Genomic DNA, 72089 nt, shown 5'->3' on the forward strand with positions numbered 1-72089 from the left:
CGTTTTATCAACTGCCAAGGAAACAAACAAGTATTCTCGTGGGGAAAAAACTTTTAACAATAAATATCGTATGGTTCTATTCCGTACAGTATGACAATAAATAATTTTACTGTTATTTTGGATACCTCATCCAGCTAGTATATAATTTTTTTGCGACAAGTATAATCACATTCTTTTACATTAGAATTCTGTGTACATTTTCTCTTCTTTACACTGCGAAAGAATGTTTTTGCCGTTTATCTTACTTAATGTTTTCGTTACCTGTGGTTACAATATTATGATATCTAATTGTCTGCATATGTGATATAAATAAAGATATTCCGATTGATTCTTTTTGCATTGACTGGTGTAGTGCGTGTAAGCAACGAAATAAAGTTGAACAACACGAAGACTGCATTCTTTGGAGTTTTATATTGAGAAATATAGATTTCGTTTCTAGTAGTGTTTCGTTTCAATAACAGAAATAGCAGGCTTTATCAGTATGACATAGGGTAACTGAATAAAATCGTTATATTGCAAGCTTCAAACCACCACATAATGTTCATGCTTCTCAAAGTGCAATCAGACTCAACGGGTTCCAAAGCACCAACAAAATATGGTGATTTTGAAGTAATAAAAACAAACAAATAAACAATTTTGTAGCCAAAAACATTATTTTGAAAGACGGCGACTAATAACCAAATCATAATTTTCCAAACTTTAGAAAACACACCAAACGTTACTTAAATCGTTACTCGGCATATCGGCTATTGTTGCGCCCGATCCTGCAAAATTAAACGCACAATAATAGATTCCCCATGCCGTCATAATCGAATGCTAGACACACATGACAAGCAGAGAAATGCAATTATTTGTAAAATAAGAATTCTATTAACAAAAATAGATAGGGAAGAATTGTTTATTTTAAACCCAAATTGTTTGTTAAACTTCCTTTCGATTACATTTGTATTATCTAGAGTTGTATCAGAACGGGTCCCTGGTAAAGATTTTATTTTCATACATTCAATAAATATTTAGTGAACCCAATACGCATTTGCAATGCAATTTAATGCAACACTTGTTTTCATATCCTGCCCAGAAAAGGGTTAGAGTTTATTAAAAATTAATAGTTAGTTGAATTTTCAGGACAATTTGATGTTTAGGGAGTAAAATCATCTTAACAAAGCAAAAAAGAAAACAAATATTAGTTTGGTTCATTTTTATTGGCGTGAAAATAAATATCGGATGATAATGTTTTGGTCTATATCTGGATTTGATGGTGAATTGAATGAATTATAGTTAGACGAACACTTGAAATGGAATTAATATAAATTTAGCTGCAGAAAGAAATTAATGAATTGCATATTCAGAAAGAGTAGGAGAGGCAAATACAAATGCAGAGAGAGGGAGAGAAAGGGAAGAGATATAAATACTTACTCTGACAAATTAAATTGAAACAAACATGTAATATACTGTGGTAGTATTCACTCTTTGGACGGTAAAATGAAAACAACGTTTGGACAAAATGATTTACTGAAACACAGATATGTGTTAAAAAATAAAATGTTATTTTATTAACATTTACATTGTCAGAATCGACAAAGATACTGTCTCTCTCCTCCCACTGATGTGAGTATGTTTGTAGATAGATTAATATCAAACACTCGGTACGGCTGCTTTCTCATGTATAATTATAAAGCCACGGTAGCTGACACTTATACAAATAACTATCTTGGAATTGTGTAAACACATGACCAAGGAAATGCTTTTTCATACTTGCGCATAATCTTAACATCTTTAATTAGTGCATTTTCCAGGTCCTGTTCATCACTGGTTACATATCTGGAAACAAATAATGACTGTCTTTCGATCCTGTCTTTTCTCTTTCAATGCAAGATATATAAAACATTCAAATACATATTTCTGAAAAAAGCATAAGAACCAGCTGATATTTCCTAGAGAATTGTACAGATCAGATTGTATTCTTTTAGAATCTGGATTCAATGCAACAGTTGTCTTTCGCACATGATAAATTCCATGACAATGTTTAGACAGTAAAATCAAGCTGGATATACTACTTGATATTGGTAAGATACTGAGTTAATTTAATCTGCGTTATCGTGTATCAGAGGTATAGCCATCGATTGTTAGACCCAACCAATATTTTTGTGCTGAATAAAACAAAATGGGACATATAGAATCTATGTTGGGTTTGGATCGAGAAAAGGAAATCCCAGCAAAGGGGTTACATTTTTTTGTCACCGCCCCCACGAGGCTTGCCAGCGACTGGGATTTCCTTGTCTCGGTCAAAAACACAACGTAGATTCTTTTTTTCACCCAATAATTTCCTTCAAATTAAAAAAGAACTTTTCACTTTTGCAATAATATGGTTCAAGCGCAAATGTTTGCGGTGCATTAATACAAATATGTTTATGAGGACTGTGTCGTCCGAAGTACACAGTTTTTATGCGTGAGCCAAATAAATAACAACATAAAACGTTGCATAGTATTGAGGGATTATCACATTTAATATATGGATGTTATATGAAATTAAAAATAAATAGCTAATATTTATTGCAAGAAATTGTGTCATTTTCATCAGTTCCAATTTAGAAAATTATATTGTAAATAATGGAACGATATTGGGACCACGCTAGTTAGCGTATAGGTTATTATTATAAGGAAAAGTTACATGTAGCATGGGTGTCCGCGTTAGGGTTATTCATGGGTAATTATTGATATGTGTCACTATTGTATACAAATCTTCTTTTCTTTGGAGGAGGGGAAACTGTTTGTGATATGCTTGTCTTTTCGTTAATGTGGATTGTAAAGTTACCCCGTGATTAAAAGACCCTCCAAATACGGACCCTAGCGGATAACCATGTGCGAAACTTTCAAGTTCACGAATTCTTTGAAAATTTATTTTTTTCTCTTGGAAATATGGCTGGAGCTACCGTGAAATTTGCTTATTGATTATTGTGTTGACGGAACAAAGATTCCTTCTGGCTGGTAAGTGCATTATTTTTTATCAAATATTGTAAGTATATTTTTGATTCACCTGGGGCACCATGGATATGCTTAACAAAATTAGAATTAAGCATGTTTGACATAACACATTCCTGGCTGTTACTAAGTTTTCCGCAGTTGTTAAAACCGTTGGGAGGCTTTGAAATGTGTAAGTCTATAGTATGTGTGCATAGATCAGTGTTTTCTGTCATAGTTCATTTCGCACAGCATTGAGAATTTTATCCTATCTGTAGCACAGTCAATGTTCAGGTCTGAGTCATTAATTGTAGCAAACAGTATATTGTTTCACACGAATTATTTAAAACTAGTTAGGTTGCTTTAGCTACATTTAATGACCTTGACCTGAAAACGTTCTGGGCTATGCCCTCATATAGGATAAAATTTATTATGCTGTGTGTAACGATCTAGCATAATATCAAAAATCTCGACATAGTATGCGTGTGTGTCTTTCTCTCTCTCTCTCTCTCAAAGATGAATTAACTTTAAGTTATTATGTGTTTTATATATTTGTTGTTGTTGCTGTTGTTTGATTTTAGAACAACTACGTCAGGCACACCGGAAGACAACAAGGGTTTCTTTTTTTAAAAAGTAGTTCTGAGCACGTGGACACCTTGACTGAGACGACTGGTCTGAAATGACTAGACTGAGATAAGAAAAGTAAGGTTAGCAAAACAGCTCGAATTTTCGCATGGGTGAGGGAAAAAAAAGAAGTTATACTATTTTCAAAAGCTAATCTGACTATTGAAAAGAAACTATATTTTTTTTGCCATCAGATACAAGTAAGTATTTGCCCTCCGTGTATATATATATATATATATATATATATATATATATATATATATATATATATATATATCAGGATTGGTATGGTGTATTTTATTTAGTTTTCATTGCTTCACTTTGCATAACTCTCATAAAGTTAGTGGCTAAATGTGTACAATTGTATCCTTGTAGCCATGCACAATGAAACAATATCAATATTGGCAGAAACTCACAACTGCACACACACACACACACACACACACACACACACAAATAGATACTCTGCCGCAAAAAACATGTCATCAACAAATGATAATCTTAGGTCAATAGTCAAACTAGGCTTCAAGTATAGTATAAGAGCCTGGTCAACCTTTAGGTATATAATAGTCAGAGGGCAGTATCCTTATATAGGTTTTCATCACGAAGTAATAAAATCGTATGAAATAAAGATTCGTTAAAAAACATGTCAAGCTGATTTTCTTTCTGCGATATACTGCTGAAAACATTTTAAATTCTAAAACCCTGTACTGGAGAATTAGACTAAAAATTAGAAGGATGTCAGCTTGTTAAGAATATCTCATTATGGAAAACGTATCGGTAGTGGACTAGTAAAATTCGTCTTCAGGTACGGTTTATGAGTCGGGCCAGTAGCTAATATAACATACTATATTTAATACCAGACATTGTCCTCGAAAGTCCATGTGATGTATTTGCAAATATGAAAGATTTTTGATAACTGGAGATTTCTCAACCTATGTTTGGTCAACATTTAGATATATAATAGAGAAACAGTCGATTCTTGTATAGATTTTCATCAGAAAAATATTATAATCATGTGCAATAAGGATTCAGTTTAAGATAAGTTTGCATGTCAAAGTTAAATAGACCGCTGAAAGATCTTACTATGTCTTGAAATCTGTATTTGAGCAGTAAAATCTCACTTTCATAATTAAGAAATAATTTGAAGACCGTCAGCTTGTCATTGATTGTTCGTTCCGGATGATTTTATAGAAATTCGTCGATGCGAAAAGAGCTAATTCAAAAAGGGATGATATGTTGCACTTACACGATTTAAAAAGTTGGAAGAAGAAAAAAGAGATTCAAGAAAAGAGAATGAGATCAGCATGGTGCAGTTATAAGTGTTTAGTGTTATTACCCCTGCGTTATTGTGTTATAAAAAGTTGCCAAATCAATGTTCTGGGCGTCTTCTATTGTGTAATTTGGCAGCTGACACGATATTAGCAGAAATGAATAACCTTTAAACTCTTTGTAATTCGTGCAGACACAATGTTGTCCTAACTTGTACTGACATGGACGCATTATGTCAGTCAGTACACATAGAATAAATATATCACTTTTCTTATCACTTTCCTGTTTCATATTAAAATACAGCAATCCCACTGATGTGGGTTAGGAAAATGCGACCCGGGTTATAGAATGTGGAAACTGTAAAGATGCTTTCTGTTTGCTTTGTCAATAAAATTGGTAAAACTATAATATCCAGCCTAAGCGTCCCGTGGTGCTCTTCCTGAAACGCCATAAACAGTTTGATTACTGAACACAAGAGACGCACATGAACACAAAATGTCTAATGATTTTTGCCTGTTATTTTTCGTTCTCTCCATTTAACTACTTCCATTTTTATAACTACAGCCATGTGTTTTTATATACAACACATCAAGCAGAAAAGAGGCTTTGGTTTTGTCATTGAAATGGGAAAACCATTTATAATTCCCACCCAGCTATTTAAGTCAAATGTTCTCCATTCCTTTTGTGACCACGCGAAGCAAAACACAACTTAAAATTACAGAAATGTTCATTCGCAGGTTTACATTCAATTTACGGGTTCTAGAGACAAAGTGCTCTTTCCAAATAAAATTAATAAAGTTGATATGTACTCATATAGCCAGCGTTTACTTTGATGGAAATCGGAAATTCCTTACAGTATCTACTCTTATCTTCTGAAGGACAGTGGAGTACCCTAGTGGCGTTCTTATTTAATTGTTATCGATCAGAAGGACTTTTATTTGTTTGTTCTATAGATTGGCATAGCGTTTGTGAATGTGATCTGGAAACTGCAATGGATTTTAAACGAAGAAAGGGAAGTAAATTGACGTATTAAAACTTGCATCCTGTTACGTTCTTCTTAAGCTCATGCATACATATATATATATATATATATGTGTGTGTGTGTGTGTGTGTGTGTGTGTGTGTTCACCCATACTATCCGAACAATATCTGCTTTAATTCCAGAAGTTCGAGAATGTTGTAACGCCGATATAACCATATTTGATAACAGTTATCGAGCATTTTAACCTGGTTTGGATGTGTGTGGGACGATTCCCACAAACTTTTATAATTAAGCACTTCGCGTTTGAAGTTTAAATTCAGGTGCTTGTAATCGCTATTGTTTTTCAAGAATACCATCATCAATAGAAAATGCAATAATACGATGTAGGATGCATTCAAATCTAACAGTGACTTAAACTTTCCTGTAGCGCTTTTATATGTACTTCTTCTGCTAGGTTCATCCCATTATTTCAAAATAATAAAAGTATTTATCTTAGGATGTTTCTCCATTATATATATATATATATATATATATATATATATATATATATATATATATATATATATATATGTATATATGTATATATATATATATGTTTGAGAACATAAATTTTATTGAAGAATGTCCGTGTTTAATGTAAATATATATATATATATATATATATATATATATATATATATATATATATATATATATATATATATATATATATATATATATATATATATGTAATGGAGAAACATCCTAAGATAAATACTTTTATTATTATGGAGAGAGAATTTAGTTCTGCCAATCTTTGATGAGAAAATCAATAACAATTTTTCTGTACCGTTGCAAAAATTATTTTCATAGTGTATCTGCAATCAGTAATATAGACCGGATTGAAGACTTTACCGTGCCTATCATTATCACATGACAGCCACGTCTTCCATCAGTGGTGCCATTAGCATTTACCGGTTGCTGATCTAGGTCACTGCCTCTATTTCGTACAACCCTATCCACGTGTTTGGTTACTTCACGTTCGTCGATTATTAATCCACGGGGTTGAACATAGTATGTGGATTTATCCTGAAATGAATATTAAAAGTTATTGAGAATATAAGACAGTGACCTCAATCAGGATTTTTTTGTTACAAAGTGTCTATTAAATCCATTGACTGAACTAGGGCTCCGAATATGATGTTTTAGACACAAATACCACACTGATACGTTCAGAAACCAAATTATTTTAGATATGCTTGCGCTAAAAGGTCAATATTTAAAAATTATAATTCTTTGTTTTGACATAACATTTAACAGCTGTATATGAACATATACATTTCTATTTTTTTAAATGATGGTTCAGGAGAAGCATACATATAGGCTGCTTGATAATTATAGTCATTACTTCGATGAATATATATAGTATTGGTATATTAAATTGCTTTATACCAGTAGTTTAAAAGCCATGTTATTTTTCATATATATATATATATATATATATATATATATATATATATATATATATATATATATATATATATATATATATATATATAGATAGATAGATAGATAGATATATAGATAAATATATGTATATAGATAAATAAATATATATATATATATACATATATATATATATATATATATATATATATATATATATATATATATATATATATATATATATATATATATATATATATATATATATATATATATATGCATACCGCATAGTGAAATGGTGAGAAAATATTATATCTACATGTACGGTAAAATAGATTCAATAGCACATTAGTAATGATACTAAAGATCAACATTTTCACTATTCTCAATTTCCTTTCGATTGGTACAATGTTCTTCATATTGTGTATTTTAATCAGATGATAGGTCATAGGTTATAAAGCCAATACCGCACCTCTCTTGGCAATGCACGGATCTGTCATTTAAGCAAGTGTGAAGTGGCAAATTTTATGTCGATCTAACAAGAATACATTCGCTGAGACCAGACAACCATTAATTAGATTTATGGAGACAAGCGCGTATCATATCGCCATACTACCGTGTACGGTAATGTCCTTTAGAGGGAGAATTCTGTTCCTAATTGAACATTTGTTTATACAGCAGCCAGGCGGACAATTTAGGACAAGGAAAACTTCATTTTCATGGTAAAGTTGTCACAATTGAGAGAACGCAGAAACTCTATTACTCAACCTACCAGGCTCAAGTTGACCCTGACTTTGGCGCCTCTGGAAAAAGGCGGCAGAGATATTTGATTCTGATTGGTACGTTAAATGAGAGGGCGTGTTCCAACACAAAATTTCATAGGTTTTAATATCGCCCGCATCGAATTTTAATCAGTCTAAGCTTTTCCTACAAGAGGAAATCCAAAGGTTACGACTCCGGAAATTTGCAAGAAATTTCCGTAAAACTGTTGTCCAAAAAGGGGACGATTGTCGAAAGGAACCGACGAACTAATTTACCGATTAGAGGGAGACACGCTGACAGCAAAGGTAGTGTGACAATTCCATGTAACTTGTTGATGCCATATATAATGCTTTGCTGAAGTTATTTATTTGTATCTGCATAAATCTTTTTTCTACATTCGTGTAATAATTTGCTTTATGAAGTATAACTGTTGTTGAGTTTATGCATAGGAAGTTGTACATTAATCTTCTTTAGATAAGTTTGACGAATTGTTTGAATTTGTCGTCTTGTTTGCATAAGAATTATGTTCTAAGAATTTAATGCATTACATTAGTTAATATGATTACAAGAATCCGTGTGAATTCGCCGAATTTAGAAGATTTCACGTATGATTAAGAATAAGTGTGTATTGACGGAAATGATCTAGTAATTGATTGACGTGATGTATCCTATTTATTCGCTGTGTATGTGGTAATGTGTTAGGTCAAGACGTAACGAATTAGCCATTTGACTAACTAGGGTCATTATAGGACATGTGGAGTCGATTGATAGCTTTAGCGTCTGTTTAGCACTGATAGTGAAATCTGATAACGAGGGAGAATAATGAAGAATTAACTGTTTCATAAATAACGGGAAATTTAGGTTGTCTCTGTTTATATTTATTTAAAAGGGAGAAAATAGCTCCAGAGAGGTATGAACGAATGAGGTGATATTATTCTGAGACCTATACGGAGAAGCATAGAAAAGAGTGCAGTGAGACATATAATCCTGTGACGCAACCCTGCGACGTATTAATCTCTGAAGAAGTATTTTGAGAGTGTCCTGAGACGGGTGGTAGAAAGTATCATCCCGAGATCCACTGGTCTGAACAGCGACAGAGGAAGCAAAAACAGACTGAGGACGAGCAGGTTATGAAACCGTACAAGACGTTGACTTCGATTGTTCACTCGATCCTATGATGAACTAAATCTATCAGTAACAGATCGGCTATCTTATTTAGATCTATTTGCGTTTTCGTTGTATTTCGGTGAAAGTTAAATTTCTAAAAGCAGAGTACATTCCGGATGTAATGAATTTTCACAGTGTTTGTATGTAATTGATTAAATTGTTTGTTTACATGTACGGGGGCTCGTGTTGGTTTGTTCTATATACCTGTTCAGATCTCTATCTATTCCACCTATACGTTTCGCCACTTATATTTATATTTACTCGAACCGGGCAATAACATCGAGGGAGGTCAACCCCTAGATAACGAAAACCAAATACGGAGGGACATTCACTTCCCCGTGTAACAATTTGGGAGCTTTCGTCCGGGATATCAGAACATTTTCATTCGAGTAAAAGAGTCTGAGCAAATATAGAACAAAATCAGTATCTGTATAGTAATAATTCCATTATTACTATAAGAAATAAGGATCAGAGTGAATCGAGTCATTGTCTGCTATATTGCCTATACATACATACATACATACATACATACATACATACATACATACATATATATATATATATATATATATATATATATATATATATATATATATATATATATATATATATATATATATATATATATATATATATATATATATATATATATATATATATATTGTGCATGCTAATTTCTTGCCATTTCTTTTCATATTGTGATGAGAATATTGTAAGAATTGAGACACATACCTTTGCTATCAAGTCGTATTCTAAATTTGTGGGGTAAAGTGGAAAATTTCCTTTGTATTCTCTTGTGAGAAGAGATATTTAGGCAAATCCCGCAGTAATAAATTACGCCTTGTTAGTGGTTAAGCGCTGCACTAATTTGGGGAGGCATTCCAGCTGCGTACTGCCCGTTTATTTATTGATTGATTGGTACAGGGACCGTCTGGTCAGGCATACGATAAATACGTGAGGGGCTATTTTCAGATAGGGCAGTAAAACTTAAGTTATAGGTAAAAGACTTAATTCTTGTGTCACCGTACGAGTAGACCAGGATGGCGACAGACAGACAATTAGTTAGGGAATTTAAGTCAATAGGAAGAGAGGAATTAGGTTACGACGGAACTCAGTTAGCTGAATTTGTCGAACGAAGTGTTAGGGAACACAAGGAGCAATTAGCCGCGGAACGAGAGAAGGACAGACAAGCAGTTGAGCGTGAACGAGAGAAAGACAGACAAGCAGCTGAACGAGAGCTCGAACTAGCCAGATTACAGGCCGAGGAGAAATCTAAAGAACGCGAACATATGTTAGCCATGGAGAGACTGAGGATCGAAGCCGAGTTCAGGAGGGGTGAAGATCGGAACGAACGTCCAGGGTCCACAAGTAGACGATCTGAAGACAGACGACCAATACAGATCACCATGCCCATGTTCAATGACAAGGACGAAATTGCTGACAACTTTTTGACACAGTTCGAAAAGTTGGCACTGGTTCATCAGCTACCCAGAGACCAGTGGGCTATCAATGTTTCAGCATTCTTACAGGGAGCCGCGAAAGACGTCTACCACAATATGACACCGGAGGAGATAGACGACTACGACGCTCTGAAGAAAGCGCTACTACGGCACTATAAGCTGTCGGCAGAAACGTTCCGGAAACTCTTTAGAGAATCGTCGAAAAAAGCTACCGAAACGCACGCGCAATTCCATAGCCGAGTACGCGTAATTTTTGATAAATGGATGAAAATATCTGTCACCGCGCTAACGTACAAAGGCATACGCGAAGAAATTTTGAAAGAGCACGTCTTAAGTACGTACAGGAAGGATTTAATAGTATTTTTAGCGTAGCGTGAGTTCTCGACCTTGGATGACATAAGCGTGATGGCCGAGCGCTATGAGAGCGCGCACTCGCGTCCAACCACCTGGGGTGGCAGGGACCGACCTGGAATCGGCGAGCATAGAAAGACCACTGAGGTGGCACCCCAAAGACGGAATGGACAGAATGGTGGGAGGCCAGGGGCCGGAAATCTCAGCCGAGAACATTTCCGTGGGTCGGGGAAGACTCAGGGGGTAGAGAAAGATGCCACGGGGAGGAAAGGTAAGCCGGTGTGTTACGGCTGCAACAGACCAGGCCATGTCGTTAAGGATTGTAGGAAGTATCGCCCGACAACGATTAATTCGGTAACTCCGAATACTGTTAAGAGACAAGAAACAGTGGAGTCGACTACTACAGCAGTAGCTACGGTTAACAGTGAGGGCAACCGTACTGTATGATACTGGCTGCAGTTATCCTGCCTTGGTGGATAGTAAGTATGTCAAGCCTGGGGATTATACAGGCGAGACGGTTGAAGTCCAGTTTGCTAACCGGACGAAGGATTCGCTTCCGGTCGTTAGCATTGATCTTGATTCGCCGTATGTAAAGGGTCGAATTCAAGCAGCGTGTTTCTCGGGACTCTCTCATGATGTAATATTAGGGTGTAGGTATGTGTTGCCGCAACCTAACCCTATGACGTGTACACCTATATACGTCTCTCAACAAGGTACGCAGGTACGCAAAAGATGGGTCTATACGGAGAATGCCAGACGGCGATGTAAAGTTCGCGACGAAACGCGGTATTTTGTATCGGTACGCCAAGAAAGGGACCGATACGTTCAAGCAAGTTGTTGTGCCCAGAGCGAAGCGAGCAGAAGTGCTTAGGCTGGCACATTAGGGTCTACTTGGAAGCCACATGGGCGTGGCGAAGACCAGAGATAGGTTAGTGAGGGAGTTCTACTGGCCAGGTGTGTATGGGGATGTTCGGAGGTATTGTTTGTCGTGCGACAAGTGTCAGCGGGTGGCACCCAAGACCTCCCATCACCCGGTGCCACTAGGAACCACCCCACTGATTGACGAACCTTTCTCGAGGGTGGCGATGGACTTGGTAGGTCCGATAAAGCCGGCAGCAGAAAGCGGTAATCGTTATATATTAACGATAGTAGATTACGCCACTCGGTACCCAGAGGCAGTGGCCTTGAAGAACATCGACTCAGTCACGGTGGCTGAGGCCTTGTTAGGAGTTTGGTCTAGAGTTGGTGTCCCTGAGGAGATACTGACTGACGAGGGCGGTCAACCCCTAGATAACGAAAACCAAATACGGAGGGACATTCACTCCCCCCGTGGAACAGCAAGATATTTTATTGATTAAACTTATGAAATTTTCTTTTATACTCACATGAAAATTATTGTAGTGCTAAGTTATTCTTACGTTTCCAAATATTTTATATGATCTTTGGGGACCGTAAATAGTAAATTTATTTAGCCTGACCTTTAACCCGACTCTCAAAGCAGTTGTTTAGTCGTTACGTTTGAAGTTATTCATGGATATACATGTATTTCAGCTATCTGATTAAAAGTACTTAATCTTACAAACCTCAAGATTTGCCGTAATCTTAGATGAGGTTGCATATATACACACACATACGAACGCTAAAGCGGTCGCTATCGCTAAACGTCTACCAGGGCCTGTTCCACAGAAGTTGGGTCGAACTAATTCTTTTGTTGAAATAATGTTGTTACTAATGTCCATTCGCACAGTTTTGCCTCTCTCAATATACATCGTATCATCGGACGGAGATGTAGACGTCGCTTTTAAGTTTAGCTCTTGAAATATTCTATGACTCAGTTAATGAAACATTTTCAGTATATATTTGTTCCAAATTCATTACTCTAAAGTAAGACAGCAATTATTATCGGTCACCGTTTCAAGATCGTTGGGGACCTTATCTGCATCATCAACGTTTTCATAGCAGCCTGAAAACGCATTCCGGCCATAAGACAACAGATTGTTTTAAAAAAGGTTAGAACTTCCATCTCCTCTTCAAAGCGTTTAAAACACTGTCTTCTATATTTTTATGGAGTGGTTTGCTACTTGACGCTGCCAGACCTATATAATTATCTCATTGTTTTCGAAGAAGCACTTTGCTATTATATGCTATTGTTTTAAAACGTGTCCGTCCATCCGTATATATATATATATATATATATATATATATATATATATATATATATATATATATATATATATATATATGTGCACACACATACATACACACGAGTTCATATTTTCCCATACAAATGCAGTAACCTTTTTTATTAAATGCTCATTTTCTTATTCAACCTAATGCTTAATTATATTAACAAAATACACTACAAGAAACAAAGTAACTGAATGTATGCCGTATTCCAAACTAAATACACAGGCGCAAGACATCATTACATAACAACAACAGTATTACTGCGCACATAACTCCGCCCAGATAAATTTGAACTTAGCCACTTTTGCCATTCTAATTACCAGTTAAAGAAGACAGTTTATTCCTTGTCATTTATATGTTATTTGTAAGGACCCTTTCTGGCGTCTACTGTATAGCTAGACAAAATCCGAAACATTGTATCAAACAAATTAACGCGGAATGTGCCAAAGCAGCTGGTATTTGGCAGTTAACGAAAAATCGGCTTTACTTCATTCAGAAACGAATTCAATCAACCAAAAGGTAAAGAGCCTACGACGCGAGTGTACATGATTTGTTTACACATCAAAAGTTCTGACGACTGCGTCCATTATTTGTTTGCAAAAGAAAGTAATTACTTTATGCACGTGCATGCTTTATTTAGGTGTGCAATGTCGTAAAATACTGAACGATTCTGACAATGTAAAGTTAACGGAGAAAAAAATGTGATTATAATTACACGCGATACCGGTCCTGTTTAGAGGGTATTTCACCATTTTCACCATCAAATTGCATCACTTGCGTGTCTAGTCGAATATCAAGGAAGGTGCCAGGTTCATAGTAATTGTATCCTGGCAAATGCTTTACCTTAGCATTATTGGCCAATGTTTTGCCTGGTAACTTAAACAGCCACGCCGTGATTTCGCCATCTGTTTGATTGCGAATGAATCGATATTTTTTCGGTCACACTTCTCTAAGATTCCTGTGACGGGGCGTCTCTTTTCCCTACCCGCTTTTGTGTTTTAACATGCGTCTATCTCACATTGAGCATAGTATGAACTTATCGCTGACGACGTTGTAATGTTCCTGATGAAAATTATGTCGCCTGAGGCATTGCCAACATCACTTTGACGAACGCGTTTAATGTTACGTGCAACGAACTTACCGGAAGTTTTAAATTATAGCTGGGACGACAAGCCACACAAACTTACTTTTTCTACAGCTTTTCTCCGGAGGCTATTATTTTCTAGGTGACTAACTCGCATTATCTGCATTGCATCAACAACACATTGATGTATTTGATGTTGTTGTTGACGGATCGACAAGGATATCTGTGCTTGATTAAACGAAGAGACGCTGACTGTAAATTTGTACGTGCACGCACGGAATTAAAACGGCCACGACTTAAGTCGCCGTAATTAATATCAGCAATCAATTGCCTGTGACAACAATGAATAAAGAATGACGATTGTTCCTCAGCACTTGATAATGCCTGTGTGGGGAATAAATGCGATTATAGCTGTTTACCGCTCATTGTATGACAATGGTCTCAGTGAAATTGCTGCGGGTCTGTTCAAAAGAACGTCCCTAAACAACTTGTCATGCTTGCCATTGATTTCATTAAAGATAAAGCCTTCGTCATCATTAATTTGAATGTCTTTTATCTGGCCGGAATAACATTATTGGAAGTAGGAATTCGGATGGATACGTTACGGTGACATTAGTTTCTAGCGACACAGCCCGCAGTGGTAGCTACCATAAATCGTGACATTTGCCTATGATGAATCACCGACTACTGCTGATCTACCCGCGAGGCTAAATAAAACAATGCAGCACAACAGCGACTGCGGAGGCTTGCACCGGCGCTTGTTCATGCATGTGTGATTGATGATACAGTGATGCCCCGTCAGGCAAAGCGGTGTACGACAATACAACCACAAATGTAACTGTGGGAAGATGCTGTCTCTGAGAAATTTTCGTTCTTTGAGAGACACACGGGTAAGAGTATAAATCAAATCTAATCCTGCATTTGAAATGGACTAGCAGGTGCTTCATGACACGATTTTCAATATTAATATATAGAAACCATGTTCCGATTGACCGTGCGCCAATAGAACTGCAGATTTAAGACACAAGTAGATACTTACTGCTTGTGTTTTTTTTTTATCGACATCGATTGACAATCCACACCATCCGGTTAATATTATCAGAAGTGTTTTGTCAGCAACGGCTTTGTGGAGTTATTCAACAGCGCCCAATATATCACTGACCAGGCAGAAATCGAATCATGCTTTGACAACGTCGACATGGTCAAGCGATTCCTCTGACTCCATGTTACAGCGATTATTATTCTTGAAGTGGAAACTTGAGTAATGTCGCCAAGGACGTCACTCAGCATCCCGATCATAATCCGCATGATCTTGTAGATGTTGATGGAGATCATGTAACTCTTGACGATATACCGTCTGACACCGCAATAAAGAGACCGAGTAATGATTATGTGATTTTGCACAGCCCCAATAACAAGTGTAACCAGGGATTCGCATCACGTCGATCACAACCTAACCCCAATGGTTGATTTACGTGGGTGTTTCCACTGTCGCATATTTTATTGTTTAGCAGTGGAATCAGACAATGTTTGATTGCCATACATGCGGTCGCATTTAAATGGTTAAGTCATGACAGCGGGTACTAATGGTGCGCTGTTACATAAGCAAAGGTGGTGGCATACCATCAGAACTGGCTTTGTGATACTCACGGTGACACCATCATTCTCAGCACCAGCGCAACGATTATCTGTCATTCATGATGTCGCGAAGTAAATCGTTGGATTTTCTAAGACGTTTGACGCATTGAACACAGTGGTGTGTAAATTTATAAGACAGATCAGTACCCAGTATGGTGTTTATGCACCCAGAGGTGTGTTAGTAGCGTTTCAGGACACATGTCAGTTAAAACGGTAAATTAGAAACCCGATGGCGTTCGACCAACTTAACTGACTAAGCTGTCAATGCATATGAACAGTCATCAAAAGAATCGGGCAAGGAATTAAAGAATATCTGTCCTCACCGATATAGATGAATTGAAAGTGAAACCCGGCGTGAGCATCGATGTCATCGATGTGCTTCTACGCATGATCAAGCGATGAGTAGTTACAATCAAGTTTGGTATTGGTTAAGTCAAGCATGACAGCGTCTCGTAAAGTGCACCAAGCACCGGAAATATACGGAATACCCGTCTATGAAATATGTGTTTTCTCGTAAACGCTTAGCCGACGCAAGACTGTCTTAGATACCCTTCCAAAGATACTTTCAAAAATACAATTTTGCTAACCCTGTAAGCCGACGAATAAGCAAATGTATTTAGACATTGAATAAATAATGTTGACGGTAGATTTGTAGTGGGTGGGGCAAATATCTAACTGGACTTTTCTTGACTGTAGACCAGTTTTTTGAGCTTGCACCCAACGACGACCTATTCGTGTTCGTGGGATGATAGCACATATTTGTTTTCAAAGTCTCAGCTACATTAAAAGCCGACATTTACACTTGACGCAAATGAATATCTCCACAAACATATCTTACTGAAAGAAGAAGAACCGCGCAACGAAATGTCAACCCGCCATATCATTTTACACATATCATTTTACACAGATGCCCGGCGGTGACGGTCTGGCATGGTGTGAGAGGTATTGTTACATTGATGATGGTGGAGGAGCTCCCGTTCGATTTGTTATTGCTTCGATATGGGGTATAAGTAGCTGGAACATTATTATCATCACGGATGAATACACAGTCACAGTGGCACATAAATAATCAAAACCTAGCAGACAGACTGTATTTCAAAGCCATCGACGACAACCTTATGAGACTTTCTATGGGATAAAAATTCAGATAATGGTTTCAAACACCGCGTCGCATAAAAGACCATAAACATAATGTGACTATTGCTGTCATTTGTTTTGCGCAATTTAGTTTTCTTCGTCTTCTGAGGAGCTTGACGAACTGTAACCAGCATTGAGGTCGAAGATGTGCTTGGGTTGCACAGCTTTTGCAAATGGTGGCAGGTCATTTACGTCCACGCTGGATTCGATTACATATTGGTACAGTTGTCTGACAAATCTGTATTCGGACAGCAAGATGTAATGGCCGTCGTCGCGTCATTGTTGAATTTCATCAAACTCTTATCAGATGAGTTTTGTGTCCAGTTTGCAGTGAAGTCTTTGACCACTGCACTGCAATCTTCCATTTGATAAATTATCAACTTCATGTGGCCTCAATATGTTTTCTATGTTTTATGATTCTTTAAAATGACATTAACATTTTCACACAAAATGAGATTAAGGTTGTATTGCATATGGTGATTCATTAAGGTTTGTTGCTGTCGGTGGCTGTTCTACGTATTTTCTTAGGTCTTACCGTCAAATTACGTGTGTTCAGTCAATGTCAAGTACAACGGACGTGAGCTACAACCCCATTCAGCCCTTACGGTGCCAATTGAAATCCTAGAAATTGAAAAGATCGGTCCAGACTCTGGCTGTATCTCAAGTAATATGTATACCTGGTGATAAAGAGTTCCAAACTGACTTTCATATTGATAACATCAACCCGAGTCTACCACCTTATCATTTAATAAGGAAAAACATCTTACCGGGACCAAATATCGGGATCAGTAGTGCAGTCTTTGAGATTCGTGAGGCAAGAGGAAATATGTCTTTGTTTTGCAAATGTGTGTTTGTTTCTACAACAGTCAAACTAATGAGTCATTGGCTGTTTGGTTTAGTGTAGTGTTACATTACGATCGTAAATTTGAAGCTCTAACTGAGGGCGTAGTTTCTGGTCGTCTCTTATGTGGATCTGGTTTGCCTTTTTATGGCGATGATTTTATCAGACACGTGGTTCAATTTCAACCGCCGATGTTCATTTATCCTAGCGATTTATATTAGTTTTATATTATCTTCATAAATGACAGGGTCCTCGATTCTTATACGAATTGTATCACCCGATGTGTGTGATCACGTAAGTTGTTTCATTTAGCACTGTAGAAAACAGGAATACATGCTTGGTAACTATTATTTATGTCAAATCGTTCTTTTTACACAAAACTGACCTGAAATTCTTTTTAGTATCTTGATAATAGGCTGATAGTTTTGCCTGTGTCCATATTTTCTTCAGATTTTCTAGCGTTCACCATCCATAAATCTGTGGTATCATTATACATTAAATTGTTGTTTGTGTAATTTATTTTTTTTACCAAACTCACACACATGAAAACATCCATAGCTCAGATGCCGACCACGATATTGTTAGCCAGGCACACAACCACGCGCGATGGTGGAGGAGGAGGTTGGTTCAAATTATTAATGTACAACCTGTACGTACTTGTTTATTTTTACCAAGGCGTCCCCGTACGCCTGTAAATATATTGCAGAATTAAAAAAAGCAGATATAATATGTAAGTAAGAAGCATCTCATAAATGTTAATGTATACATGTTTAGTGTCTTGCCACATAACATTAATAATAACGTACTGATTAGATCAAGTAAAATGATAGAACTTGATAATAATAATAATAATAATAATAATAGTGTCTTTATTTTCTTAATGTGTCATAAATGGTATTGCGGATCTGTTCGCACATAGGTAATACAATATAAAGTGACACACAGAGCCCTGTGTAAAGAAATTTGCATGATTATAAAGTCTCTGTCTCTCTCATGTACACGGACAAACTCATTCAAACTGGTACTGTATCTGTATAAAGGTCAGGAACTAGGTCAGCACTAAGACACAAATTTCTAATATTAGCTGTTTACGAAAAACAGACAGGTGTAACTAATTCCAGGAAAATGTCCAATTCCAGTGAATAAAATTACATTACAATAACACGTAAAGGAATAGAAAATTTTAAAACTAACAAACAAGCAATTAAATTAAATCAAATATAAATTCAATCAAATATACGTAACAGCACTCATTTCAAATATCGGTAACTAAAGGAATGCACTTTCTCTCTCTCTCTCTCTCTCTCTCTCTCTCTCACAGATACAGAGGTAAACATGTAGAGACACGTGTATATAGATAGATATATATACAAAATATACATTAAAATGAGCCATACTCTGTGTATGATATTATCTAGATTACATCCAGTGTAAATATCAGAAGTGAAAGGAATCTCTGTCTGTCTGTCTCTGTCTCTCTCTCACACCCATACACACACAGAGGTAAACATTTAGTGCCATTATATATATATATATATATATATATATATATATATATATATATATATATATATATATATACTAGAAAATGAACTATGCTCTGTGTTTGATGTTATCTATGATGCATCTATTGTAAATATCATAAGTTAAAGAAATACACTCTCTCCCTCTCTCTCTCTCTCATATATACACACACATACACACACACATAATACATATCTAGATACACTTATATATAATAAAATGATGAATGCTCCGTGATAGATATGATATCTATGGTCCTGGCTTTTAAAAAGCTGTCGCCAAAAAAATCGCCAACCTCAATATTTTGTCGCCAATTTTCAAAAAGTGTCGCCAGAACAAGTAGTGTACATTTTTCAAAGTGTTAATTTAGTCTATTAATGTAACAGGCAATGAAAATTACAAAAGATGGGTTACTTAATTCTTTAATTACAACAAGCATTAACAAAATGTTACAAAGTGTTACATGAAGATACGTCGCAATTTTAGGGCTGCCCACTTGTTGAATGCAGTTTCAAAGTCTAATTTTTCACATCTGTACGTGCTGATTCTCATGAAATTCTCGAGAGACGAGATGCAGAGTTTATTTCTGATGTCAGTTTTTATGAGGTTCATCTTACTGAATCTACGTTCACAGTCCACAGCACTGACAGGTGACACCAGTAGTCTATCAGCAGCCCCCCCCCCCCCATGGCTAGCTTCACAAAGCTTGTAGTGAATTGCTTCCTAAATCGCAAGAATGATCACTGAATGCTGTATAAATTTTCTCGACAAACAAAATATGATCTCCATTCCCACGAATGAAACTTACACGAGTCAACACCTGGCAATATTGGACCGTATATATAAGCATAAATTCACACCCAATTTAGAGATTCTTTCACTCTTGTATTTTGAGAAATAAATAATTATTATTAATTATGCAAAACTGGTTGTTTTTTTTGTGCTATTTCTTGTTTCGGAGTTTAAGTCTCAGCAGCCGTAACACTGATTGATGGCCAAAGGAAAAGAACAATGAGTAAAATGCTGCACTGGCGACAGACATAATTGTGATTGAGATTTTTCCATTTGCTTTGTATTTATACACAGTAGTCGGTACTTCAAAGGTTATCGGTTTTCTATGAAGGTTCAGCAAAACTATTGTACTGGTATATGTAAAAAAAAAACAAAACAACAACAGAAGATTTAGCCATTCAATTAATTCTATCTGTTCTATTCACGTCTTCAGAAGTCGGTCAGTTGTAGGTATAGTGCGGTAGCATGATTGACTGTATCGCAGCATACAGTACTCAGCCCAGATGTCAGCATAAGCAGATTATGATGTAACAATGCACTGTAAAGATGGGGTTGTCAATACGAACAAAGGATTGTTTGTGTAACAGATTGATTCCAATGCATTGCTTAGTCAAGTTTGTGGCTTCCTTTCGTTCTCCCTTTTAATTTATCCAGTCCAAATCTATGATTGTATGTACAAATTAAATAACCAAAAAGTCTGTCGCCAAAAAAATCGCCAGATGGGATATTTTTGTCGGCAATAAGGAAAAAAAATCGCAATTTGCGACATTGGCGAAGCCCAGGACGATCCCTGGATATCTAGTTTGCAACCTTTGCAAATATCAGTAGTGAAAAGAAGTCACTGATGATCCGTCTTGAAAATCTTTATGTAGATAGTTTCAAATAATTTGAGAAAACAAAGGCAAACTATTTTTTCTACAATCGGGTCATTGGCATAGGAAGAAGAATGCTTTAGACGCCATGGAGCCTAGTATTGATCAACTATATATATATATATATATATATATATATATATATATATATATATATATATATATATATATATATATATATATATATATATATATTATTGGTCATTTCACAAAACATTATTTATTTAGTTTCCATTAGAAACTTTAGGTATATATAACCATATTTTTCATATGTAGTCATGATCTTCTTATCTATCGTTCATATTTAAAAAATTGTTTTACAGATAACCCTGAATGCTCGTTTTTGAATTGTTTTCCACTTTTAGCATGTTTGTTTTTTAATCATTACTAATTATTCCTATGGATCTTTTTAGTAACACTACACATTTATTCAGACCATACCATAGTGTTATCAGCTGGAAGTTTATGTTGCATAATTTGTTTCAGTTCAATGTAATTAAAATTTATGTGTAAATATTATCTTCTAGAACGCATTTGATGAGTAACTATTATCACTTTATTTTCTTTAAATTAATAAAATTTACATTATGTTTTCAATATTTGGAAGGTACAATAAAAGCATTATATAAGTTTCATTCAACATTCGTTGTAGGTTAGTTGTTATCATATAACGTTGTATCCTCAGCATAGAGATTATGCTAAATATTTCCTATATGCAAATGTAGATCATTTCAAAATCTAATATAAATTGTAGTGGCCTTAAAATATATTATTGATTTAATCCAAAAGTTTACTAATTTTTCGTTAGACACGACATTGTTTATGATCAAGTTTCGTTTTAATCTTTGGTAAATATGAGTTAAACCTATTTAAAGATTTGTTTCTCAGCTTAGTCATGTGTTAGCTTTGACATAACTTATGTTTCAAATAGGTGCTGATTCATTCTGTTCCGTCCTTTTTTGGTGAATGCTTACACATTTTAACACGCACATTTCAGCAGCATGAATTCTATAGAAGATACAAGGAGGCAAAATAATCAGCTTGATTATAGACCAGAACAGGGAGTCATAGACTTCATCCATATACTTATGGACTTTTAAATCTAGAATATGTGAAAAAACACTGTCCTCTATCCACATGTACATGTTTAGAATACAGAGTATGGAAAGACATGTTTTCAAAATAGGGCGTTTGTCCGAAGCATCTTCGTGTTTTAGAAGTAAGCTACTTTGAAAGTAAATTGAAAATAAAAAGGCGAGATCTGCGATGAACAGAATCACATGATCATCTGAGTTCAAAAATTTACTCAACGCAATAAGTTCAAATAAAATCCAAAATCCCAGGGCACATGTAGAGCCAATCAAAATTACTTGACTTGGACCGAATACGATTGTATGTGATGGTTTCCGGTATACGATAGCCCATGCCACCAAAGATATAGCAAGCATCAAGCAATGAAGTATTAAATAACTGAAGCAATATGCATGTACCATCTCTTTCTCGAACATGTAAAAGTTTGACGACAGAACAGTAATCAAGAAAGCAGCAAACAATAAACCTAAAGCGGATGGAATGATGCAAAGGCAGTTTTCTCTTTTATTGGTAAATATCCAATTGCAAATGCGAGTTGGTGAACATATTTTAACGCAAATCGAGATTGATGTACGTATTTTATAATAAGTTACGCTCAAACATTCTTTGCAATTTCTTGATTCCTTATTATTAACCTGCTTTGCATTGTTTCCATCATCAGACTTTAATCCCCAAATTTCGAACAATACACCTGTTGTCAGTATACAGAATTCCATTGCTAGTGGGTAATAAACGAACGCGTAGTATGCAAGGTATGAATCCCCTTTAACACATATCTCGTCAGGATCATGGTATGATACAATAGCTGTAGAATGAACGGTTAAGTTTGCTCCTATATTTTTATGGATGCGTTCGACTGATTCTGTTGCTAGCAAATTCAACCAAATACCTATGTTTGCGGGGATCAATAAAAGGACACTTACGCGCGAAGCAAACGTTTGGCAGCGGTAATGGCTGTATTTACAAAGGACAGCAAATTGTCCTATGGTGAAAAAAATCTTGAATACTATGTAACACATGGCTATGGGAAGACCAATTACCTCTGTTGACTGGCACATTATGTACAAAGCAAAAGTCCAAATGTCAGGCACAACAACTCCAGCAAGCCCAAATATGCATACACAAAAAAGTTGCATTCCTTTCTCCCACTTGTGTAGAACCTTATCATTTATGTATTTACTTTCTGTTGAAATGAAGTATCCTTCCTTGTCAGGAAGGCGATGTATAAGTAATAGTATTGTACTCAATAGTCCAAGAATACAAAAAGTCAGTATGGCGCATTGTTGATTGGACACTGTCACAAAAGCATGTGTTTCTGTCGCCATCAGCCTAGCAAATATGATAACAACAATGATCGATGTCATGAAGAGCATCACTAAAAGACACAGTCTTTTCCCACCATTGTAGACTTTATCTGGATCGGCTGACTTGTTATAAGTGCGCATCCACAACGTATCTATTTTACTGAATACTTCGCCGTCTCGTACAATATTCCATATTGCCATTAACTTGTTTGATGACGTCGCTGTACGTGAGGTTGGTGTCTGGGATAGGTTATTGGAGTTTGCAGAACCGTTGTCAGTATGATCTTCCATCATCGCGGCAGGTGTACGTCCCTTCTCTCCATGATGAATGTAATGCCTGTCAGAACTAACTGAAAGTATATTTTACTATTTAGTTAAACTTTGTTAAGTGTAAACTACACATCACATATCATTTATAATAGGTTTCACTATCGATCATCATGTTATACATTTTGAATATAATCCTAATTTACAGTTTTGATCATATACGCCTTTGAATTCTAATGTCATTAACTAAAGGTAATGGTTGCTGTCTGACGTATTGAAAGAACATTTGCTGGTAGACTGAAGCACTTTCAATGGTGATAATAGTAAAATGAGCGAATCACCTTTGAATGCAAGATGATTTAATCAACGCAGCAGGAAGAAGGTATACATTATTTTTTTTAAATGACTTTATGTATGTCAGTACATAACTTGATGTACAAGTGATCGAAATTTGTCTGCACGTTTTGATTGTACAGAGCAAGTGGAAGATCTCATAAATATTACTCCATTATATATATATATATATATATATATATATATATATATATATATATATATATATATATATATATATATATTGATTAAAATGTGAGTCAAATGTTGATCTTTCTAAAATTGACGCTTCTTCATCTACCAAGTACATTGCATCTCCATGGGTATTTTATATTGTGGCGTGCTCAGTAGAGATACTGTTTCTGCTTCGAATCATCATATCAGGTTCTTGTAGAATCGTCGATTTGAATACGTTAAGTATTTACTTCAATGAATAATGTATGTGAACCCTGGCCGAGTAGTATCAAAGACATAAAAATGGTAGTAACAGCTGCTTTGCTAGTCTTTCAGCATTAAGAGGTTAGTGTTAGGACTGATCGGCCTGGTGCCTGGGTCGGACATCATGATACATGTCTGCGGCATGATGCCCCAGTGCCAAAAATCACTATAAACTGCCACACTGCAGAAATCTTAGCGATAATACCGGAAAAATGGGTAAAGCGACGTTAAATTCCAAATCACACACACACACACACACACACACACACACACTCTCATAATGCATGCCATCTTCATTCGGTGCTGTTTCAATTACCTTGATTTTGAACTTATTTAACTGTTACCACCAATGGGAAGTTTCTATAAATCTCTGTCCATTCCTAAGAAGTGTAGATTGTGTTTAATGCCATATTCATGCAAATTAACATTTATGTTCCAAAATATGTTATTTGTAGCGCAGTTAGCTCCGGCCACATTTATATTCAGTCTCAACTTCAGAACTTATTTGTATTATCCTTGGATACGGACATTGTCACTTTGATATTAAATGTGTGAAATATTTCAACTACTTCTCTAATTCAACACAATATAGACCTGTCACAACAAAGCTTAGGAAGTGCACGAACTATTTATTATTTAACCTGTGAAAACATTTCTAATCATATTTATTACGCGTAAGCTTCATGACACTTTTCCATGTTTTGTCGGCGGATTAGCCCGTTGTTGTCATTATTAGAGGGTGTAAGCAAGAACCCGTAAGACACAACACTTTCTGTCAAGCGTGACAGTAAGAGCACATGTTGTTGTAATACAGAGTTCGCACAGTTTTGTATCTGGCTTCAGCCATTTGCCGAATCCCAAATGGGTCATTGAATACTGAGCATGAAGGATTCGGCGAATATCATTACCGGAAATAACATCTAGGGTCGCTGTTCCTATATAAAGAGAGAGAGTAACTTTCAGGTGCATTTATAAGATCCCCTGTTGTAAGTGCCTATCTGTTAGGCGAACTTTACTTAACCATTTTCTGTCGTGGCGGGCGCTGTCAACCAGCTGATATAAACGGGTGAGCGTGTCTCAAAAGAGCCCAATTCTAAGATCTACTGAGAAATAACCGCTCGTTCAGTATAATAGGTCATTTCTGAGGAATAAGACAACAACCACATGTCTGGTAGATAAATAGGTGAACTTAGATTATGAACTGTATTTGTAATGATACTCAGATAATAATACACACTAGCTAATGTAACGCAGAGGATTGAAAAATCTGATTTCTGTGCATCATTATTTATATCGCTTGAATGGATAATATAAGGAAAAGGAGTTTTCAAACCATTCCATCCCGAGTACGAAATATATTTCATTCCTTTTCCTTGAGACGAATTTATGTGTATGAGTATGGAATACGATTCGCTTTCTCTAGTCGAACACACACACACACACACACACGTGTGTGTGTGTGTGTAATTCTAATTTTTATAAATGAAACGGATTTTCTGCAAATACGATTGGTTGCAAACCGTCAAGTGAAGCTGATCTGAAATTTTTTACACATCGATAAATTCTGGGACTACTTTCGGTTTTTGTACTGTTGGCAGTATAAATAAACAATGAAGACACGTCATTGTGAAAAGATTGTTTAATCTCTTAAATTTTTCATTAAGCAAATAAATATAAATTATACCCTTTTCATTATTTTTCAAATATTCTTTGATTGAAATGCATAGTTTACAATTTGGCGATTGTCTGCTACATTGCCGCGCAAAATGGGCGATTACGGCGATTTTTCACTGCAATTTTTAACAATTAAACGACAAGGAGTTAAAAGAAATATTAGCAGCGATTAAAGCAGGTGAAGATGGATTTGATGATAATGCGATGGATGTTACAAACGCTGAAAATGAAACAGACCGACAGAGATTGACAAATTCCCTCACACTGCACCCCATGACCTTAGTTACCCCCGCCGTACACAACAACAACAATAATGGCGTTGGAACTTGGCCAGTCAATGTTGAGACCGCTGAGGGATATAAATCAAGATTCAAGAAATTATCTGAGGAAGACTTTAAAGCTATAGAAATAAATCACGATTCAGAGGCTACTAAACGAGATACAAAATGAGGCATTGGCGTTTTCAATGGTAATTTTTTATTTTATTTTAATTTTGCTTGCTTATTTAAAAAACGTGGGTGGGTGTTGGTGGCATGGTGTGAATATGACCACTTACACAAAAATAAAAACAAATGTTTATGAGACCATTATTTAAAGACTGAATAAAGTTTTAAAATGGTAAAACTACCATCTCCACCAATGTGACTTAACACCGTTGAAAAACGTTTATATAATCTATAAAGGTGAATGTTTTGCTAATTTAAATTTTTTTGAATGTGTAGTCATTAATTCCTTCCAGCATTCCAGCACTCAGTTATGCAACCAAACAAAACATATCGCTGGTTTTGCGAGCAACTCTACATTTAACAACCGCACATTTAATTTTACATTAGATAACTGAAAGAGTCTTGTTAAGTAATAACGCTGATGAAAACGATATAAAATGTTATTCCTGGATAGGACATACTAAAGTTAAAAAGAATGTTATATTTTATGAAAAAAAATGTGCTAACACCACGTGTAGCTATTGTCTAAGATGTAAAATATGAAGTTGCCGAATAAACTAACTGACAGTAATTACATTTCATTTGACATTAGATCATTGAACGGGTCTTCACAAGAATTAACACTGTTGAGAATGATATAAAATGTTATTCCTGTATACAATTTATTTAATTATTACCTTTATGCTAGAAAGGGATAACATCACCTTGTTCGTATTTCCATGTTGTTTATTGATAAAATCAAGTATGATTTAACGTTTGATTTGAAATTTAGTCTTGCACACTTGTTCATTCCGTATCAGCTGTTATCATATAAGGTCATGGTCATCTGACGTAGAAGATGGGACTGACTAAAACTGAACAAGAATGTTGTAAATGAGCTAAATGTGTTGAAACTACCGGTAGCCATTGCCTAGGATGTATGAAGTTTCTAAATAAACGTAACTGTGACAGTATTCAGTATGTTCGTGTGATTATGTACAGGTTATGTATTATGGGGCGATGTGAAGCGGCGAATGAAAGGAAACTACGCATTACTTAAATTAGAATGCACTGTTGATGGACTAAGTTGATTTGACGAAAGAAAGGACGAAGTTGGAATTATAAGGAATAAATGATCATGATTGGGCTTTTATCGATATGCAAATTTTACCTAATCACTCACAAAGTTAACATAAAGTCCTTCGGACTTTATTTACTTTGTGAGTGATTAGGTAAAATTTATACATCGATAAATACGCAAACATGATCCTTTTAAATCATATATATATATATATATATATATATATATATATATATATATATATATATATATATATATATATATATATTAATTAGCTACATTTTACCTTTGATTTGTTTTATTTACTGAACTGGATGAATATTGTTTTATTAGTAATGAAAACGCATTTAAATCTCCTGAATTCGTTCAATGGTAAGTATAGTGTTGTGTATGCTTTCTTCATGTCATATTTTAGCCATTATGTCGTAAAATATGACAATTATACCCCGGCTCACAAAGTACTTGGGTGCAATTACCTCTAGTCCTTTAGTCAACAGCTAGAGTCATTCATTCCATGATAATTTACATACTAATATCACTTTAAAACACTAACAACAACAAAGTTTCAACCCCCAGTTTTTGTTAGTGTGATTTTATTCAAGATGAACATTTTTACACCATTATAATTGATTTCTATATGCACGTGATTGCCAGATAAGCGTATTTATTGGCCTAGTTCGATAGGATCTGTTTAATTGTTCTGACACAGAAAATGAACATAATTACAAAGATCACGAATACTAATGAAAATACGGAAATAATTCAATCAGTTTGCATGAAAATTGAATCGGAATGACTACAAATGCTCATACATACGCTCCCTATATTTTTAAGTTGTTTGAACTCTAGCGTTTTATGTAATGTTTTGATTTAAAGACAACAAAGGGATTTATAGATTGTCGCTGGAAAACTACATGCTCCCATAATTTAATGAAAGTGATGCTTAAATCTGAACTTGATTCAGGCATGTAGTCATTTAAAAGCAGCCAAGCCGAAACTTATATTTGTATGTTGCACCTATGGAGATATTGTGCAAGTATAATTTAAAGGGAAGGATATTTAAAAATGTCACTTTTATGGAAAATTATGCACCTTCAGGATTGTAAATCTTTCTTGTGATACAGGAAATAAACATAAGCTACCATCACTACTACTACTATTACTACTACTACTAATAAACTTTCTGCGCATGTTTCTGTCCAGCCATTTAAAGAGACAAATGGTATGACTTTAAACTGAACACTTGGGGAGGACATTGGTTAGACTGACAGACAGACAAACGTTCTAAAATTATCTCACTCTACTTTTGATACAAAACAGACTTGGTATAAATTTGCGTTGGAACACCATGTGTAAGTGATTCTTAAAGACATGAAGACCTTGATCTTGATGATTAAACCTAATTATCCATGAGATGCCAAATTCATTTGAGAAACATAATGTAACTTCATATAAAGCAGATAAAGTAACCACAAAAATGTATACCCCTGACCTTAAGGGAGAAGTGTGTCCACCTGGTGTACGATGCAACACATTTTCTAGAAGCAATAAATACTTGAAAGCGTGACTTTCAGTGTTTCTTGATTTAGCATGCTGAGTTGTTTTATGCAGATTAGTAGATTTTAAAGAAGTATCTGAGTACAGTTGGACAAAACAGCATATTTTATAATGTCTAGAAACATATTTATGATACACTAGAACATACATTGTAAGATGGGACATTATTTGCGTTTGTAACTAAAAAACTTTACATTTAATTTTTTCTTCTTCTAAATTTAGAAATTTTGGTTTTCATCTGCAACGACAGTGGTCATATACATGAAACATTAACCTCTGATACATTGTCTACAACATGGCTCAAACGGTATAATGTTATCATTTTTGTCCGGTAGTTTGTAATTGGAATCACAGCGTCAGAAAAATATTTGTCAATAAACAATCAGAACCACTAAAATACGTATAGTATGGCACATAAAGTCGGAAGGAAATTGGCATTCCGTAATAAGAAAAAAATAGCTTCAAATAGTTTAAAACAAGACATTTCAACAACACCTTCAAACAAACATACCATCCCTCCCATACAAAACAAACGAAGAACATAAAAAAGCTAAAAATAAAGACGCGAACAAAATATAAAGCCAAGAAGAAGGCTTAGTCCCAGTTGATACGTTTGCCGAGATTCATTTTAATAACAAAGTGTGTCTATCAATGATACAGTCATTAGATAACTGGTGTGGACAAGAAGTGGGAATAACTCAAATAAGAAGTAATCGAAACAATGAAGGCTATATACAGTTGCTCCAAGTCATTATTATAATTGACTTACCAATGTGATTCGTTCCAATATCGTTGATCGTTCTCTCTCTCTCTCTCTCTTTTACGGTTTCCATGTCGTCATAGGTTCATGAGAGAGAGAGAGAGAGAGAGAGAGGATACAGTATAACATGTTTGTAAGCGACCTCTACTTCCTGTCTGCTGGGGAGGGTTCATTGAAGAAGTTCCTCTCAACAGTAAAGTCAACAAAAATGTTTAATGAAACACAACTAAGAAACTGGAAAGCTGTCAAAAGTTCAGAATATTCATTGCGATAAGACAAATGTACTCCTGCAAGGGAATGCTCGCTACTTGCACACTTGTATCGTAACATTCAGATACTGACGTTAATTTTCGTTGGGTTGTTCTTGATTAATTTCAATAAAATGTCTCAGCACATAATAGTCTGTTTCAATGTTAAATAAATAAAATAATGATTTTCAATCATGGAGTGACCCCCACAGAGGAGATTTGAAGATTTGCTTTGTTTTCGTTTAACCCAGGTTACCAAGTGGGAGCAAACTGATCGACAATTTCGAATATCAATTTGCTTACTCAAACGTTTCCTGCATAATTTTCCAAAATGCTTGCCTCTGCATACTTTTAAAAACAAGGACGTTCAAATTTTCAAAAGATTGCTTATTTTACTAGCCTTTTCACCAAAATAATGTCTAAATAATTCAGAGTATTATTATTACTTTGCCAGTTCTATATTATTATTATTATTATTATAGCAATTTATATATGTCATTAACTAAAGGGGATCTTGGAATTCAAAGGTGGTTATTTCTAATTTTGAATTTGGCCGCGTTCTGCAGGTATCTGATAAGTACTGTCTTCCACTCCAATATATAAACTTCAGCTTTTAATCATGTGACAGAACTGAACCAATCAGAATTGGCAGACCAAATCCGCCGCAACGAGTCAGATCTGGCAAACTGGCAAGCCTCAGTCTGGTGCAATTATTGCGATATCAACCACATATAAGGTTTGATATCTTTCAATATATAAAACATTCTCACATCTTATATCTTACTAAGTACAAAACTAAGAGAAAAACACTCCATATACTAATTTTTCTATATTTTTTAGTAGGAGAACATCAGTTCTCAAATGGATAAACTGTGGGAAACCAATGACAGGGTATAATGGTACTAAAAGAATTACGGTTTCTATGGAGGTCGCAACTAAGTATAAAGCAAATTACAATACTCAATAAATCTTACATTTTTTATGTAAAGTCTACATATTTTAGATATTACTTTCGGCAATAAGTTCACTGCGACTACATCTGAGTGTATATGTATGTGAATCAAATACCTATAATATCAAACCATCGAGGTCATGGGTCACAAATGAACAAAAATGGTTTCTATAAGAACTTGACTAGATTGACGAAAAGTTCGTTTACCGCGAAACAAAAAAAAAAACCCTGAAACTTCATATTGAATACACGTATCGTGATGTTCCACATACAGAGAAAACGTTTGGTATTAAATGGGGTAATACATGCATGTAATTTGCGCAAGAAACAGTGCTAAATGTAAAATGTCAAACATTGAAAAGCCAAGAATAATATAATGATCAACATGGTAATAGCTAAATTTTATTAACAGAGTTCCTACAGGGATAATAAATATGGGATTAGCCAACTAGTAATTCAGTATAATCTGACTCCATGGACCGCAGGAAGTCTGAGAATATGCATACGAAGTGGTGCATTATCGAAAATATGGAGAAACTATACATTAAAATTCATGTAACCACAGAGCAACAAATTCGTCACAGCTACATGCTCTTGCACTTCCAATGAGCTAAAAATGTAACACTAATATCATAACAGAAACATCTCTGACAACATATGGAGATTTCACATACAGTAGTAAATATCCACTCCAACCCCATTATGGTGCACAGCTGGTTAATCCTGAGTCTATGACAATGTGTTTCATTTACTTATAAAATATGAATATGAATATATTTCTCATTATTTGTTGTTAATACGCCATACTTATATGTGTATCCATACGCCATGGTTGAATCACAATTTAATACTTTATATCTTGTATAAAATGATCTCATACACGTTCTATTCATCTCTCTCTCTCATTAGAGGCCCCATCTCCACTTAAAACAACAAAGGATGGATGCTAAGCATGTACCTAAGCAACAACAGCAGTGAAACCCAGACGAGGTGGCATTTTAAGCCTACAAATCTGCTAACAAATCCAGCAAAGGAGAAATACGTGTACAGAAACAAACGCGTGTTGTTCTTGTCATCAGGACCCTTAACTTGGCTACCTTGCCATGTGGGCCCGTAACTTTGCAATTTTCCTAAATCACGGTAAGTAAAACAATACCGTGTCTGAAAGATTGTGATCCAATTTTGCTGAACTATTCATTCTCCTAAAAGAAATGTTAGTTTTCTGTTTAGTTGTAACTCAAAGAGAACCGGAGTAATGTCTAGACGGAAAGAAACCCAGCTGTTGATAACTATTAATGTTAATCGATTCAGTGCTGTTCTACGTCATTTGGCGTAATTTAAGAAGCATGATACATGTATCTGTAATATATTATTTCTGAGTTGTCTTTTGTCATTATGAAAATCCCGATCTTGTTCCTACTGCTGAACATGTCAGGCCCAGTATAATCTAATATTACATGTTGGCTCATTTTAGAATGAGGATTCTAACCTGAATTTAATGGTCAAAGACAATTTTAAGACTAATCTTCCAATCTTAATCTAGATATATCTTCGGAAGCCTAAGTCATTCCAGGTTGGTTTTTTTTCTTTGTTTTTTCAGATAATTCAAGCATTTCCCGGGGATGGGAGGCCGTGGGTTGGGGTGTTTTTCGCTGTTTACAGCTGAAGACAGGTCAACAGTTCAAAAGAGAAGGATTGAATATTAAAAACACGTGCTTAGAGGGAAAAAAAAAAGAAAGGAAAAAGGAAAATAAAAACTAAAAAAGGAATCAAATTAGACAAATGACTTCCATACATCCAGGTAGTTTGAACTGGTACTAAACGGATATCAGAATTTAATTTTTAAAAGTACTGTTATATGTGTTATATTCTGTATGTGTGTGCGAAAGAGCGCAAAATGTAGTGGAAATAAAAGGAACATTGTTTTCGATAAAGCTCAATAAAGTTTTTGTTCTCAGCTTTCATGGAATAAATACATTGTTCCCAATTCGGAATTAGATATAAACATAAATAAATAATTAAATAGAAAGCACGCAAGCTAGCTCGACAGCTAGATGAAAATATGGGTGAATAAAACTGGATACATAAATGTCAGTATAGATTGACGAATAAATTAATATTTGACTGAAAACATGGAAAATAAAGAGTGTGTGGTAGGAAAGTGCAAAGAATTAAAAGACCTGAGAAAAAAACAAACACTTTACTCAAAAGTTCTATTGCTTTTGAACAAGCCGTGCAGAGAGAGAGAGAGAGAGAGAGAGAGAGAGAAAGAGAGAGAAAGAAAGAAGAAGAAGAAGAAGAGAGAGAGAGAGAGAGAGAGAGAGAGAGAGAGAGAGAGAGAGAGATTACACAGTGCATGGTAATGAATATTTTGTGTTAAAGGATTCGTGTCTATTAGTGTAATGAAAATAATTTCGGACTGAATAATTTCAATTAACCGGGGTTGTTGGACGGACGGACAGACAAACTGATCGATATTTCGATATTTTCCTCGGCCTAACTATCTTATATGCAGTTCTCAAATTATTTGACCGGTTTATATGTGCAAAGTCAATAAAAGACAGACATGCACACAGTGAAATTAGGAAATTAGAAGTCTTGAGCAGTTTGAGGAAAACAACAATTAGTCTACAGTCGTAATTAAACCTTTGGACGAATATGTCATGTATAAATTGTGAGCAAAACAAACATGTTTTATTTTGTTTTGCTTTATGTAAACAGAACGTTTTATTTTAATCTACTTCAAAATGCCAACAATACCTTAGGTTAATCTATATCCATCGCGAAGAATGAAAACAGAATGGTACAAAAAGCTTCAATATTTGGAAAATCTCATCTCACTGTAAAAACGAAATTATATATATTTTTGTATTAGATAAAAGTAACTATTCGTCTCACAGAAATAAACAATTAATGTCACCAGCATAAATTATTGCTGATTGATACTGTAGATGCTAGTAACATGCGCGTAAAATGCGGAAATTATTAGTTTCACCATGTCATGGCATAATTTCGGCATTGAGGGGTTGTGTGCTCTGAAGCTTGCTTCCTTCTTACCTGTTGGTTTTAGAGGGTAATAAGGATAAGGCGTACAAAAACCTTTCTCGGTGGCATAATACCAGACTATTAGCTCCGATTTCACCATCTTATTTTGAGTCAAGATGTGCACAAATCGTACATATTACGTGAATTTGCTTGATCTGACACTTCTGCATGAGCTTTTCAAGTTTTTGCTTTGGTAGCATAATCTTTATCAATGCAGAACTTTTACCATGTCATATTTCTTTGTTTCGTCCTGCAGCTTCTGCACTCGCACACGACTTCCTGTGATAATACTATACAATATTAGAGTCTACATTACATACAGTGGATTCTGAATATTTTGTGTACAAAGCATCAACATCTCCAATATAATTTATAGTCTCCCAGGGCCAGCTCGTGGCCAAATCCGATTTCACCGTGCTATTCGGCAAACAGCAATTTTAAGTTTGCGCTCAATCCTCACGACTTCTAACATTATATATAAGTACAGTGTAGCAACCTGGTCAGTAATTCAAATAATATAGTTTAGTTCATGCCTGCCAATGTTCTTGATTGTCCATGTGATGCATCTGTCATAACAAGATTTTAGAAAATTTAAGATTTCTCACTCTACTATTTGTCGCACGTTAGCTATATAATAGTCAGAGAACAGTATCCAAGAATATATTTTGATCGGAAAATTAGCAAAATCATGAGAAATAAAGATTCATTTTAAACTTAAAGTTCATGTAAAATATATTTTCTAGCTTCCATACCCTGGTGAAACATTTTCAAATCTGAAAATCTGCATGTAAACTGTGAAAACCTCGCATTGTCTTTAAGAATTAATACAAAATTTGAAGGCTGTCAGCCTGTCAAGGATATTTCGTTCTGGAAAATGTATACATGTTGGATGTGTGGAAATGTGACGACCCCAATGTAGCTGTTTCAAAAATTGAGAATATGTTATACGGTTTCAAATGCTAGAAAAAGAAACGGTGAGATTTCAGAAAAGAAAGTGAGATCAGGACGGTGCAATTATAGGGGTTTAATATTATTAGCCCTACGTTAACATTTTATAAACCGTATTTTGCCAAATCACAGCTTATATAATTCCCTTTTTGACGTTATTTGCTGTGCTATTTTGGAACTGACAACATATACGCAGAAATAAATAACCTTTAAAAATGTTACGTTTTCTTGTTGACCCGATGCATTATTAAGCTGTAAAGGAACGTGCAGTAGGTAGACAAAGTATGTCAGCCTATACACATATAAATAAAGCTTCTCTCTCATTTCACAAGCTTTACTATTTCGTATTAAAATATATGCAGATATATAATTTAGCAGCAGCAACAAGGCTTATTTAGTCACTTGAAATGGAAAACCATTTTATAATACCCATTCTAAGTGCCTGTACTGCACTTCCCGAGATGTCATAACTTTGCTTATCGCCGCATATTAGCACAAGCCGTCTTATGGTTTTGTTCTCTTCTTCTCATTCTGTTCTTTCTACTATTTATGGTTCATATTGCACACTAGCTGTTTAAATTAAATGTATGTTCTGTGTTCCATATGTGACCAAGGTTATGATCAGTCTATAAACGTGAGGGGTACTTACGAAATGGGGTGGATTCTTGTCCTATTGAGTGAATGCTATCTTCTAAGTTGCTCTTCTGCAACAAGTCTGGTATAAAATAAAAGGAATATTTTATTTAGGCGCGTACATACCGTATATATTTCATCTGATGAATCAAATCCCACATATATGAACTCGTTGCTTCGCCCCTCGTTAAAATATCCCTTTGGTTTGCACTATACGATAGAATGTATATGATCTTAATGTCAAAAAAAGAATATCCTGTATAAAGACACTCGTCAGATTTTTGGGAACGAGACTAGTTTCTATGGTTTCGCTGCATATTCTGATATGAACAAAACATATTGGAACTCTTAGTAAATCATTAACCAATAGAAAATATAAGAAATGAGATAGGAGAAACGAGAACTTGTTACAAGTAGAGGAAAATCATGCTCTCAGTATCTTGTAAAAATATATATTTTGAACAAAGTATTTACAATAGAAGAAACGTTTGCCATACCTGAAAAAATGACTTCTTCATTGACCTGGACATTAGTAGAATCTGGAAAAAAGACAGAGCTATTATTTTGTTTAACATTTCTCTTTTATGTTTCGGTGAATTCGCGAAGAAATTATATATATATATATATATATATATATATATATATATATATATATATATATATATATATATATATATATATATATATATCATGATTCATCTAGTTATTTAAAATTTTAGTTTTCACTACATCTTTTTGTATACCACTCCACTAGCTAGTAACAAAATTTGAAGAATATTCTCCTTGTAGCCAAAATAAAATGAACTAATACCGTTATTGGCAGAAATATTCAACTGCAATTTGCACCATTAATATCACACACGCACACATATATACAGATAGTTAGAGAGAGAAAGACACACACACACAGACACACACACACACACACACACACATATATATATATATATATATATATATATATATATATATATATATATATATATATATATATATATATATATATATATATATATATATATATATATATATATAGTTCGACGAAAAGCAATATTTGATAATGCAGAGCTGAAATATGTACCTGATGTTGCGTTATCAGTCATTTTTCAAAATGCTGATTTACACGTGCAAGATCTGTATTGAATTATCTGAAAAGAAAAGAGACTTTTGGAAATAAAAAAACATTAGAAAGGGACTTTGACCTGAAAAATACTCCGACACACAAAACATTGCCGATAAAAAATAAGTACTGCTTTTACATGATCTAGCCATCAACACCAAAGTCGCAGGTGTTCATAATCACGCTCGAACTTATTATTTTGGTTATATTTTATTTCATTGTTTCACATAGTATAAAACGGTACCTGGCATTTGAATTTCGTGACTAACTGACATGTATGAAAATATCAATACTATCGAAAGTGCAAATAATGTCCATTAGGTGCTTCATGTGAGGATTTCGCACTTAATACCTCAAAAGATCTTGACCGATTAATTGAAATTATTCAAAGCGTTTCGTTTGTTTTTTAAATTTGAAAGCGTAGCAATCTCGCAAGGTTTTCATATTTTCAAATGCTTTGAACAAAGCAGAGAAAAAGCATAACCGAATGACGATACATTTTGAAGTGGGAGATTGTGGAGCTCAGCAGTCGAGTAGCAGTAGAATGTACACCATACCTAGTTTGTTTGTTTTTATGTGTTCTTTTGTGCGGCTAGAATTCAATTGAGGTCTCTAAAGTGGCACATATTTACCAAATGACTACCATATAAAGCATGTGGCAGAAAAAACATCAATCATCGTATTGTTTGACCGTATCATACCGATGTATCAAACAAGTTCAGAAGATATTATATGAGCTTCCATAGACATTTTTGGAACTAACTAATGAATTGGTTAACTACGGAACAATCTTAAAAATGGAACGGTATAAACTAAACCAGACGTATGAGTAAACCAATACAAAAAATGTATATAATATTGTGAAGAATACGCATGAAGTCCTATATGGCCCACTAAGTCTGAAGCGTCTGAAACAACGTATGAATCGAATGATCTTTATAGCGAATGTTCTAGCAGTAATGGAAAAAACATCCTAGAGCAAATCAATTACACTAATGTTTTGGGGTATTATTACAAGATTAGGATTGTAATCCGAACTCATCAATATCAGTTTATATATGGCATGTTGCATAACAACGTAGAAGAGGAACGACGCAAGCATCTGAATCAATTTCATGTTATTCCATACAAACGTACCACGTATGGTTGTACTCCAGATTGCGTAATACCCAGTAATAGTCATTTGAGTTATATTAGGATGATAGTAGTGTATAGATGAATTTAAATCTACGTTTGAAACACTTGCTGTTGATAAAGAAAGAAAGGCCTTTCCAGTTAAGAAAGCCTGACTTAAAATGTAGAGTAACCATAATGTTGCGTAAAGTTCTATATATACCTAACCTCAGTACCAATGTACCATCTGATGCTAATGAGGAAATGAAGTAGTGGCTTGTGGAGTCCATACTAAATCTGGTTGCAAAAATGGCAGAAGTCTGTGATGTGGATTTGGTAACTGAGTTATATTTTTGCATTTATGAAAAGCTCAATGGCATTGGGACACAACAAATGCAAAGGTGAATGCCTTGGTAAAATATTAACTCTGGAGTAGAACATGCTACTCGAATACTGTAGAACACGTTTGCTAGTGTTATGTAATAGTCCAAGTGCTCGATGATGTGTTAAACGAGGCACTGGAATCAAATAACATAATGAACTTTGCTGACCATGGGGATCTGTGCAGGACCTGTTCAGGATCGGAAATACAGATTGACAGAGGCATCTGTGACTGAACAACATACGCGACTACACTTGTTAGGACTAAACAAACCGATACCGAAACAAATGAAATAATGGCTAGGATTAAATCAACTGTAGTTTATGATCCAGGTGGATTACACAGATTTAAACAAGTTACTCACGGATTTGTTAACTTGAAAAACCTCTCCGCTTATATAAACATGCCTACCGTGCCTCAGCTAAAATGATTGCTCAGCAACATGGAATACAAACACAAAGTCGCATGTGAAATGCTGACGCAACAGAGATCTTGAGACTCATAGTTTCAATGGGTAAACCTGCTCCACCACCCACTGATCCACCATCACATGTTAAAAAAGTGCAACAGTACAACAAAGAAAGTAGTTGCAAACAACTGTCCTCGTAGTGAAGGTTAACAACGCATTTGTCATATTAAGGATGAACAAAAACACTGCATATGCTATTGCTACTTAAGCTGCTAAGTATGTTCGTGCAAAAGAAATGAAACTAACCAGAATTTAAATTTCATACGCTTAGTGTTGATATAGAACATTAATTGTTAATTATCCCACCCACATACAAACGAGTTAAAGACGGTCGGCAACTGTCAATAATTAATTCCTGGAATCATATCAATGTTATAAAACTTTGGCGAATCCGGAGTTAAAGCAGCTATTTTCCTTAGCGCTCATTTGGTTATCCCACTTGAATTGGATGGGTTGAAAACTACTACACAGTAAGTTCACAGGGTTTCTCGCACAGTCATAAACAGTAAAGATACCAGTGCCATCAATGATGAACTTGGCAACGGTACTGAAAAGATTCCAGATACATTCTCTTGTCTTCTGCTAAGGTCAGTGATAAATGTAAAAGACAGTCGATAATATATGTTGTTAATGAGCAATTTTGTCCAGCGGGTGTTATTCAAGACCGGCATCATCTGGGTGAACTTAACGTTGGTAATATCTGATGCAGGTTGCTAAGGTCACACTAAACAAATGTGAAACACTTAACCCTGATATTACTGTTAATGTGTTTACTTGCGGTAAAGGCTTTCATCCGCTTGCACTATCTCCAAATGGGAACATGAACGAGCCTAGATTAAGTTGTTGCTGTTGAGTGATATGAAAGGATCAGAGGCGGCATTACAGAAACCGACACAGCAAATGCACAGGTAAAACATATCCAAGCAGACGCTGAAATCACGTATTTAATACACACCAACTGCTCACCAACCTTGACCTTTTTGTGGTGAGATCAGTGTCAATCCTCACCGGACAATAATGCAAGAACCTAGTAAAACATTCTCAAATTCACTGCAGTGCAAAGAAAGATTAAAGTGCCTTATATTATCTACGCGGATTTTCGATGTCTCAAAGTTGAAGTGGAATGCGTTGCTTCCCTCAAGAACCAAAGTATATAAATCGCTGACCAAGTTCTATGCCGAATAGTTATACAGCGGTTAGGTGTGATGAGCGAACAGAACCACCAATGTTGTATTGTGGGATGGATTACATCGAATTGCTTCTTAAATCGATTGCGGTTACAGCAAAATGGATTCGACAACATTCTATTCACCAGCATACATGATTATGACCTGCAATAACATTCGTAAGTTTTGCCGCAGCCACTCTTTGCTGGATCTGTGATGGTACGTTTGAGACCAGACCTAACGTCCGTGGTCGCTGTTACATTTCTGTCTCGTATAGAGCAGCTTCGCACATCGCATGCAATTTACAGTAAAGAATATACCCAAACAAAGCATGTACTGATACATATTACCACCAGAAACATGTGCGCGGACATGACTGAACCGAATTTAGTAAATAAAAGTTGATACCAGCGATTATCCGAAAGAAGATCCTTTATTTAGCAACACCTATACAATTGTTGTTGGTACGTTCAAGGATGAGTGTAGGTGTCAGTCAGTCGAAACGTATGTGGGACTGATACCTAAAATGTACTCGATTGCAATTGATGGCTCTAAGAACATTGTACCACATGATATTGTGCAAGAGGATCTCAGACACGATATGTCAGTGGAATTTCTTCGAGTGCCACTGGAATTATTACGGTGTCCGCGCTAATTTAGTTAATGCAGCAACGATATAACTTCTACGTGTTTTTTTTTTTTGTTGTTGTTGCTAAAACCGTCCACAGCTTTTACATGTGAACGTGAACTTCTATTCATTGAACACAAGTTTCATTAATCGTTGCTCATCCATTACGTGTATGAACTCGATGTTGATTTGCAGTATGTAATATTACGCGACATCATACAAAATTTGAAGACATAATCGTATTATGTTTTTTCAATGATAACACGATAAAGGAAATTCACAGACGATTATACCATCATTGACAACACTTAAGTCATTAACGCACTGTGATAAATTCCGAGACTGTTCGTATGCTAATCGGTGGCAAAGCTTGATAAAAAAACGCAAATATATGTTGAATAAGAGTTTACGATTTCGAAAGTGGGATTGGTTGTACGTGAATGAGACATCGGCTATTCATCAACAGTGTTATGATGTTTATAAAAAATTCAAAAACCGTTCTTGTAAATCACCTTTGATTTATTTCTACCATCAACGAAGCACCAAATCAACCTTATAGCGTACAGCGATGTAATGCTTGAGAACGAAGACAATCCCGCGCAGATAATTTCACGACACAAAATCACCAATGTAATATATTTGACTCAACTATAAGCCATGTGCTTAACGTTATCCAAGAAAACTGTAATATGTTGATGATATTTTGTGACATTGACTTAGAAATGTTCATTGGACTTGGTGCGCTGCTCATCAAATGTGAATTGATTTTGTTAACATGTTTGCGCGAACCAAAAATGGACCCGTATAGTTTTCTTATCTATGACGTAAATGAAACGAGCAAGGATAAATGTTAATAATCATAAAAATAATATTAAATGTCTGCAAGTGGTATCATATAAGAGTATTGATGCAACGCCGTATATCCGCTCATTAACAACATTAATAGATTCGAAATGTTATGGAAGTGTAATGACCATTACCTCCATTACGAATTTACAATATAATTACTATGCATCATTTCCTAGATGAGATGTGTGCGATATTTTGACAGGATGTGATAAACAGATTTGGTATGTATTGTAACCTTTCATGAATATTGTGTGCATATTTTACATGTTAGTCATAGCAGTATAATTAAATTACAAAGTATCATGTATAATTCCACCAGGACATGGTCAAAATTATTCCATAATTCCAATGTTTTGCTGTACACTCGCCGTCAAACTACGTCCTAATCCGCCATTTGCACTATTTTGGTCAGTGAGCGCTATGGAATCTGATTTGATATTGGTCACATAGTCTTTTCCTATAAATAGCAGATCAACATTTTTGCAACAAAAGACGATTTAGCTGCGTTTGTGGCCTACATCAGGATGGATAAGGAACTTGATGTGTTTCAAAATCAATTTGGTCAGATAAAAAATAGCAATGTTAAAAGTCACTGATATTATTACCAGAATGTAATGATTGGTCGCAGGGAATTTTACATAAATCAACAAGGAAGGTACAATTATAGATTCTAGGATGCCCTTTGCGGTTATCGTAGATGAAAAGTTTGTTTTCTCTCGACGGAGACACAAGACAGTCAAAACGAACAACAACAAAGTTGTTGATGTGCTTCACCCAGAACGAGACAAGGACTTGACGGAAAAAACAGATGTTGATGTCCTTACGATTCTAGCATGATTGATGAATATTTTGGAAAACCGAATATTGTTGCTACAATGCTTGCAGATATTGGCACGAAAGTCACCACAACCGAAAGAACAGGAGATAATGTTAAACAACAGGAGATAATGTTAAAATTGTATAATCTGAACCAGACATTGCCAAGATTGGTATAAACGCACTTGTCGATAAATTAGTGATTTACGCGACGACAATAAAAATCGTCAATGAAACTTTTGAAACCCATATGAAATTCCATTGAAATTTGCTGATATTGCCACTAACCACGCTCGATACAGCAGAAAGAACGTATCAGCAGAATATTATTAAATCTTTACGATCTGAACCAAGTATTGAACAGTCGCGTATTTGATTCGTAAAACCGTAAGTTCTTTATTTTAATTTTTACCTCGTTTTGCTAGGAAATAAATTATTTGTTAAATTTTACAAAGCCTGCTGTCTTCACTTTTTTCTTGTTACAGTTTAAAAGTGCCTAAACACGTAACATAACACACTGTCATTGTAGTAGCAGTTTCACCATATTTGTGTGTGGTTTTTTTTATCTGTTTTTGTTTTTTTATTTTGTTAGGCTGTTCTGTTTCCGCCGTTTTGAGCTCAGTCGATCTGGTTGTAATGCTTTCGTGTAAGGCACTAATTAGCTGGCTACCGCAATATATTTGTGCCTTAGAGACTCTGTTCAAATGAATCGTAAGTGGCGCCCCCGACCCAGTACTTTGTCGCCTTTGCAGGTAAAAACCTGCGTTAATGGTAACTATAGCTCCGGTGTTTGGGTCAGGTAGAATAACACCAATGTTTTGACTTAAATTCCCAGGGTAAAAATCTGGATCAGTGGACACGCTCACCGACATTGCAATGGAAATCATATACATGACCTAGGCAAACTGATTCCCGGTAGCGAAACTTGCTGCGAAAATCAAAAGTATTGGCCACATTGAAAGTCAATCTTTTTTTTAAAAGACGGAAAACGCAGCCACTGCATTAGTGGGTGATACGGTCTAAATAAATCATGTTTCATTTTTGTGTGTTTAAAAACCAGTTATAGCAATTTTCCTTGAGAGTGTTAATGCAGCTGCGACTCAACACATTAAGCTGTTATATTCTAAATTTGATATAAATATAAATATCTCTAATTTAAATTATTACAAGATAAGGTTAGATTATAGTTCTGGTGTTTTGAAATTATCAAGTATCTTACAATATATTTGAAACAATTAATTCCCACTTTAAAAAATAATATTTACATCGATTTCATATAATGTTTTGTTTTTAAATATCTCATTAGCAGCCTTCAGTTTCTAATATATATGAACATATTTTTGTTTTTGTTGTTGTAGGATTTAACGCCATTTTTCAGCACACGATAGACTATACATGGCGGCCAGCATTAATGGTGGAGGAAGAACCCGGGAAAACCCCGGGAAGAACCACCGACCCTCGAGAAGCTACTGGCAAGCTTTCTCACATATCCACATTGGCCGAATCCGATACTCGAACCTATGCAGACAGAGGTGAGATGGCAGTGATCCGTAACGGAGAACGCTTTGGACCACTCAGCCACTCGGGGCCCCCATATTTTTGTTAATAATACAATTATTAAAATAGTTACTATACGAAAGACTGTCCAGTTATATTTCATAGCATGTCAAAAGAAAGCTTCAACTTTCAGTCTGTTTGGATGTATATAAGCGCTTGCATTTTTTATTCATGTTTGTGAATTTGTTTGAATTTTTTTTAGTTAGAGACAAGGTGGCATTTATCTAAGGACGGATGCACTGTTGTACAATAATATTGAAATCATAGATACCCTGTGTACTAAGGAACTGTCATTATATATTTTGTATATAATATGGCCTTTCAAAATCGTATTATCCCACTTTAAAACAAACATTCCGGCTAGATAAGCGTTTCTAGAGATGAAAATATCGCCGTTACGTGCATATGGATCTATCAATAAAAAAATCCGTTTCCTCTGCTTTTGAACGTATACAGCAATACTATTAGAAGATAGGTTTATACACAATATTTGTGCAAACATATGCAGGTAAATGGATGAGATGGCATACGTGTATGCATTTTCAAGTAAGTAATCCGAAATGGGGACAGGTTTAATTTTATATACACCGGTGATAGCAAGGCTACACGTAATAGAAAACGGTCATAATAAATTTCAATTAATAACAAGTTTTATAATAATAATAATAATAATAATAACGTTGTTGTCATTAGTGGTGGTAGTGGAACTGTAATTGCACAAACATTAAACGTAAATGTGTGTGTGTGTGTGTGTGTGTGTGTGTGTGTGTGTTTAACCCAATGATCCCTCTCTCTCTCTCTCTCTATCTGTGCCGTGTGTGTAATAACATCGTGTAAGTCGTAATATGTGTAACTTTAAAGTTATACGTGCACACGACCAGTTTATCGAAATTGATCTGCTCAACGGTACATTTCCATGTACGCGAACGAATAGTTGCATATACAAGTGAAATCAAAAATGCATATAAACTTCTGTTGTCTAAAGTTCTAGTTACAATGCTTTTCCCTTTAAAGTTGTTTTATTATGAAGACCACATGGTTTCAGTCAGCTTTTTCTAGAGATTAACAATGTTTGAAATCGACATTATTAACTCAACGCGCAAAACATTTCATACAATTTGTGTATTTCAATATTACATATATTAAACATAAATTTTGTTCTTGAATGATAAGCGAGTAATCTGTAAGGATCTTACCTTCTGTATTACCACAAGGTCACCTGACTCCTTTGAAAGACAATATAATAGACTAAGGTATATATTTTCAGTCATATATTATGTCTTCATATGAATATGTATGAGTCGTCCGGTCTGAGTGGTGTCTTGACTACCAGATGGACCAATAAGATATGTTCAATGCGTGTCATGGAGCTAGGATTCCGCTACTAGGTCGAACACAAATGCAATATTACACCGCGCACTTCTTAAACTATAACAAAGATATAATACAGCGTCTTTGGGGGTCCCCGGCGGCGGAGAGGTCTAAAGGTCTCACTTGACAGTTTGTCTGGTGAATTGTCATCCGACAATGAGCTATTGCGGAAATATTAGAATAATTTTACACTGAGGATACAAATAAAGCCTAACTAATGATTTTTGTAGAAAGCATGCTTTTGAGATTTTGAGTGAGGCAATCAAGTTAATTACTTATACAAGTGGTGGCTTTTATACTGAACCGACACTGTCACCAACCCCTCTTTTAACATTCATCGCTGACAGCTAAAGCTATTTTGAATATTTTCCTGTGACAAGGCGGCTAAAAGATTTAGTATCTGCCTTATGCATTAATAAACGCCGCTAGTACTATAACAAATTAACATACTTTTCATCACCCTCAACAATCTCGATTTTTAGATATTTACTTCTGTGGCAGGCATATGTAAATACGTAAGCCAAATCGGCTGTTCATTTGCATGCCTAGTTACGCATTTGGTCTCGAATGCTCGTCTAACTGTGGCAGTCACCCAACAAGCCAACCCATTTTCAAGCATAACTCAAAGTAAATGTAAACAACATTACATATTTAGTTTCCGTGTGAATTTACACATGCTAGGCTTATGATAATGCGGTTCATGCCTTCTACCTTAAAAATTAGGGATGTTACTAATACGATATTATCCAGTGAGACCTTAAGAATCTATATGCCAGTCTGATTAGGGGAAATGCTTCCCAGTTTCAAACCTTTGTGCAGTTCTGAATAAAACTCAACCACAACATGTATAAAATTCAAAATCTTACGTTTCCAACGACGTATGGCATTTGTAGATTATCGAAAGCAATGTTATAGAGCAACAACTATGAGACACCTTCATACTTCATGTTACTTTTTACACTTAAACATGGTTTCCTTATAACGTGATACTTACAATTTTTATAAATGAAACGGATTTTCTGCAGTACGATTGGCCGTAAACGGTCAAGTGATACTGATCTGGAATTTTTTACACATCGATAAATTCTGGGACTACTTTCGTTTTTTGTGCTGTTTGCAATATAAATAAACATTGCAGACACGTCACTGTGAAACGACTGTTTCATCTTTTAAATGTTTATATTGAGCAAATAAATATAAATTATACCCATTTTATACTTGTTAAAAATTCTTTGATTGAAATGCATAGTTTACAATTTGGCGTTCGTCTGCTACATAGTCGCGCAAAATGGCCGATTACAGTGATTATTTCACTGCAATTTTTTGCGGAGGTTTTTGAACATTTAGATGACAAGAGTTAAAAGAAATAATAGCAGCGATTGAAGCAGATGAAGATGGGTTTGACTATAATGTGTTGGATGTTGATAAATGCCCTCACATAGAACCCAATGACCTCTGTCACCCGAGCCATACACAACAACACTAATAATAGCGTGAGAACTGGGTCAGTCAATTTTGAGACCGATGAGGGGGTAAACAAAGAATCGATAAATTATCTGAGGAGGTCAAAAAAGCTATTGAAATAAATCAATACTCAGATGCTACTAAACGAAACACAAAATGGGGTATTGGCGTTTTCAATGGTATTTTTTTTAAAAGTTTATTTTAATTTTGTTTGCTTAGTTAAAAAACGTGAAACGCGTGTGGATGTTGGTGGTTCGGTGAATATGACCACTTACACAAAAATAAAAGCAAATACTTTTGAGACCAATATTCAAAGACTGAAAAAGGTTTTAAATGGTAAAACTACCATCTCCACCAATGTGACTTAACACCATTGAAAAATGTATATAATAATCCATAAAGGTGATTGTTTTTCTAATATAAATTATTTTGGATGTGTAGTCATTAATTCCTTCCAGCACTCCAGCACTCAACTTAGCAAACAAACAAAACTTATGGCCGGTTTTGCGAGGAACTCTACATTTAACAACTGCACATGTAATTTTAGATTAGATAAATGAAAGGGTCTTGTTAAGTATTAACGCTGATGAAAAAGACAGAAAATGTTATTCCTGTATATGACATACTATAAAAGAATATGATTTTTGTTATATGAAAAGAAATCTGCTGACACCACGGGTAGTCATTGCCTAATATGTATAGTATGAAGTTGCCGAATAAATGTAACTGTGACCTTAGTTACACTTCATTTGACATTTGATCACTGAGCCGGTCTTCTCAAGTCTTCACAAGTATTAACGCTTTTGAGAATGATATAAAATGTTATTTCTGTATACAATTAATTTAATTGTTACCTTTATATTAGTAAGCGATATCATCATCTTGTTCATATTTCCATGTTGTTCATTGATAAAATCCATTATGATTTAAGGTTTGATTGGAAATGTAATCTAGCACACTAGTACATTCCGTATCAGCTGTTATTATGCAAGGTCATGGACATCTGGTGTAGCAGACGGGACTGACTAAAATTTAACAAGAATGTTGTAAATGAACTAAATTTGTTGAAACCATCGGTAGCCATTGCCTAAGATGTAAAGCATGAAGTTTCGGAATAAACTAACTGTGACAGTAGTGAATATGTTCGTGTGATTCTGTACAGGTTATGTATAATGGGGCGATGGGAAGCGACGAATGAATGGAAAGTACGCGCTACTTAAATTGGAATGCATTGTTGATGGAATAAATTGATTTGACTAAGATAGGACGAATTTGGAATTATAAGGATTAAATGATCATGGTTGGGTATTTATCGATGTGTAAATTTTACATAATCACTGACAAAGTTAACATAAAGTCCTTCTGACTTTATTTACTTTGTGAGTGATTAGGTACAATTTACATAAATACCCAACCATGATTGTTTAATCCTATATTAATGTCATCATTTTTAATAGAAAATATAAACTGTAGTGTCATTGCCTGGTGATATTAGTGATATCTCACAGCAAAAATATTTCAGCTAGTTATGAAATCGCAAAATGTAGCGGATAAAAGATGTAAAAGAAGCCTGGCTGAGTCTATTGTAAAATAACTGCAGAAATGTGCATTCTAAGTACTTAACAAAATATGAACTATGCACAGCATATATAAACTAACCAGAACTCTCTCATTGATTTCATGAAGACGGTCCAGTCTATACAATAACGTATAAAGCTGCGGTACATTGTAAGGGAAGCAACTCCTCAGGTAACACAAAATGTATGGACCAATGTTTGTAAACTGAACCACATCATTTGGGAAACTTAAACAATGAAACAATGAAACTCCAACCAGTGGGTAGTGTAATATTGCCCGTCCTGATATAAATTTATGCTTAAACTACATAGTTTTTAATTTATATTTGAACAGGTTTTTCATCTCTGTCTAATGTTTCACTTTGAATCTTTAACTCATGCGAAATTGTATTGTATTGTTACCTTAGCTTTCCTCTACATCGTTTATATTTTAAGTTGGTCCATTGTATCCTCTCGATGTTCAACTGTTGATGTTATTGCAAGCAAATGCTTTCGTGATGATCTGAATTTCATCTCAGATGTTTAGATATTTGTTATTTTACATGACCAGTTGATTAACACATAGCTGTTGTTAAGTGAAACAGTAAGGGTGCTGCTTAGGCATTTTGGTTTACGAACAAAAATCACTACCTAAAAGTCACTAAATGTTACAACTTAAGTACCACTAAATGCTACTTTTGTCACTAAATGCATTTGGGCCTTCACTTTTCTCACTGTCTAATCCAAAGAGAGAATGAGATGAAAAATCTGTTCATGGTGACAATACAATACCATTTCGCAGGAGTTAAAGATTCAAGGTGAAACATTAGACAGTGTTTCTAACAGGTCAAAATTGACAACATTTTTTGTGTACAAACAATCGGATAAAATGAGCTAAAATAAATTGATATTGATCTCAAACGAATGGAGAATGAATTGAAAATAATTTGAAGACGAAAGAAACCCCATTATTTCTTTTTCAGTGGTTAATATTCTCATCTATACATCTTTGAACTAAATACAGTCAGAATTAAAGCCAGAGACAAAATATGAAATTATTGCTACGTAGGAAGACGAAAATCATGACGTCAAACCAGAAGTAATATATTCAAATCTATTTTCTTGAAATGAATTAACTCAATACCACATCTTTATATATTTTTAATGCTTTTTTCTTCCTGAATCCATTTTGGTCCCACTTACATATTTAAACGCAATATTCATACAACAAGGCGCCAGAGTTAAAACTGGTGTGGAACTCGCTGGGAGACAACTGGATTTAAAGTCAATCTGTTTACACTTTGTTAATTTTGTATGTGTACATGTTTTTTTTTTAATAGCCTGTGGGAGATTTGAAAATTTGGAAACATGACTTTTTTGTTTATTTTTAGTTTATGTATGTCCTGTTCTGCACCGTTCACGAAATTTGGCCAGGATCGTAAGCGACCATTGAGTACAAGCAGCATGGAATCCGCGGCTTAGTTTAATAGAGCTCTCACTGAGGCTGTGTCAACTGCCAGTGCTTTATAAAATACTGGTTTTCCAAATGCCGTATCTTCAATGTAGCCATCTGTTTTCATGACGGAGGGAATATGTGTAGTCTATACTCTTAACTTAACAGGACAATTGTGGACACATTGAGCTTTACTCACAGCGCGAAAATAACATTTCTGACACACGTTATCTAAGTTTGAGAAATGTTGTATATCTGACTGTTGACCATTTGTACGCATGAACATGTGTATGTGTATAAATGCATGTGCGTTTGGGTGTAGGCATATATGGACGTGTGTCTTTACCCCAGATACATTTGTGACCATTGGTATGTAATGTTATATCCAGTCTTGAAAGGGTTTATTTAGCTGCTGTGTTTTGTAATTATGTTGTAAATAGTATTATTATTCAACTTTAAACGCAATGCATAGTCTCACTAGATGTATAACACATATCCAAAACATTATTCCAATCAAGCATGTTCTCATCTATTGTTTTCGTTATCTCTTTAGCACTATTTTTCTTTTCTCTTCCTCTATGTACAATGTCAGTAGCACATCATTGTACAGTCAGACTCGTGAAAATGATAATTTGATGCCATCGCAAAGAATACCCCCAAAGAGAACAGCAACAATATAATAAAGTTCCTAATAGTCATGGATAACTCCAGAATGCAGCATAACATCTCTGTCGTTCGATATTTGCAGATAAAGGCAAGAAAATCAATGTCGAATCTACGCCTCGAAATATGTTTTATAGTCAATTAAATGTAGTTGATGTATGGACATTTATTAAGAATATTCCTTTCTTTTTAATGATTTCACTCTCACAAAACCCTTGTGGGGATATTGAAACAAACCTTATACCTAACTAGGGTAATTAAATTTATTTACTTCATTAAAATATTCGGGGCATCAGACAATGCTTTATTACTTAGAAAGTAAAACTATGGAATTTTCAATTTTATTACTTTAATGAGACACATTTAAAATAGTGAATCCATATGGATAATTTCAAACTCTATGGGTTTTAAAGAACCTTTAAAATAGACAGAGACTGTCACGGACGCGGCTTCAGGTAAACGTTATGATAACTTCAATACTACTACTTGCTGTTACAAGAAATGAAAGTTCGTTTTGCATTCAAAATGAAAATGAGACGGTTGCCTTATTAAAAGAGTATTTCATTTCAATTTCAACTATTGATGATATTATTTCTCTCATTACTTTCAAAAACGATGCTCTGATACCCCTATGAATTTACTGGTTCTGGCAGAAATTTAAGATGGTATTAATTTCGTTTCTGTTAGCAAAGCCACTATTCCTCATAGTGTAAGTCATAGAATGGTTCAAATCGACAATGAAGCAGTATGAACATCGTTTTAATCAAGTTTGAACATTTAGTTTCAATAATATCAAACGTAATTTTAGATATATGGAAACTTAGGCAGATTCTTCTCATTCCTACAGAAGGTGATTTGAAAGAGGTTGCCAATTATACAGTAATCATTCTACTCAGCTATTTCGCAAAAAGTGTTGAAAGATACATTTTTAAACAAGGGTATAGTCATGTTCATACATATTTACATCTCAGTGATCTATCTTTGTTGTAAGTCTTTATTTGCTCTCTTATCCCTTTATAGGATATAACCATGGGTCGCTCTGTTTTATTTCCTGTATAAACTGCAAGAAGTTAGCATTGGTTTGATCTCGCCTTTCATCGAAATGATCCCATCAAGTTATCATGATTTGTGTGGTGGTTCTTAGTATTGTTTATTCCAATGTGGAATAGTATATTAATTATGCCCGTTATCTTCACCAGTAACTTCTGGTGAAGCCTCTTTTTTACTGGACAATGTCTTCACCTCTTGTGGTTTCAGCAACATCCGGTGCGATTTGACTTAAAATCATAAATAAAATTTACAGTTTCATCCATTGCAGTTTCAGTATGAAAATGTAATCGTAATCATATTCTTTTATCAGACTTTCAAATTCGTTCAAATGAAGACTTACACTAGCCAGCCATTCATATAACATAATATAAATAGCGAATATTAAAAAAGGTATAATCTCAAATCATTGTCAGTCTTGGCGACGACGTTATGGAAATGTACATATTCCGAGTGAGCAAAGTATTCGGATTTATGGATTTAAGGCCTTCAGAAATTGAAGAATACAAACAGGAATTGAAAATAGCAATTGCAAATTGCAAACGATTTGAAAACAAATTGGAAAATATGAAAGAAAAGAAATCAAGAGAAAACATGTCATCTTTGTCAGTGCTAAAGCATCTAAAATACTCAAAATACCTGTTAGATATTGCAATCTACTGTGATATCATTGCTTAAAATTTCATCAGATCTGTAATTTACAGATTACAAAATGAATTGAAGGATGATTTCAAGATATCAAATGGTATTAGTTACTTCACTGGGTTGTTGTGTTGCATGCTAGGTTTTTGTCTCTACCTTCACTGATTTCAAGTTTGATTAAGTTCAAAAATATGTTTTTAAATACTAACAGAAAATACGGAAATATGTGTTTGCTGGCTGCTAGCGCTTGTTGATTTACATAATATATGAAGTCAGAACATGGGAGTTTCAATCGTGAAAAAATGTATCTGCAATGAAGCTTTGGCTGCGTTAGATACCTGTACTGTTGATACCAATGTGATTTCAAAGATGACATTACAGAATAAGTTTCAATGTTGTATGAGGAAATCATGTTTCCGTAATATCTGGGATATTAACCTGTTGTCAGATTTAAGATTCTGCGATGCTTTTAGTGTAGAAAGGGAATCGGATGAGATGATGATATTTGTTTTAAAGAGGTTACAATTTGTTTCAAAGATCTGAGTATTGCTAAAATGTCTGCAGTACAAATGCAAGCTTGATATGTTAACCGACTTAGTTGGTACCGTGGGTGTTGGGATGGCCACTGCAACATTGACCACAGCTGTCTAACTGTCTGTATGCACCTCTCCTATATTGTGAACCATGTCCTGAACACGTGCATCAGCCTGTCACCTGAAAGAATTCGTAGCGATCTGATGATTGCATTATTTGGTACTTCTCTACTTTTGTAATGGTTTCATCTTCAGTTTAAAGCAAACCGTAAGTCGAAAGGAACTACGTCGGAGTTGCATGATGTGTGATTTAGAGTTTAAAAGCCAAGTGTTTAAAGATCTGTATTGCAAACTGATATCCAGGTGCAAAACAAAGCCACCCCTCAACAGGTTTGGAGACAATTTACAAATAGGATCCAGTGAATTATATTTGATTAGTGTGGCTAAGTATTATTAATTGTCTGTAGTGTTTTTTGGTACCATACATTTTAAAATTATTTCTTTTGTGTTATAGATGCTTTTGTGCTTCCATACATTCCCTTGTTCCTGACTATCGGGTTCATAGTAGTATTTTGAAGTGTCATCACATGCAGCGATATAATTTTATAAATTATAGCTCTCTGTGTATAACGGTATAATAATTCCCTGCATACATTTACCTGTAACATATTTGTTCTTTATCAAGCAATCTGGGCACTCAACAGGCAGGAACCCTATGCGTTCGTAATTCATTGGTAAGAACTACCTCTGAAATTCCGTATGAAATATCAAAATTGTCTGTAACTTTTCGGACAGTAACAGCTTTTTTATTTTGGAAGATATGTCCTGGGCCTATATTTTCTTATGTAATCTATAATAGTCTCCTACCATAACTAGAGCGCTTTATCCATCTAGTGATTCCAGATTTAGCAAGTGCTTTAGGTCCATTAACAGCATGTATTAAGGATTTACCTAATTTTATTATCGCTCTCCGTTTCTAAAATCTTCCACTTTGCTAACTGGTAAAGATTTATGCATTATACAATATTACGTCACTAAGCATATGTCGTCATCAAATTAGAAATGACGCCATGATCTAAACTTAGGCACTTCCATTTATAGACCGGTGAACTGTTCTTTCGATGGTTAGCTTTGTTTTATAATATATTGCACTTGTTTTAGAACTTTGTGAATAACCCTTTTCCCTCGTAGTTTAGTTGTGAAACAAGAAAGTAAACGAACAAAAGAATTACGTTACCTAAACGATACGGACATGTTAACGAAAGAGGTATGCTGGGAATGTTCTACATGTAAATATTAATGAGTTAGAAATTCTAACTAATTTGACAGAAATACAACCAAACTGTATTCAGTAGCATGCTTCATGTATTACCTGTGTTTTTGTTTCTTACCCAGTTTGATTCAATAGTTAAATACCAACAACAGAGATATCCTTATAATCTCGGATTGCTTTTAATTGAAATAATAACTAATGTCGAAATACACCAATGCATTGTCTTAAACTTAGATCTTTATTCAATGGAGCGAGGGATATTATTGTTGTTGTTATTATTATTATTATTACACACATTATTTTAATTATTACCGTAAAGACGCGAGACTTGTTCGGTGATTGATGGTACCATAAATGGCAATGTTTCCACTGGTGTTCGTCTCAGTAATTTAGTGATAATGATGTTTGTCTCGGCAGTTTAGCTACAACGTTTAGACGAATAAATAAGAAAATTTCAGATCTTGGTGGTTAAACATGACTTGCACGGAAAGTGTGATATCAGAGTACATGCTGATAGGAATTGTACGGAGAGTACAATATCAGAGTAAATTTTGATATGAATTCCAGGCGGGGAACGATATGCGAGTACATGTTGATACGAATTGCACAGAAAGTACGAGATGAGAGTACATTTCGATGATGTTTTTTAAAAATATAAAGTTTTCCATTGCTCTCTTGATGATAACAAATTGATTTTGCTGGCAGTTATGTTTCGGTTGTTGTCTTAAAAATACATATTTTAGAATATTTAGCGGGTATATCGTGATATTTGTCAGGGGAGGGATGTGATCCATACTCCTTATCGTACTTTAGCTATCGTTATCAAGAAGATGATTGACCGCGGTGTTATTGTCCGGATGGAGTAAACAGTAAAATAAAATATTAAATTGATGGAGTGAATAACATAAATCTGAGCTAAGATATTGAATAGATCAAGAATAGTATGTAAGTTATAACAATGTAATCAATCACATAAATAAAATGAAACTGAATATGGGATTTGAATGATACACTTTCTCTTATAAATATAATACCAAAATGTATGCGAACTTCAATTAGCCGTTCTGTTTTACCGACAAAACAAATTTCATCTTACAATAGAGTGGATAATCGAACTCAAATTGTCAGCATGTCAGTAGAACCTGATTTATTCCATTCCTTTTAAATTCACTGTTGGTGACAGGCCAGTGTTGCCGTATTCCTTTTTCTTCTCTCTTTCTTTCTCCAGTCTATTCGGGTCTTCAACCGTATTGATTGTAGACTGCGTGATTTTCACATATGCAGTACAGATTTGGATCTAGTTTTTTCTTCCCAAAACATATACTACGCAACCTAAATACGTGTCAGGTGTTTTCTTCTGGAATCGGTCAATATTCTCAATGTTTTTACGTCAGATAATGTCTTATTGTAATTCAACAGAACTACACTAATATGACCAGTTCGCAAATTGATGCACACTCGCAACCCTATTACCAAATATTAATTATTTTCTAGCAGTTAATCGCATTCCTAACTGGAACCATGACATAATTAAACATTTTGTTACCTACCCCTTTTGGCTATTAATTCCTAACTGTCGGTCGACAAACGCCCCGGTTTTGCTCGGTTAAGAGAATTCACAACTTAATATTCACATGAATTATTTGACTTCACATCTTGTGTTGACTACATTACTTGCTAACTAGCGTTCCATTGACACAGGTATAGTAAAAATCAATTCTAAGTCTACCTGATCTATATAAAATTTAGGACAAATAATTTATTTCTCATAATTCGCATCAGAGTAATGCATGATATTCCTACATTTCATGATTTCTATTACATACAGATCACTAGCTCCAAACTCATTTATACATAGGAAATATTGTATGACATTCTTACAAAACATGAATCAACATTCAAGACTACGAATGCAAGATGATTTTATAAAGTGATGAAAAAGAGACGTATTAATTTAAAACGAATAAATTGAACAAATAATTGCAAAGTTACATCAATGAACATATTGTATGTGAATGATATTAACTTTGTGCATTATTGAGACTCACTCTTACTATGAAGCAGAATCCCTCTCTGGCTCTGGATCTCTCAAATTTTTCCCAACATATGTCCCTTGGACGATTGACCTAACGAGATAAATTAATATTATTTTCCTCTGAATCCCCCAGACTTCCCTTTTGTGGAAAAATTTGGTTTGCGAATTTCTCCTGGGAAACACGCCATGTCGTTTAGCTTAGCCAATCAGGACTAACTTTCTCTAAGCGCCAAAATTGTATCGCTACCCTTAAGGTATAACGGTACCAATTGCGCAAGTCCAGGTGGGCGGAGCTTAAGGTGTATGGAACATTGTATTCAGAATTAAAGAACAACACTAGCTGTGATTGGTGCATTATGTAAGAGTTGTACTTTCTGTTTGGCTTAAAAAAAATGTTGAGCCTCTTGGCAACATGTGAGTTTGTGTTAATTTCTATCTAGATCATAATTTGTATTTTTTATGATTTTTTTAAAATATGGTACACATGGCTGAAAATGTGCTTGTTGTGACTAGATAACTCTTACCCCTGTCTAGTTCCAGTAGAGTTATCTCTCTTAAATGCAATGGAGTACCTGGTTATGTCATTGTCAAATTGACAATCTAGCATTGTTCTATATGACAGTGTGTGACATGCATGCCCAAGTAGGACAGAAAGTATATTTATTTCACAAAACATTAGCATTGAGGTATATGGAAAAACAATTGGTACCGTGATACCTAAAGAAAAGAATAGCCTCACAGTGTATCCATAGAAACGCATACATGTGGGCGGCATTTATGAACTATACTAGTTTGATGTAGGAAAACAAATGTGTACTGAACAGTTTTGGCCAAATATTGAAAGTTCTTTAAGAATAAAATGTATGAAATCTTCAGAAAATAGCACAAGTTGGCTTTGGATGGGGACTTTTGATAACTATAGCTATGATAGATATAGGCTTGTGTTACCTGATGCCTTTATGTATGTGCTGTTACCTCCTAGATTGGAATGCATGCAACAAAATAAGTTATGTAAACATAATATAATTGATTTTGGCCAAATATTGGCTATTTTACCTGCAAAAGATGAAAAATCATGTGTACAAAAACAGCTATATTGTTCTTGTAAGGCATGCCATAAACCAGGATACAGAACACTCTAAGTACACTTGTAGATAGATCACTTGTACCATGTGGGATGTTCTGGCATGAGTAATTTTTAGGTAATTTATTAAGGATATGGTATTTCTTCCCACTTTGATTTGAATTGTCCTGCTCTAATTGTCCTTTTTTTTACACTTTCCTGCTTTGAAATTGTTCATGTAGTTAGTTCAGTTCTCTTGCATTCCCTTTTGTTGAAGTAGCAGTGAATACCAACAAACAAGAACAGTTTCCTTAAGTCAGCATTTGCCATTGGCACTTGTATAAGCCCAATTATAATCTACTATTGACTTTCAATTAATCCTATTTCTTTGTGTCAAGCTGCTCTTGTGGAATTTCCATGTTTGGTCCAACATTACAGAATGATAACCATTTTAGTCACACAGTGCATATTCATTCCATTCAAATCCACACTGTTCTTGAAACTTTGCATCTCATCGCAAGAATCCAAATTGGCATAAGATGATATCTGCATGGTTATAGAAGGCTGCACTCTACATGCTGGCATTGTAGAAAATATGAACTATGTGATATGAAAGAGCTGCGTCATCTTAGAAATTAAAATTACATGACTCTTGAGGTCTCCACTAAATATAGGAGTCTAAATGTTAGGTTCTCACTTTATCAGTAATGTGTTTTGAGATAATTTAATTGCAATGAAGTTAATACAGGTTGTTGATGAACTCATCTATATTACATGGATACTGTATTAGAGGTTACCACACCTTATGTATATCATTCAGTTATCTCCCTTACACCAGTCATAACATTTTAAGGAAATAAAATCTCACATTTTCAGTAACTGGTTATGAAAATAAAGAGAAGATTTGTGAAGTATTATATTAGCCCTCTATCTTGATGCAAATGTAAATAGAAGCAATTTAATAATTTCTCACAGTAAAGTTTACAAGTTTGAAAACTGATAAGGTATCTTCTGTTTGGATCTGAGATAAGTTTCTCTCTATCTTATGCCAGTTATTATTAAATTCTTATGTAGAAGAAATATACTTTATATGTATCTATATTATCTAAATTATTCACCCTTTCATATTAGATGGAAATGAACACAACTTCACTTGAAATTTGGGTACCTGTAAGGGATGTTATAGCACAGTTGCCATTGGGCTGTCCTTGGACCTGTTGGGCCCTGCCCCATATATTTGTCCAAGGTAAGGTCATCAAACTTTCACTTCTCATTTTCAGCATTGCTGATTTTGCCTCCTTTAATTCCTTTATCATAAGCTACCTCTCCCTTTTAGATAAACACTTTCCTCCTGTTTTTAACCCCATTTGATGTGCTATACTTAGTGTTTATATTTGGCATTTTTCTGTATTTTATTCCCCTAAGTTCACCCCCCAATCCAACATAACCACTTAGAGGCTGTGATTTACTATATTTGGTGACTGATTGGCTTATTGAAACAATTTTGTTCACATTACAAAGGAGGAAAGCTTACTATTTGTGTTACAAAGAGGATGGGTAGGTGGACCTTTGTGTGAGGACTGGTGGTTAGTGACTTCTTGTATCTGCAGATAGTGTAATGTGGTCAAAGCTTATACTTTATAATAAGATTGGGTCATGTCCACCTGTCTCTGATGTCAAGTTCTGCACCTACCAAACAAATATAAATTCCTTTCTTTTAGGTGAATTGCACATTTTGAAATAGGACAGGTACATACTATTTGGTACATTGACCTTTGACCTAGTTATTACATAATATGACATAATGTGATTTATCCCATATCACCTATGTGAAGTTCAATAAGTGCTGATAGGAATAAGATACAAGTCATAGTTGAAAGAATTCATTTTATTTCAAAAGATGATTTTGATGGTGAAACAAAAGTATGAAAACAATAGTTCAAACAGCTCAATGACATTTCTATACACATTCATATAAGACATAGGTTAGTACCTCATCAAATTGTTTTTCACAAGTGAGACTAAGTATGTTTGTTACTTATACAGTCCCGAACTATTTCACAGATTATTGGAAAAATTAAGGTTTGCTATAGGTATAACGGTACCAATTGCGCAAGTCCAGGTGGGCGGAGCTTAAGGTGTATGGAACATTGTATTCAGAATTAAAGAACAACACTAGCTGTGATTGGTGCATTATGTAAGAGTTGTACTTTCTGTTTGGCTTAAAAAAAATGTTGAGCCTCTTGGCAACATGTGAGTTTGTGTTAATTTCTATCTAGATCATATTTTGTATTTTTTATGATTTTTTTAAAATATGGTACACATGGCTGAAAATGTGCTTGTTGTGACTAGATAACTCTTACCCCTGTCTAGTTCCAGTAGAGTTATCTCTCTTAAATGCAATGGAGTACCTGGTTATGTCATTGTCAAATTGACAATCTAGCATTGTTCTATATGACAGTGTGTGACATGCATGCCCAAGTAGGACAGAAAGTATATTTATTTCACAAAACATTAGCATTGAGGTATATGGAAAAACAATTGGTACCGTGATACCTAAAAGTCAGAATAATTCTCGCTAGACCGTCTGCATTAATAACTATTCTGGAAAATGTAATTTTATGACACGTGTTTCAAATGGCCCAAGATTTTCTCAGATTTGGCTCTGGCTGGTCTCATCTTTGCCACTTTTTCGCTTTTTGACCTGACTTTTTATGTGTCTCACCCTTTTCCGAACAGAATCTACTTAAAATTCAGTTATTCCCCCCTTCCAAACGTAAGAGGTTTACCATAAAAAACGACTACGTTATTTCAAGCCTAACCCATACATCAATATAATGGTAACATTTCACGCTGACCACGGCAAAATGTACTGCGAAAATATCTACAAAAGTTTGCAACGTTACAATATTTTGATGGTCACGCTTATTGTTTCTCCAATCTTACATTGCCATTTGTATACGTCCACTAGCGCATGCGTTCACTACCGCATGCAAGTATACATTACATTCTTCTAATGTCGATGGAATTTGTAGTAACACTGATGGTCTTTCATTATTTGATCCAAACGTAAATCAGCAAGGATGGCAGTCGTACTCTATAAGGATTCAAGTAACTAAAACAAAAAAGGAATTAAGTTGAAGCGCTTCATCTTTCGGTGTGAATCTTGGACATTTATTGCTGTCTTCTATATTTTCAAGGTTTAAAAAGTAGACCTTAAAGGCATGCATTTGTTAAACCTTAACAATGAACGGTGAACTTGAAATTAACTTGTCTCTAGTCTTAGGTTTAGTTCATATTTGTCTTTATTTATTACGTACCAAGGGACACAGTCTTGATACAATTTGACTTCAACTAAAGTGGGTTGTCTTTCTTTCTTTTAATAGAGACCAAATCGAATAGATACTAATTATTAAATAAATATATCAAAAGTGCCTCCAAAATAATCTGGTGAATGTATGATGCGTCAATAGGGTCAAAAGGACCGTACCGGTACCAGTCTGTACCAGTCTGTACCAGTCACGACATTTTCCAAATACCGTTTCAACGGTGTCAAATTCTGGCTTCAATGCTAAATTATATCTTTGTAACAATAACATTTACCTTTGAATAGTATTTGAATTATGTTATCGATGAAATTTTATTTGCCAAATTAGATTTTGATGTTTCAATTGTATATTGTTTATATTTCAATTTTACGTTTAGCATTATCTCCATACAACCAAATCGTTGCAGTAGTAATGTTACCGTTGCAGCGTAAAACATGAATTTAGTGCTGTACTCAGAAATAAACATCACGCGATTAAATATATCGCTGCAATAATAAAAAAATAACGTTGCATTAAAAATTATACCGTTAAAAAATGTTTGGATATCGTTAATGCTAATAATAAGCGATGATATACGTTTGCAATGACAACAGTTTTACAAATAAGGGTGTAGTGATCGATTTTGTTATTATAACGTCAAACATTACGATTGTTTCGACGCCATTTAGCATTGAACGATAAATGGGCACGCTTACATTGTCATTTGTGTACTGTTGAAACAGTACACGTTGTTTTGACCCGTTTGATACACTATATAAATGTCACACCTCTCCCCTTGCAGTTTTCTTACTTGTAATTAGTTCTCCATTAATATGTAGAGCGAGTTCGTGGCTAATCAACCAAACAAGACGATCGCTGAAACCCTATGGGTGTTAAAACAAGTGACGTTTTCGCTCGTGCTTCAAAGACTCGCTCGCGATTCTGCGGACGTTGATACAAACAAAAATATAGTAAAGTAAACTTAAGAACTGGCCGACCGGACCTAATTTTAAATTGACGCCTATACGTCAGGGCATCTCATCTAGCTTAAATAAATGCTTGCTTGGTATTTTGTTTATACAAAACACTGTTTTAATACCTTTTTAACTAAAATTCAACATTCAGCTAACTTTCCTCCAAGTTCTGAAATTATTCACTACAGTATTAATTGTCGGACTTTTATATCATTTTAGCTTATTATTTCAAAATATGGCACAAAAGTCACTAGTGTAACATTTTTAAACCCCCGATCACCCCAGTTGCCATCCACCAGCTGCCACACCAAACAATTGCTAACCATTTAGTGGATCAAATTTAGTATGTAGTGACTGGTAAATATGGCATGCATGCAACCGAGCGCATTGTTATTGTACAGGTAATAGCTATGCAAGTAGTTATTGTTTTAACACCCTTCATCTAATGTCACCAGATCTAATGGTAACCATATTAACTCAATGGGCGTATTTTTCTGTCTCCTTGGAATATAGCTATACCATTCCTCAAAATATTTTTGGCAATATATAATTTGTCTATTCGTGTTTGTATGCAAAGTATGCTTTACGTAAGAGACACATCTAGCTCGGTTAAAGTGTGACGTTAGAACTACTGAATAATTGTAATTAATATGTTGGTAGTTTGTATAAAATCTACACAAATATAAGTCTGAACGAGAAATTTTAGAACTAATGTTTGGCAATTTGATGAGTGTTTAAATCCTTTACACGAGTGTTACTTACCTTGCTAACTTCTATTTTAGCATTAATATTACGAGCAAATTTTTATACACCTTAATGCTGACAAGGTGGTAATGAATACATTTATATATCAATTAATATGTGTAGGAAGGTCCGGGTACCTGATAAATTCGCCACTTATAGGGCATTTGGTTTGAATGTATCCAGAATCTACAAATAGTGGATTCGGCCGAAAATCCGATGTTACCATGGATTCTATTGAAATGATTAAAGTAACTATATTATTTTACTGTAACTCCAGTTGTTTTCACAAATATTAGTCAATAATTGTGGAGGAAATTAACTCGACAAGAGAAGATGGATGAGCTAAAGATTATACATATTCAGAATATAAAGACTCGTTAACTAAGTAGTCTGCTTGCTTATTACATGAAGACAACTTGTTAATGGTTACATATATATATATATATATATATATATATATATATATATATATATATATATATATATATATATATATCGCATATAAAGTGAAAGAAAGGAAAAGGAGATGACACACTTAAGGCATTTATATAGATATCAGAAGAGAGAATACCAGAAAGATTACAGTTCGATGAAGAAAATGAATATTATGAGGTACGTTTATTCAGTTATTGGAGAATGAAAAAAAATCGTGTACTTCACTAAATCAGGCTACAAAGTGCATGCGGTGGAATTATTTAATTAAACTCCTACGACTTAAACGTGGAAGTACTTTACTAAAAATGAAACCAGAAATGGGTAGATGTATTATAAAGCCAAAATGCTGTATGCATTAGAACATATCATCGATCTATAGATATGTCACCAATTGAAGCAAAGCAAGAAAGAAAATAGATATAAAGTATGAATTAACTTAATTGGAACGCATAAACATAAACTAGGTAAAACAGTTCGGATTTTACTTTATAAACCTTTTGTTGGTGAAGCATATGCTCTTCATTTGATGGAAGAGATTTTTGAAGGAAGAGGAAATTGATGAGTAGTTATCTCCATGTAATAAGTATGACGTAACTGAATGGCAAAAATATGTCAAATGGAAAGGATATTATACATCTATTGAAGCCTGAAGACGTTACCTAAAACTTGATACAAAGAAATAGTAGATTATGTTAAAATTGTAACTGACATAAACCCTTGAAATATCTGCATGTGAATCTCTGTTTGATTGGTTCTAGCTTTGAATCTGCTCCTAAATTAGACGATTTTGATTTGAACCGCTCTCTGGAAATGTCTCTCTTGCAGAGCAGTCATAACGTATAGGCACTGATGTAGAGTTATATAAACAATGTTGTTGTTATACATAACATTTGAGCCATATATTACTTCGTGTGTGCAGAAAGAAAATCTATTTATGGCCTAAAAGACAAAGGCTGCCATATAAAGATATCTTTAAATTGTTATTATTGTCACAGTTTTTAACGTTCATTTTTGGGGAGATAAATTCATGGCAAATTACATCCTTTATAAAGATGTCATATTTCCGTGAGGATGGGGTCAGGAAATTTCTATATTCAGATATATAGCCCTATACAAATTTACGATTATACGTTTGGCATGAAAATATGTCCAATTAGTATAGGTCTGTATCAGGTATTAACCTTCCATAATGTACTTTGTTTTATTCGTGAATTAGTTCACAAGATGCATATTTTATGGTAGGGTTCCTTTTATTCATTCACTTATAACTAATCGGGTCTGGCCTGGAAATCATAAACTTTTTCAGCTTCAGTTTAAGTATGATAAGTGCTGTTAAATCTTGATAAAAAGTGAAGGAAACAGAACCTAGTACATGTTATAAGTCAGATAAAATTAAGTGTATTGATAACATACAATATCGAAATAGCCCTTACATACGATATAAAGATTGTACAAATTTAATGATTTGTTTTGTAACGGCATTTGTAAAACATTATTGGCAGCTAGTTGTCTTTATCATGTACACATCGAGGCTACTTTTCTGAGAGAGTCTGGACAGAGATAGAACCGGCAACTACTGTATGCTAGGCTCTGTAAACTGATCTACCATGTCTCCCTTTAATATAATACAATACAAGAGCAAAATAGTCCAAAATCAACGAAAATATTGCAGTGAAAAGGATGTAAGTTGGACATTATAGTTGCATTGTGGATTCATTATTTCGTACATTAGAAAAGGTATTCAAGTATCATAGACTATGTGCTTCATCTGACTCAAGATCAGTATAATTACTTTTATCGTTGTTGATTTAATTTATATGAAGAGATCCCAACTTTCTTTCATTCTTATTTCCGTTTGAATAAAAGTAGAACTTTGTGTAATTAATTTTTAACTAGTAAGGACTTAAAAGGAATAATGAATGAAGGTACTACCAGAAAGCTAAACGAATCCTTTACTAACTTTTAGAACACTGCAATAAATAAGGTGTCAAACATAATTAATACTTCTATTACAGTCTTTGAACCCAGAGACGAGGGGACGTCGTGACTGCTGAAGTCGCAACTGGATGCATTGCTATTTATAGGCTTTGTTGTTTTGTCTGTGAATGAGATTCAAAAGGACTGTTTCTATCGCTTCAAAGAAATTTACAAGCCGAGTCAGAATAACATAAAGAGATAGAGACAGCTCATATCTTAATCCTATTTAACGAAGAGAATTATTAAGGATCCACAAACACTTGAATGAAGTCAAATTAATGAAGAGTCAAGAAAAGAACCACGCACGTTTGCAATAATAAATGCCAGACATTTGCAAATTCTGAATTAAAATTACAAGAACTCGAAGGATTATAGAACTAAACATCACATACAGTAGATATAATGCCGTAGTTAAATTTGAAACAAGATTTCATTTTGTTGTGCATTACGAAGTTTCAATTATTATTGTCCTAATTTATAATTCTAAACTACTCAAAGCCTCATAGATAATAAAAGCAGCAAACCACCATCCCATCAGGATTTTGCCTTTAATTTAAATATATTAACTTTAAAGGTGAACCAATGGGTTTCATGATTGCTTCGTACAGGACAAATGAGCCCACAGTTCACAGAAACAAATGCTGCATAATTAAATTGTATAAATATTGGCAGAAACTGTCGAAGACGAATTACATTAAACGCCCCTAAAATAATACACAGTACATAAGAAAAGGCCTTATAATTACACATATATTTGTTACATCTACGAGAAGGAGGTTAGTGCTGGCGACAAACTAAGTTATCATGATGACTTAACTGGAAACAATTTAGGTTTTGCTCATCAAGAGTATAATTTCATTTATAAATATTCAAAGTTTCTTTCACTATTGATTTGAAATATATCTGGAGATAATTCTCATCTGTTTATCAATCCCTAGGTGAAAAACGATTTACATCTAGAAGTATAATTAATACCAAATCAGGTTGAAAATATATTATATATTTCATTTCAAATTATGTTTCTGGCGTATAACTCACACACACACACACACAGATATATATATATATATATATATATATATATATATATATATATATATATATATATATATATATATATATATATATATATATATATATATATATATATGCTTGTTTCATTATCGCCACTTGCAGGCAATGTTTTTAACAATTTGCTGTACATTTTAAACTTATAGACACCATAAGATATGGTCTTGGTTTCATTTGATCGGTTGCATAGTAGAAGTGATTTTTTATATTTGGCCATATATAATTTGCCGTTTCTGTTAAGAATTGAATTTGAAAAATATATTTCTTTGTCAGACTGTCTGTCAACAGAGATATGAGTAGAATTATCCAAATTTTTTGTTGCGGTTCATTAAAATGTACAATGAAAAGCTTATTTACCTGACGGAATCCCCAGGTAAGTATTGATGTCCCAACTAATTGATATATTCATTAACTATCACATTAGAACAACCTCGAATCAATTCCATTTGTAGTTTTACTGTACTCAACATTTCACGAATAATACTTAACTTTGTTATACCAAAGCTTACACCGATATAATTGTTAAAAACTATTTTATATAGTAGCTTAAAGCTGATGAAATTTACCATAGTAACATTGCACCGTATGCTGTAAAAGCTAAAGATTTAATCGGTCCCGAAAAGCTCACAACTCCCGAACTGGCAGCTGCAATACCTCTCCATCGGAAGCTCAAACACCTACAAAGCCTAATAAGCCTAATATCTAACTACATCATGATCTTGTCTAGCAATTTCCCTTGTGACATTGGGTAGCCAATCGTAATCGGACTCAGATAAATTGGAATAACCAGTTTTATTACCTCTTTTGTGTGTGTGTGTGTGTGTGTGTGTGTGTGTGTGTGTGTGATGTGGAATTTTAACGTAGCTTTAAGAAATTTTCAGTCATAACGCTACGATGTCTGCAGTGTGACAGGTTATAATGATGTCTATCAATAGGGCAATCATTTCGCAGAGATACAGCATGATATCCCACCTAGTCACATTATCCTGAGACTTTAGTATTACGTCTTTTGTGCTTGTTAGATGGGGAATATATGTTAAAATGAAGAAAGCAAAATGTTGCGTACAATATTCAGCAAAATATTTTCCAGTCATATTGAAGTAGTTGCTTTTGGAAATAAACATGAAATTCAATTGACAAATTCAGGTCAATATTTGTCTATCAAAATCAATCAGGAAATCACATACAATGATTAGCCAGCTGCATTGTATTGATTTTCACCATAGCTGAAAAAGGTGTAATGGTGTCTAGTTAGTGATCTGGTGAGAGCAATCTGGTGGAATGAATACACTAGTAGCAAAGATATGTCGATTAGTAATTTTGATACACACTAACGATTGTACGAATAGGGAAAAGCTTAATTTTAAAAAAATCAGATTGACTATTTTAGCGAGAATGAAATGTTCACACTAAACTATTCAAAACCAGATACTGTCAAAACTTTAAACAAAACTTATAAAAATGTTCTAGCGCAGGCAAATGGCTATATACAGATGGGATGCATCTTGTGGTGGGCCTTTAGCGACTCGCTTTTTGTCAATATTCATAGCTATTTCTTTTAAAGGCAAAGCTATTTAGAGTTTTTATGTTGTCTGTTTGTTCCTAACTAGTATCGCTTACCCTCAACATGGCCACGATGGTGACTGTCTGGAGAAAATTGTTACGGATGGCTTTATCACATGGGGCTTTCTCTAATATACATATGATACCTAGTTGGTCCTAAATGAAATTGATGCCAGTCGTGAATCCACATATGGTTTTAACATTTACCCGTTCAATTAAAGAAATGATCTTATCTTGTATTACTGGAAATTATTTACCCCCAACAGACTGCGAACCCTCTCAAGGAACCCAATTTAAAAGTTAATAGATGTTGGCACTATGATCATTTAACACCAACTTAACATGTAAACCGCAGGTCAGTATAACGTTTTGTTCAGGAGGAGTTGAAACACGGAGATTGTGAAGAGATTAGCCCGGGAAACCATAGTTCAATTATGACTGGCTTCATTTTTATTCAAGACCAACCAGGCATCATTAGAAGCATTTTATTGAAAACCCCATGTTGATATGACCACCCATAGAAAATTATCGAAAACAAGATATTCAAAATGGCTGCCGTGAGGATCGTATTAGATATGAGATCGGCACCATTTTTCTTTAGGCAAAACTATACATAAGATGTCCTTAATTGAAAACCACCTTGTTCACATGACCATCTCGTCAGGCGGAGTAATGATAGCACAATTTTTAAATTGGTTCATGTGGCGGGCATTATGGATGTGCGAACTGCATCATTTTCGTCGAGGACCAACTAGACATTCGTGGCAATCCTCCACGTAATTAAGGAGGAGTATCTATAACATTATGAGTAAAATTAAAAGTCTAATATGTAACCATTTTTGTAGCATTGATCACACTGATAGTTAAGTATTTTCTTTTTTTATGTTGATACATTACTGCAACGACAATCCTCATTATGATATAGCTATTTTTATAAAAGTCTGGATATATCGTGCAAAATGCTGTTCTGTCTCATCTTTAATGATATCCATACTTCGATAGTTTTATTACATACATAGTTATGTTCTTGAATTATTTCAATTTTTTATAAACGCCATTATCTTTAGTTTATGTAGGATTGGACTTTCCCGATTTAAATATTTTGACATAGAAATGGTAAAATATTCCTTATTCCCAATTAACTATGGAATAAATTGTGACTTATTGCCGGTTTAAAAATGCTTCAAATCTGAACGTTCTGTAGGGCATTCATTGCTTGTGGTTCACGTAGAATTCCATAAGATATTGAGACGAATAAGCCTACCTCAATCAGAGAAATAAGAATGTTGACATGGGTACACAGAAATAATGGGTTATACTAAAACTGTGCCTGACATAAACCCTTAAAATATCTGCATGTCAATCCCTCTTTGATAGGTTCTAGCTTGGAATCTGCTCCTAAATTAGACAATTTTGATTTCAAGCACTCTCTGAAAGTTTCTGGTTTTCGGATATGCTCGAACAGGAGGAACATTTAGATAGCATTTTCTGAGGGAATTTTAATAGAAAGAGGCTAAATACATGGAAAAGATAAACAACAAGAACGGGGATACATTTTTAGTCCGAAATTTGACCCAAACAGCCCATCCACATATCATTTTCTCAAGCTAATTTTGAGATTTAGGGTTCTAAATATACGCGGGGAGCTCATAAGTACAGGATTTAAATCTTAAGTTCACATGATATAAGCTCAAACATTCCCTGATTAAAGTATTTCGAAATATACCCTTTATTTACATTTTCTCTCTATTGATTATGTTGTACCATTAATGAGGCAATACCGAAATTGCTAGAGAGGAATCAGTTAATAAGGAACAACGTATCTCTGCCGGATATGACATATATGTCCAATGCGGATAGACTCGAACAACATTGACATAACCCCTACTTGGAGGAATTTGATTGTAGTGCATCATTGATAGTTCCTAGGAAGAGACTTGCTTCAACAGCAGGAACAGTTCAAGAAATATGCGTTGAGCCAATTTCGAGAAATAAGCCTATTTCGAGAAATAAGGAGTTCAATATATGGTTCGTATAAAAAGAAGTATGCAAGAAGATTAACCCTTATATTCCTATATTGGTCCTACAGTGTACCCCGAAAAGATTTTGACAGGGAGTTAATTGGTGTTATGTATCTAATTATGTGTTTTATCAAGAAAAGACTATTGAGGATATTCATTGAGAACAAACGAAGAAATAGGATGGTCCTTATGGATATCTGATATATTGTACTGGTATAGTGTTGACCCAAATGTGCAATGCATAAACTCTCCTTCAAAACAATTTTGAATTAAAGCCATATTTCACAGTTGATGTCAAGGAGTCTACCAATATAAGCAAAATGAAGAAGGCAATTCGTTGAGGCGATTTGAAGTAATAGCAGACGAAACATGTTGGTGGCATAACACAATCAATAGCGGAATTAATCTTAAGTATCCAATTGAACCAAACGCCCCCTCTTTAGAGAGTTTGGACATGGGTCATTTTTCGAGACTTTATATCTAGTAACGTTTTTAGCCCCCATGTCTTAACGAAATCGTCGAGATAAACCTGCGAAATAAAATTGGAATTTATGGGTACCGGGATTACAAAGCAAGTACAAAGGATATGATCACCCTGAGAACAGAGCTAAGTTGCATCCAGTGCGTTTGACATGGCTCCGATTATCACAGATGTCACCCCACAATATTTCTGAAATTGATTTTGTATACACTTGCTACAAGTCTATGGTTACAAACTAAGTAACATAAAAGAGCATATCCTAACATTTTGTAAAACTTAACATACAATTTAATTATTAAAAGTGTTAGATGAAATATATGACGTGAATCGAAATAATCCTGAGAAAATTCTTTGTAAGTGTAAAATGAATGAAAAGTTCAATATACATTTGAAAACTGGAAATGTACTAATTCGCCAAGAATCGTAACGTTGTCAACATAGCGTCATCCAGAACTCATTTCAATAATTAGCAACAGTTCCAGAATAATATTATAATCCAAATAATGAGAACATTCTATTTCCACTGAACTGTCCAGAGAAATACTTTTCCTCTAGAATAATATCTAAATACAACATAAACACGTCTGTATACTTACAAAATGAACACAAGAAATGAGAATGACTCGAAAATATGAATGATTCTGATTGCTTAGTTATCTTTTTGCCTACACGTTCTGAAAACTGCCTATTTAAGTGTTCAAGCCAAACCAGTGGGAAGTTACTGAATTCTTCTAGAACTCTCCAAACCAAATCAGGCAATGAGTCATTAACCCAAAGACGTCATTAAGTCTTATTGTTAAGATTATTATTAGTAATTATCGACACATACGTAAGCATATATTTATACATCTTATGTAATTTACGTTCTAAATATTCCTAAAACAGGCTGTAAGCAAAATCTTGCTACAAAATATTATTATAACTGACATCCATTACATCCATGGATTAAAGATACAATAATTAAATAAAATCATGTACTTCGAGTTACATAAAAATAAATCTACATCACAAAGCTGCATGGCAATGCTGGGTCAAGTCTGTCGCAAAGTGTTTCTCATCCTCACGCGATCCGCTTTTGGTTTTCCTGTATGAGTGCACTTGTCATTTTGATAAACGCTCTGTGCTTTTGTTCTCAGTACCTCGTATTAATAAATATTCATTCCACTACTATTATATGCTTTCACAAACGATTATTTAATAAACTTTCACCAACATTACAACATTAATGAGAGAGAGAATATTTTACAATGTAATGTACTGCTGTGGTTTATATATTAGAGTGCGAGATGAAATTAAGTGATATTCTCTTGCATTGACAAACACATAGTTTAGCGCAACTGATACTCACAGTAAGGAGGAAACATGTATTTGGAGAGCATCACTGAATCGTCGTTGTCATAGCTCTCATTTACTTGGTGACGTTTAAGGCATTCTTAAACTGAGTTTCTTACATGTCTCAGATTTCTCGAGACAATTACTGACAGTTAATTTGTGATCTCTTCGGGCACAATGGTGTAACATTGGTTTGATGCACCCACCTGCATGTCGTGAGAGGCGAATAATGAAAGTAGGTGCCGCTGTGACACAGTGGTTAGGGTAATGGACTCATGATCGAATGGGCAAGTGTTCAAATCCCACCACTTATTCAGCTTTTGTCGGTTAGCTAGTGGAGTCTTGTTACTGATGCGAATGCATTCGACAATACAAGAGAACAACAAAACAAACGACGCGAGTGAAATCAAATGACATTATATGGTGATTTACTCAAATAAAAGCTATATGTTGGGTCCAGTTCGAAGAAGTTGTGAAACAGACTTATCCGATGAGGGTGAGGTGTTAAACGGTATTGGTTGTAAATTGCATTTGTTATTGTTATGTTTCAGTAAGTGTGTGCATAACTGATTCATGATAAAACCATGAAACTTGTGTTGTAATCACACAAGACTGCAACATGCAAGTTAATTTCATGATGATCTAATACCAGTTTTTTATTCCACATTTATTGCGTCATTTATAAAGATGAAAGAAAGAAACATCTTACTTCTGGTAACCTTTCAATCAAAATATATTAAATCATGACGAAGATGAATTCACGTTTTGATTTCCATGTAACTCTCCACTTACATGAGCCTTAAACTTAACCCCAGGCCAGCAACTTTGAAAATACTATTTATCGTGGCATCAGTGATCTATGACACCGCCATCTTGGATGTAAATGTAGCAGAAAGTCCCTACAGCGCAGATAACTCGAACGGGACGAACGTGATAATACTCCCATCCATTGGACGTTTAGTATGCAGTCATCATATATTCAGTTGATTTCTAGAAGAGAGTGGACCCTACTACAGGGTTATCACAGAATATTATATTGCTCGTTAAAGCTTCACCAAGTTAATGTAAAGCCTGTTCAACGGTATAACTTTACTCATATGTATGCATTGCAAAATTGAATCCAATCTTTTATAAACCGCAAGCAAAT

General features: G+C 34.6%; 1 protein-coding gene across 1 annotated transcript; it reads right to left on the reverse strand.

The window, feature by feature from the left end:
• Positions 1 to 21777: 21777 nt before the first annotated feature.
• Positions 21778 to 45237, reverse strand: LOC149776511 (uncharacterized). Its single transcript, XM_089942423.1, has 5 exons — positions 45133 to 45237; positions 36918 to 36984; positions 36334 to 36375; positions 35853 to 35918; positions 21778 to 23825 (listed from the first exon to the last, which is right to left on the reverse strand). The coding sequence occupies exons 2-5, from the start codon at positions 36937 to 36939 to the stop codon at positions 22003 to 22005; spliced, it is 1953 nt and encodes a 650-aa protein (XP_089798549.1). The 5' UTR covers positions 36940 to 36984; positions 45133 to 45237; the 3' UTR covers positions 21778 to 22002.
• Positions 45238 to 72089: the final 26852 nt, after the last annotated feature.

The sequence above is a fragment of the Sinohyriopsis cumingii genome, chromosome 18 (assembly GCF_028554795.1).
Source record: "Sinohyriopsis cumingii isolate HCF-2022 chromosome 18, ASM2855479v2, whole genome shotgun sequence".
Lineage (NCBI taxonomy): Eukaryota > Metazoa > Mollusca > Bivalvia > Unionida > Unionidae > Sinohyriopsis > Sinohyriopsis cumingii.

What these genes read in the sequence shown, in the direction of transcription:
- LOC149776511 (XM_089942423.1), bottom strand. Translation starts at nt 36,939, where the DNA reads ATGACTGATAACGCAACATCAG. An exon ending in TGAAGAAGTCATTTTTTCAG is followed by an intron (nt 35,919 to 36,333) that starts GTATGGCAAACG and finishes ATTTTATACCAG; the next exon opens with ACTTGTTGCAGAAGAGCAAC. An exon ending in ACAAGAATCCACCCCATTTC is followed by an intron (nt 23,826 to 35,852) that starts GTAAGTACCCCT and finishes ATATACTTTCAG; the next exon opens with TTAGTTCTGACAGGCATTAC.